This window comes from Vidua chalybeata, chromosome 4, assembly GCF_026979565.1.
Source record: "Vidua chalybeata isolate OUT-0048 chromosome 4, bVidCha1 merged haplotype, whole genome shotgun sequence".
Taxonomy (NCBI): domain Eukaryota; kingdom Metazoa; phylum Chordata; class Aves; order Passeriformes; family Viduidae; genus Vidua; species Vidua chalybeata.
Genome location: NC_071533.1, coordinates 18,832,797 through 18,904,885, shown reverse-complemented (window position 1 = coordinate 18,904,885; position 72,089 = coordinate 18,832,797). Strand labels below are relative to the sequence as shown.

General features: G+C 39.8%; 1 long non-coding RNA gene across 1 annotated transcript; it reads right to left on the bottom strand.

Annotated features, from left to right (window-relative positions):
• Window positions 1-13,366: 13,366 nt before the first annotated feature.
• Window positions 13,367-60,912, bottom strand: LOC128787552 (uncharacterized). Its single transcript, XR_008430738.1, has 3 exons — window positions 60,845-60,912; window positions 45,197-45,330; window positions 13,367-13,431 (listed from the first exon to the last, which is right to left on the bottom strand). It is a non-coding gene; the product is annotated as an uncharacterized LOC128787552 (long non-coding RNA).
• Between the last annotated feature and the right edge of the window lie 11,177 nt (window positions 60,913-72,089).

Genomic DNA, 72,089 nt, shown 5'->3' with positions numbered 1-72,089 from the left:
TTCATAATATTTTTATTTTTCAGTTATTAGGAAGCATTTCTATGGAAGTGTAAGAACTGGCAGACACTGAAAAAAGAGGGAAATAAAAATAATAATTAAAAAATTACTCGCCCAACCCATTTGTACCTAAGTTGCACAATTTCAAACAGGTGTAACATTCACCTAGAGGGAAAAAGAAGGAGGTAACCCCATCCTTAAAGTCAGATGCTTTTGTGCTTATTCACCATAGGGTTTGAGTAAGGACAGTAGTTTCATGAACTACCTGAATGATTCAGTAGTGACAAACACCACTGAAGAGCATATGGAACTAGCAGGGACATAATCCAAATTGTAAAACTGCATTTAAGTCCAAAATGATCCTGACAAATCAAACATACTAGGTGGGAAAAAACCCAAAGGAGCGACTAGACAAAATCCAGATGGGAACACTATGAATAATTCAGGTCTAGAAAACAGCACCTATCAACAAGACATAATAAGTTCAGAGCATAACCTAAAAGGAAAGGTCTTGAGGGGAAGTATGATAGCTTTAAATGTAAAATGTCCACACATAAAACATGCCAAGGGCTCTGTCTTCCACATCTTTAAAGATGCAGACGTGCCATGGGAGTAAGCTGCAGTAAAGCAGCTTCAAGATAAATATAGGAAAGGATTTCTACATGATTCTATGAAAAAGTTGACTGGAAAAGGTGAGTAATCCTGACTGCTGAAGGCTGTGAACAGGCTAACAGAAGGATAGAAAAATATCCTCTGTCACAAACAGCACATCCCAGATCTCTTCAGTGCCAGATGATTTCTCTGCATAAAATTTGGCAGAGAATTCAGAAAATCTCTGAATCATAGTTGATCCCACTGACCTCACTGCAAGCAGCTACCAAAACAAGGAAACCTCTCTGACAGCATGGATAGAACACCAGCTCCAATAATATTCACAGGACTATGGGTCACCAAGTGTAAAGAGCACATTTGCAAAGCATGGTGCAAGAAAGTGAATTCCTATGTGAAAGCAAATTATATAGCACCAGATTATACACCTTTACTCCAACAGAGAGATTATTTTATTTTAGAAAGAAATGTAACATCACAGGGATCAAAACTGAAAATTATTTAGATGGGTTACAGAAGGCAAGACATCATCTTGTAGATCATCACAAATCTGCAATAACACAGAAATAACACAGTAATAACAAATTTGATTCAGAGCAAATTACTGGCTATAACAAGGACATGAGACATTGAAATACATCAATGTTGTATTGCCATGGCAGATATTTGAGCAAAATACCCAGATGACAACCAGTTTCACTCCTTTGAGACTATCATTCAGTAAGAAACTTATAAGGAAAAAAAAGGTTGGTCTTCCTCGTGGGAAAAAAAGAATAGCAATATTTTTCCCCCCAGTCACAACTTTTCTTAGAAACTCGAGTGGAAACTAAAGCTTTCAAATCTACTGTGCACCTAAAAGTAGTTTATCCTCTTTCTGAACTGGAAAGAAATCTGCTCATCAACTTGCTAATGAGAAAGAACTCCCAACTCCTGCACTAGCATTATTTTCCATTTTGAACTCTGATTAAGGAAAAACCCAACCAACCAACCACCAACCCACAACCAGAAATCTTGTCTTGTTGCTATATAGAACTCAGTTTGAATTAACAAATTTACAGGTCACATTGGTAAGGTCAAATATACATGAATCAGAGTACACCATTCCAGCTATAACACAGAGCAAAACCCTTCCTTCCTCTCATTTTAAGTCCTTACTCCCCAGCTCCTGTCAATTCTCATGCCCTGGAAAACAGTCCACAGAAAAGAAGTCCAGGCTTTAATTTCTAAAACAGGAGCAATTTAAGGCAAATCAATGTGCCATTAACATTGATTAGATAATTGGCAGGGTGAAAAACTGTCAACTCCAGTGTAAAGTAGTCACCTCATATCGGCAAACACAGCGTGAGCAAGTCACTTCAGGAGTGCTAACAGTGTCTCTGTGAAATGCAAACCTCAGTGTGGGAGATGTGCCATGCACAGGTCCTTACCTTCATAACAGATCAGCCTACAGCAGCGAAAGTACACACAGAGGAAGACAAAACAAAAAAGTGAACAAGTATGTCTCTAACACAGTGATACTAATAGAGAGACAAATGCTGATAAAGATCACACCTTATGGTTCAACAAAAAACATATTCTCTGGATTATATTGTGGAGATTTATTGTAGATGGGTTACAGTGATTCATTTCACTAAAGTAATTAAATTTCTGTTGACACAAAAATCTCATAACTCAAGAGGTTCAGCAATCCCTTGAGTTACGTTGGAGAGAAAATAAAATTAAGGTATGTTGGATATAGACAAAGTGAAGCGAGCAGGCTCATAAAAGTAAGCTAATAGAAAAATTCTGTGCCATAGACAGTCCCCCACTCAACTAGTTCTGTAGCCACTCCTTTTATAGCTCATACCAGCATTAATTTGTGATCCATTGCACCAAAATATCAACTGCATCCAGTGTAAAATTTTATCTGGAATAAGAAAGCATGATGACACTCCACCACTTCAGGCTCAAACGGAGGTGTTAGGTCATCTGCTCTCCAAGGTAAAGATCACAAACTGAGAATAAACAAGCACTGGAATTTTAAAACTACTTCTACTGTTTCAACACTTTTTATCTATCATATGTATTACATCATGCTCCTTCACAAACCCCAGCCTGTTAAGGTGCAGCTGAGATTGTGGCTGTCTATCAGACTGTGTGTCTCTTACCCTTCAGGAAATCAAAGCACATCCTGAAGGTTAGCAACCAAGAGGTGCCTTGTTGTGCTCTCACTCATAGGAAGAGTAAGGAAGAACCTCACTCCACAAGTTTCTCAGCTTCCAATAATCAAAGGTAGGTAACGGTTGTAAGGGAAGTAGAACAACAGCTGCACAACTCTCACAAGAACTTCCTCACCAAAGGGACATAGCTGCTGGTAACTAGCAAACTGCTGCCACCCCCAGCTGCCCCTCTTGCCAACCAATTCCACGAAGAAGATTTTTTCTTTTTCAGCAAGCTGTCTGGATGATCCATGTTTCTCTCTGATGTTTGCCTTTGAAAGTACACAGCACAACTTAGAACCCTCAAAACTGCAGATCTGACCCAGGAAACTGTGTGTAACCCACTAATTTAACTGTGAATAGAGCCAACATGGAGATCAATGTGTCTGACATCCCCCCTCTTCAACTACTGATGAAAGCCCACTAACAATGGAAACTTTACTTCTAACTTCAGTGGATCTGTAACCACACTCAATTATGTTAGCTTAGCACATCAAACTAAAGCTTCCAGAGCTGGCTGGCTGCAGAGGCATTTTTTTGGCTTCAACACTAAAATTTAACATAAACTTGGTTGTAAGATGACACCTCCTTTTTTATTTGTTTAATCTAGGTACTGTTTTTCCCATTATATTAAGAGAAAAAAAAAAAGAGAGAAATAAGATCTGAATTCTGTGAATACACTGACAAATAATTAAGGAAAATAATTAAAAATCACTTCCAAATATTTTGAATTCTGGTCCTCACTTCATGGGCAGGTTCCTGTCTGGTATTAAAATCAGGTTAGGTCCTCTGATCTACCCATGATGAAAATGATGAACCAAACTCTAGATTTAATAGACACTACAAAACAACAACAACAACCCAAACCAACCAAACAAACCCCCCAAAAACCAAACAAAAAATTCCTATTATGAATATCAAAGACTAACTGCTAAAAATCATACCACATTAAACTCAAGAAGGTAGTTAATTCCTATCATTCCAACCTCAGAATATAGATTAAAAAACCATGAAAATTCTCTTCCAAGCCATCTCATGTTCTTTAACTGCAATGGCAAAGCTGCTAGTTTGACTTTTTCTAAAATATGCAAGATTAAAAAAAAAATCTCAAGGTAATCAGAAATGAGTAATTTTGAATTGTACCACCCAGAAGTCAAAGTAAATCTACAGCTAATATAAATCCATAGTAACAGGAATAAGTCTGATTTATCCCAGCTGACTAATAGTCTCGTGTGTTTACTTTCCTTAAGAAAAAAAAAAATTATGTGGCAATACTGCATAACTAATATGATCTTCCAGCTTGATTTGTTCCCTAATTAGTTTTCAAAGTGACGTAGTTGCTAGTCCTGAATGTCATTATGTCTTCACTCTACATTCTTAAATTATATTTAAGATGAAGATGAGCTTTAATCCAAATCCACTTAAACACTCCAAGAAAAAAAATTGATTCAGCTTTGACATTTTCAAAAAGGTCCCCCTCAATATTAAAAAGCAACAATCCTCAAAATATTTTTAAAAAACAAGCTCCTTTTTGGAGCAGCTCCTTGTTGGTGACAGAATTTTAGTTCAGAGCATTTTGAATGTTTATAGACTCTACTTCATAGGAAGAGTTCCAAGCCCACTACCAAATTAAAATATAGGTCTTAAATCTACTGTTTAAAAGTGTCTCCCTAAAATTATATAGGCTTGTGAGAAATACTAGGACCTAACAATGAGAAACCAGACAAAACCTGATAGCAATCTGGGCAATTAAAGCTAACTTTAACCCCTATACATTGTACAGTGCTTTCTCAGTCCTGACTTCATGTTCTGGCATAGGCTGTCCCTCTCAAATCAAGATATTACTGTGGGTAACTACAGAGCAGGAAGCATCTTCCTAGCTATTCTCACAAAATGGGATGAGCCCATGAGATCTCCCAGTGTGAGAGAGTGTGTCCATCAGCTACGGTGGCCTCTGTCAGGCTTCTGAGACACGAACAGGTCCATCTGGGAGATATTCAAGATGTGCCTCCTGGTACTTGGAAATTTGCTATTGTGCCCTAACAGTGTATCAGGAATCCCACAGACTCCAGGAAGAACAGAAAAGCATGAGGAAAAGGAAAATTCATCCTACTCACAGCAGGAAGAGAACAAGGAGTAAAGACTACGTGCAATACTGCTGCAATGTCATCAGTGGTCATGTGCAAAGAAAGCCTAAACCAAAGGAGCTTATCCCATGTCAAATGCATTTTGCCTGTGAGGCTCTGGTCTGTCCACTCCCTTGGTGAACTGAAGGGAGAAACTCAAACAAGTATCACCTTTAATTAGGCAATTTAGATTCTTGATATAGGGCAATTTAGGGAAGGAAACAAGACCAACTCCAAATCCACCAGAACAGCTTCAAACAAATGACTGATGTACCTGAATGGCTGCTTTCTTTTGCTTATGCAAAATATTCACAACATCCAAATGAAATTTAAAGAAAAATAAACAGTATGCCTCTCTAAGCCTTCAAAAAATTAATACATAAAAAAAAAAACAAAAACAAAAAACAACCTGCACAAAAGATTTGATAACAGTCTATCCTGGTGTCTGGCACAGTCCCAAAAGAAACATTTTTACCTAAGCAGCCACAGGCTAAAACTTTTCTGATGCTTGAACATCCCTTTGCTGGTGGGAACCTGAATGCCCCATTTCCTGACACATCTGACAGAAGGCTGTTTGTTCCAAGTGTTTTCTGAATCATCCATTTTCAGAAGAGCCCATGCCCCCTTTAAAATCCTTTTACCGAAGTCTTTAAGGTGTGTTTGAGAGTTAGACATACCATTTTTTTCAGGGAGTAGTGCAAAGAGCTGTCTCAGCTAAAGCATTACTGATTCTACATTGCTGCTACTGAGGGGACTGCCAATTTCTCTCCCTGGGGCACTCCCCACATCCACCCCATATCTATTGAATATATACACTCAATCCCCTGAAGGTCTAAGTCCTGTTGCCTGCATCAAATTTGGGAATTTAGAAGTCCCCAAGCAGTATATTTGGGCCCTTTTTGTTCACCCAGCCCTGAGTTTCCTTGGCAAATCAAAGGTTTGTGTGCACAGCCTGCTGAATCAAAAAGCCAGCAATCCATATCATTCAATTTGCCATGCTGGGTGGAAAAAATCTGAAAACTGAAAAACTTATTCTTGCAAGAAACAGAAATCAAAGAGCGGGAGAAAAACAAAGAAGCTCAGCTCAGTCTCAAAAGACATTCAGTCTCAAAAGGCACTCAATTCCAAGAAAAGGAGAAAAATAAAATGTCAATGCTCAGTATAAGGAATTTTCCCTAAACACGCAGCTGGCTCCTTTTGACTCTCAGTAAGGTGTTCACAAATTCCTTCTCTAAAGTGCCAGCATCATTGCATGGAATCCATGGCAGAAACAGGTGAGTGCTGTTTTCTGAAAGTTATTGCACATTACCACAGCTGACTTCAACAATAACTTCTAAATGAAACATAGATAAGCCCTCTTAATTCCAATTACCTTTTATTTTAAAGCTTAATTGCAGTAGTACAAGACTGTCATGGAATGATAATTACAATTTATTTAAACATTGATAAGTAAACATTAGGTTTTATTTTCCTACTGTGAAATGTATCTAACCAAATGGGCTGATAATTCCATTTATGTGTGCAAAGAAACTGGGTAATTTCTGTCAGGTATCATAAAATGGCAATGACTGCTTTATCACAAGATATTAACATTTTCCAAAAGCAACTGTTCTTTTCAGCAGTTCCATTCAGCTTTATTTAGTTCTCAATAAAAGGGCAAAGGAAAAATTTGGAAACTTGTGCATTCAGAGAACAAGGTCTACTTTGGGCCTTATCAGTAAAATGTAAATTAAATTGTGGCAAAAGTAATCTTGCATCATTCAGGCTTCAGGAGACATGAAGTGACTGCCACAAGGCTGTGAAAGCCCTGCCTTGAGACCTAAGCTACCTATATGGCATTAATCAGCAAAGTGCTTTACATGAGATAAGATCTTGCTGTGGCCTCAGCCCTGATCAGGCAGATACAAGTCACAGACACCCTGCTGGAATTCCCGAGTCAAGATTTACAAATGTTCCAAGGATGAGAGTCGTCCTAAGTGGGCCTTGTTTTCCAAACATCCCAAATGTATTCCAGCACTACTTTACTGATTACTGAAATGAAATAAAAGAATCGGTGGCAGATTTGCCTGCTTAATACTTATAACCAGGTGCTGCAGACAGCAAGAAGGGCTCAGATAAGACTTCAGGGCTTCATCAAAAGGTAACAGAACAGCTGGATCAAACCCTTGGGCACTTTTACTTCCGCTCCAAAAAATTAATAAGAGAGACTTTCTCTGAATCCCACCGACCAGATGGTGGTTCTCCTTTTGCAAGCACTCTTGGGTCTATTTCAGGATATGAAAGAACAACTTTTTAATAGAGAAGAGGGGGAAGATATGACAGCACAGGTACTGGAACTAAAGATTCAAATAAAGCATATCAAAACTTTCTCTATTCAAAACTTTCCCTGCAAAGCCCAGAAGAATTTTTATAGCTGCAAGTCCACACATCCACAGACATGTGGATGGCAGCTGCATGTAGAGTCCCACACCACATAAAATCATCTTCCCTGACTGCTAGGAGGAGATTGGCTTATTTTTAACACCAAAGAATCCAATGTCTACCTGGACAAACAACTTTAGTGATTCAGTGTAACACCTACTCTGCTCTTAACCACTCAGCTCAAATGGAACTCAGCTCAACTTCTTTTTCCCATGTCAGGAGGGAAACAAAGCAAACCAGCAATTGTGAAAAAATGTCTGCTTCTTGAGAAGATGGGCTTTGCCTTCTGAGACCCCAAAATTCCTCATCCACCTTTCAAAAGGCAACATCAGCAGAATGACCCAATTCCATTCCTCAGGCCGTTCCAGAAGGAATGCAGTTTTTGCAAAGGGAAAAATACAGCATCTATGACAATTTCCTCTGCAATGGTGACTTGGCCACACTGATGTACAAGTCCAGCATTGGTCTGTAGCCAACCCAGACACCATCACCTCAGTTTTTGCTTTCCCATGGGACATTCCTGTGACAGGATTGTGTCCAGGATCCATCTATCAGAGGCCTGGGCTACACAACACTGCATCCATCAACCACTTGCTGCTCTTCAAGGCAGAGCATGATGCAGTTGTGAACCCTTTCCAAGTACTCTGCTCATATTTAGTCAAGCAACTCATTGAGATATGTGCAAGCACATCAGAACAACACAGAACAGCATTTGAATGCTAACATCAGTTCCTCTTCACAAGCCCATATTTTTATGAGGAAGCTGAAACATCTGAACATTTTACAGAACCAATTTTTAATGCCCCCGTTACAAGAACCTTCATTTTTCAGAGACAGAATTTTCTATGTCTCTGAACTATATGTTTGTCAGTGATTCAAATAGTACTCTGAATATTGTTGGACCTGGCATAGAAATTAAAAAAAGAAGGGGAAAGTTTGGAATAGGAGACTCCTGCCCTCAAAATGTGGTACCGTTTTTATTAATAAACACAAGTGTATGCAGTTTTTACATGAGGTCTAACTAAGCTGGCAACAGTCTAGCAACACACTCGTCACAGAACTGTGCTGGTAATTTTCAGATTTTTTTCTGTATCAGTAATAGTTATACTTCTGAAGAGGAGAAAACATGAGAAGGGGGAAAACATCAAACAGAAATAACTACATTTTTATTATTGCTGCATCTAAAATCATTCAGTTTACAACACTACTGGGTGCAGAGGCCTCTGCATGCAAATTATCCTGATATCTAAGTCACAAGATACTTCAATGTGATTTCTAATTAACAAGCACAAATTACCATTCCAATCAAATCTTTCATAAAAATGCTGATAGTGAACTTAACTAACCTTTATCAATATGATAAGCAATTCCAGAGATAAAACCTGGGTGGTTATGCTGTCCACAAGCTGTGTTAGCGAGAGAAGTCATTCCTGATGCCTACCATGCTCACAGACTCTCTCAGTTGCAGCTCTTTGGCTCAATGAGGCTTTTAATTGTCATGCAGGAGGAGATCAGGTTGAAGTAAGTAGGCTATTTTGATTAGACACATTGTTATAATATTGCAGCAACTGCATGGAAAGAAAGATATTCTCACCAAGCAAGAGCCGACTCTTACTTCCTATCATACAGATATAAGGCAAGAACCACAAAAAAAATTATTTATGCAACAGGATACATCTTTGTTGGCCTAAATTATGTCCAGCTACAACAAAACTTTTTTTAGATTGTTTTTTTCCTATACAATCGGATGGTTTATTTTGCCCTGCTCTCTTCCAAATCAATTGTTTATAGATAGTTTACCTGACTCAAATAGATTTTTTACTATGCCATGAATGTGCTCACCCTTCCTTTCCCCGTCTTTTTCATTTCTAAAGATAGCCTTACTATGAGGCAGATTCCTTTCTCTTTGAGAGCCATGGAGTTTCTACCAATTACTCAATTCTCAATATTGCTGATTTTATATTATAATCTCCATAAATTAGAGATATTACAATCAAGTACAAAAGTGGCATGCGTTATTTGGTGTACATGGGAAATTAGCATAAATGAATAATTTAATTTACTTATCTCTACCATATCTCTGCAAATTAAAACAAGGCATCAGCTAGTCTTTTCATCCATATCATGTTTATGAGCCTTTCTCTGTGGCTTAGAGTCACTCACAGGCAATGGAATCATGTACCATGAACAGTGCCAGTTAAGCAAAATGCATCCCCTTCATTAAGATAAGTGATAACCCCAAAGTCAGGAAAAAACTGTCAGCATGGTCTAACTAGAGCCAGGTATAGACACTGCCAAACAATGCTAAGAACACCAAGATAATATTCTTCAATGCTAGAGTCAAGGGATTGCTGCCTTGACAGCAAAATTAGGGGAGAAGTTCTCTCTGTGTTGAAGACAACAGAACATGGATTTAGACATTACTCAAAGTACCAACTCAATGTTGCAAAGCACAAGTAAAGAAAAAACATCAGCAAGGGCGTAGAAGTATCCAGAGAATAGCAAGATGAAAGCAGACACTGAATAACTGCACTTTTAGCTTTTCCCTCACTCCAGGAAGCAGTTTTTCCCAGCACTCTCCTCTTTATTTGCACACATGCATGATAAGGTCTCATTTTATGCAAGGATAAGGTGAGGTGGGCCCCCTTTTTCCTCTGTAATCACACTAAAATGAACAGCACAGGAAAATCACACTCCTGGTTCTTTGAATGCAGATTCTGCACAGCCATCAGATGCTTCAGAGGAAAAAATAAAAAAAATGTGGTAAATCCAACCTTTTCCTCATTTTCTTTAGATACTTGAAAAGCCCTTGGTCTCAGATCATCCCTGAACCAATTAACTGGCATACCACAGTGAGAAATCTTCCTTCATCGCCAAAACTTTAACATTTCCATCCCTGCTAGCAACAAATAACTAAGCTGTGAAACTTCTACAAAGAGAAATCACCCCAGAAACTTGGTAATTCAGCCTGGGTTTCATGATACATCTGAAAAGATAGTGAAGCCTGAAAACTGAAAATAACACCCCAGTGGTGACTGGGCTGTAAGGTCAACCTATAGACAACCCTGCAGCTCACTTAGTGGTGCTCTAGTGCCAAGATGTGCATGTGCTCCAAACAAGTGCACTTTAAGCACAGTTTTGCATCCTCAGAGATCACATACTTTCCAATGCTCTATAGGAAATGCTATTAAATATGGCATAGAAATATAACATACATGCTATAGTTGGAGTTGTGGTGGGCTTCAATAAACTGTTCCTTCCTGGAAATCTGATGGAGCATGTCATTCTGGAGGCCATCTCTGTTCACATGGATGGCAAGAAGGTGATTAGGAGCAGCAACCAAATCTATAAAAGGTAAATCATGCTTGAGGAACCTGACTGCCTGCTATGACAAAACAACTGCTGGGGTGGATGAGGGGAGAGTGGTGGATGTTGTCTATCTCAATGCCAGCCAGGTTTTTACACACACCTCTCCCAGGCTTTTTTCTGACATCCTCAGGAAAACTCAGGAAGCATGGAATGGATGAGTAGACAGTGAGGTGGATTGAGAACTGGCTGAACAGCAGATCCCAGAGGCTTGCAATCAGTGGCACAGGAGGCCTGTCACTAGTGGTGTCCCCCAGGGGTGAATACTGACCCCAGTATTGTTCAAATTGCTCACCAATATCTTGGATGAAGGGACAGAAGTCTTCTCAGCAAGTTCACTGATGACACTAATCTGGGAGGAGTGGCTGATACTCTGGGAGGAATGTACAGCTCTTCTGTGAGACCTCTGTTGGTTGGAGACGAACAGAAAAGAAACATCTGAAATTCAACAAAGGCAAATGTAGGGTCCTGCACCTGAGGAAGATCAGCCCCAGGCACAAGCACAAGCTGGGTGCTGAGCTTCTGGAAAGCAACTCAATAGAGAAGGACCTGGCAGTCCTGGTGGACAACAAGCCACCATCTGTGAGCCAGCAGCACCCTCAGCAGGTCAAGGGAAGTGACCCTACCCTTCTACTCAGCCTTTGTGAGGCCTCACCTGGAATGCGGCGTCCAGTTCTCGGCTTCTCAGGACAAGAGGCATGGAGTTCCTGGGGTGATCCCAGTGGAGATGGTCCAGACAAAGATGATTAAGAAATGGAAACATCTCTTATGAGGAAACACTGAGAGAGTTGGGCCTGTTCAGCCTTGAGATGACTGAGAGGGGACCTTATCAATGTCTATCATCAAGGGAGGGTGATTCTGTTCCCTGAGCAGAACTCCAGAAGTCCCACTCCAGAAAGGGACTGCAAATGACAAAAGCAAGAATGAGGCAGAATTTTGAGGAGCAGTCTGAGAGCACCTACATGTTTGAGATCCCTGGACATGGGAAACGTTCTCCAGAGAGCAGTTTGCAACACTCAAGGAAAACTCCAGGGTACTCCACATTCCCCTCCTGACAATATGAGGTCAGCTCTATCACAGAGCTCAGGCAGCTCTTCCTTCTGGCTCCCATGTTTGATGGTGCAAATAGAGTTTCCCCTTTTGACTCTTTGCAGAGAAAGTGCTATGCAATACTGAGCAGAGAAACACACCCTCCCTGTGAAGTTTCACACCTTAAATACCACTCCTTGAAACTTTCTCTGTAGATACTGCTTCTGGTATCACTCAGCAGCCCAGGCCAGATGCACTTTGAAGGGCTCCAGGATCCATCCATTCTATTCTTGCCTACTAGGTGCACAACATGATCCAGGGTTTTTCTTGCTTAGCATGCAGAGCATCTTAGATCAGCAGGAGCCACGGCCTTTGTTCCTACATTGTATACTATCCCTCCATCACCCATCCAGTGCCATATTCAATTATTCATGAATGAAATAACAGTTTTCAGCATTAATAATTTACTGCTACACCAAGGGGATATGTAAGGTAAAGTGTAACTGATACGGGAGTCTGAGCTTTGGCAACTTTTATAATACTCATTCATCTAGTATTTTCCATCATTAATCCTTGTGCTTTGCTGACTAGAACATTTGCTCAATGATAGGCATATTTCCCCACTGACATGGATCTGGTACATAGGTTCAGTACCTGCGAACAGGAAACACATTTTTGTTTGTGGGACTTAATTTATTAAAGTGCTGACATCAGATTTTGCAAAGTCTTACTCTCAGGAGAAGTCACACAGACCCAAGTAGGTTTACTTGCTTAAAAAAGGCCTGCTGATATCAGTGCAAGGTAGTGAGGATGGATCTCAGGTAAGTATGTAATAATAATGCGATTAATAATAATTAATAATTTATTATCCAGCCTCACAGACAGTCCCACTGCCTTTCTTGTCTGAAAAATGGGAAAGCCTTTCCCTTTGGGGGGACCTGAGCTAATTATATTTACTGAGAGCCTCATCAGAAAACTCTAATTCACTGCCTGGCAGCACATAGGCATTGAAGAGGTGCAGGTGTAGGGAATTCCCCTGGACAGGCACCAGGCACAGGGGTGTTCACTACACTCCTCATTAAAGTCATGGTACATTTGGCATTTCCTTGATCTGACACCTCTAGCCACCCACGAGAAGAAAGGAACAAGATCCTTAGCAATGCACCTCTGAATATATCCTATAAAATCAGGAAATTCAAGTGCTCACTTCAAATTAAGCCAAAAATCCAAAGAATAAGGTTCCTTTCCTGGCTGTTTCTTCCTCACAACAAGAGAAACTTGAATATTACACTGATAAATTTAAGCTGCTGCATTGCTTAAGCATCAGTGCAAGACTTGATTTGCAGCTCAACAGAGACACAACAGTTCTGTAACTCAGAGCAAGCGTCAGGTTTGAGCTGAGTGGTATGGCATGCTGTCCCACACCTTATCACTGTTAAATCTGATCTCCTCCTCCCCTGCTGCATCTAGTTTAAAGTCCGATCAATAAGCCCCACTACCCTTTGACTAAAGACTGTCTTTCCCCTTTGACAGAGGTGAAATCTGTCCGAACTTAGCAAGCCTGGTGTCAGGTAGGCCATCCCTTATCAAAGAAAACAAAAATTTTGGCATGGAGCCATGCTTTAACATACTAACTCTCCAGGGATCTGAAACCATCCGTTTCTCTCAATGTCAGTACTTGCATCCTGGAAAAATAGAGGAAAATATAATTATGCCCTGATTTCCTCACCAACTACCCCAAGGCACTGAAGTCTCTTAAGGAAAAAATAGTAATTCCACCTAAATCCAATGACATGGTGATTCATTTATTTAATTTATCAAATGAAGACCTGAATATCAGAATACATTTAAAAATCAGGTTCATACTTATTAGATCTCTACTTTGAGGTAGCAGCTGTATTATTTGAAAAATGTCAAGTAACAAACTGAACTCATGATTTTTTTCAATTGAGAGCTGAGCAGAGTCCTAACAAGTTTTATTAACTTGGCATACTGAGTACTTTCACAGACTTACAACATGCCAGAAAACACGTCATGGTTTTCATTCATTTGCTTGCATTTGCAATGATTTGGCTGAGTTTTCCTCAAAAACTGTTTTCAAGCTCCAACTTGCTCTGGACTCATTCCTGGGTGAAAACTCACATGTTTGCTCATTTCCCTACCTTGGCCCTGTTCATTTTACTAGGTCAGCTGCAACAGACCACATTGTTGGAAAACAGAAGACAGAATGAGAAGCCAGAAGCTCTTTGCTTTCCAAGGCACCTGTATACTAGTCCTGGCTTTTCCAGTTCTGTTGCATCAAGCTGGTCAAGTCCCTGCTCCAGCTCTGCAACCCTGTGAGGTCACTGGCTGAGGACCTGTCCCTTACAATGCATTGCACAATCAATAGCACAACAGGGCCTTGATATTGATTAGAGCTGCCAGCTGCCACAATTAAGTACATCTTAACAGCAATAATCAAAACAAATAAGAAATGCTACATGATGTTTCCAGTGCAGGGAAGGCTTTATGTACTGCACAGTGTGTCTGCAGCAGCAGCGCAGTAACCAATAGCCCTTAGAGGCACAGAAGGAACACATTAATTAACCAGATCCCACTTGCTGCTGTTTTTTACTGTAATCACAACCCAATGATATTGGGGTTTTAAGAGCAGGTTACTGGGAAGAACAAATAAACAAATAACACATAATGCAATGGTTCTGACTCTCGGTGGAAAACTGCTGCTGTTCCACAACAAAACTGCACTAATTGCACATTCCTTGCTGCACTATTGCTGCAGAGTGCTCCTCCCCTGGGAAGCGACGGGAGAACTTCTTGCTGAACCTTACTTACAGCACCCTGCAGATTTCCCACTGGTGCAGCCAGATAGATGCATTTTGCAAAAGGGGGAAAAATATTCTTTTGCTTAGAGATACATTAAGGGAACCAGACTTTCAGAGAGCTTGTGATGCATACAGCTTATCACTAAATAAAGCATTTTTCCGCAAACCATTTCCTAGGGAGGGAGAGCTAATGTTCTTATTGCTTAAGACATATAAACAACAAACCAATAACCCACATGGAGGGACGTGCACTTTGCTGAGAACTAAGTCATGAAATAGACACCTGGACCCCAATTCAGTCAGACAGTTAAGCTTGACAGCATCAGCACTTATCACCCACAATTTCCTCTTTGACTGGCATGTTAAATGAAGCTGAAAATTGCTTCCTAAACACAACATGCTTAAATAATCAAAACAATCTCAACGTTAGGGACAGACTATTTCCTTTTGTTTCTAGCTAAAAACTTCTCATTTTGTGCAGTCAGGTTTCTCAAGGCTTCTGATGCAATCTTTTGGGCAGAAGGATGACTGAGGGAGTGAACACATATTTGCACTGAGCCCTTGATACAAAATTGGCAGCCATGGTCTGCTGTTCCTAGCATGTGTTAGCCACACTGCAGGCCCATGTGTCCTTAGGACATGTGTCTCTGTCCTTAAATTGCTAATACAAGCACTGATACCCTCTCAGAGCTCAGCACTGGACTGCTACCCAGGCATCAGAAATGAGTTTTTCAGAGCAGATTAAATCTCATCTTGGATAAAGAAGATCAGGGGAGTCTGTGAAGCCAAACAAGCTGTTGTACAGATGTAGGAACACACAAACATTGTCAAAAGGGTCTTCATACAGATGTCAGAGTCCCTTTATGCACAGGGTTGGTAAGGATTTTGTATCCACACTGGAAGCCATGCAGAAATTTCCAAGATGAGATTCCATCTCTTCCCAAACAGTGAGTTCAAATAAATTTGGATGTGTCTATATGAGCTCAGAGAACCAGGCAGAACTGGCACACTGAGATGCCAAGGAACTTAGTGGGCCTATGGCAGATGCTCCAGAAAAACACACCAAGTCCCTCAGAAAGAAACCACAAGTAGTTGTGGTGGTTCAGGGACGGTTTCTCACCATCACTCACACCAAGCTTATGTGAGGCTGCAGTGCTGCTTATCAGCACAAACAACAGAGGACGTAAATGCTTTACAAAATATTGTAAGCAGCTTAAAAAGTAAGAATTTGCAATGACTCACCTCAGCATTACAGTGACACATCCTTTTCTTTAATGTAGCCATATTGTTAGGAGTGCTGCCTTTATCCTGCTAAGTGCTCACTGCTTACAAACACCTACCCAGCAGCTACACCAGAGGCCAAGCCTTACTCAAATTTGTTCCTTTAAGCCCTGTTGAAGAAAAAATGCCTTCCTCAAGTTACTTGCTTGTGGCTTCTTCATTATCCAAGTGGACCCTTTGAAGCTGTGCAAAACCTTTGCCTCAGAAAAGAGGCGACTTATCTCAGAGGAGTGCCAGGGCTTTATTTAATCACATTTATCCTTCCTGCATTTTTGCACCTTGACAGCTTTAAGCCTTTCTTGACTTATTTCCTTTGAGAATTGTTAATTCATTCACATTTTGATCACCTTCTCCTGCCTGCCTCCAATCTCATGAGCCATGAAAGACGTTATATCTTCCAGCTGAGAGTATATACAAGGTATCTATCCAGACCTTCTATGTAATAAAAGGAGTATTTTGGGAACCAGATACCTTTAATAATGCAGAAGAATATTCTCCTTCCAGTGGGAAGAAGGAAAAAAAAATCAAGATAAACAGTTTAAAACAAAATGCTATTATTTAATTTTCTCTGCTTAAAAGATAAATTTTAAAATGAGGTGATCTCCTGGAATTCAGTCTCACAATCTAAAGTTCTGGGATGCTGCAGAGTGCAATATGCACCTACAAGGGATATTTGAAAGATAACGAAATAAATTCTGCCATCAAAAAAATGTAGACAGACCCCAGGAACCATTAAAAGTTTTATCAATCCATTCTGCAAATAGATACTCTATATTGGCAATTCTCTTCATCAAGCACATTTCAGGAATAATAAACTGGTAAAATACCAGATAGTATGTAAAGTGAATTGATCATGATGTCTGAGTGCCAATATAGGAAGCAAATAACCTGAAGTAGAAGAGTTTTTTAATCCCATAGTAAAGTCATAGCATCATCTGTAACTGGAACTTAAGTGAGAACAAAGTAAAATAATTCAATTTTAGGTGTACAGATTTAGCAGATGGGACAATTAATCTTCAGAACCAGCACAGACAAACAATTTGGGTGGGGTTACAGTTCTGCACAGCCTAAGCACTGTTGCTCTGCAAGGTAGCAACTGGAAAAGCTTCACACAGCTATAATAGGACAATGACAGGTGCTCCATGATGGATATTTGTGTGGGAGACCAAGTTTGTGACTGAGCAGAACAGCCTCTTCATCTGTGAAACAATTTTGGCCGTGGTTTGTGATAACCAGTTATGGTGGGATTAAGGGTCTCACTAAGTCCTGTATCCCTCAACAGTGTAGCTGACCTCATTCAGATGACAGATTATTCACCTTCTGCTTTTCCTAGTTATCCCTCCTTCAGCTTCATTCATCTCCCTGCGGAGCCAACTCCAGTTCTAGAATCACCACGATCAATCCCAACCTGAGGACTGCTGGTGACTGGATAACTGCAGTGTGATAGAGCACCCTGAAAGATGCACCATAAACTCTGTCCAAAAGAGCTCTGCCTAGTTAGATGAGAGGATTAGGTGCTGGGAGGGAGAAATCCCGAGCAGAGAGAGGTTAAAGTAGCTTGCTCACACTTATGCAACAGAGCAAAACAGGGTAGATTGTACCCAATTCACTATTAGCTTCACTTCTCATTCATAAGAGAAACGTTTCTTGACAAAAGATTCTTTTAACATTATTTTACTACTAAGTCTAAAATAGGGACAAGAGAAACAGCTGCAGTTCTGACAGTCTATCTCAGCTGAAAATCTGACCTGTTCATCTCCTGTAGCATGGATAATCAATTTTCCAACACATCAAATGTGTCGGCAGTTAACAGCAGCAACTCCTTTTTTGTTACTTAAGAATGAAGTATGCCACAGATCACAATTTCTTTGAAGTATGTCAATGTTAATTCAGCATGTGATCAGACAAAACATTTTTTCATTATTTTAAGAAAAAATACAGGTTGTGTTCTTGTAAAAAAGCTTTTTATTTTTAAGATTTAAAAAGAAAAACTATAGAAGATCAGATTCAACAATAGTATGGTATTTTAGGAGTTAAAGGTCCTTTTTTTAAATTCATTAAAATCTGCCCTGTGACCCTACCTCAGCACTCCAAGGCCTGAAGTGCAGAGGTAGTGTAGTAATCGGGTTGCGTGTGCAGCATCTGCTTTTTAATGAATCCATGATGCATGTACTTCACTGCAGACAGAACAGATTGTGCTACTTCAACACATTTGGGTTTTTAACATCTTCTAGATATTTACAAAAGTAAATATATTTACATAACAAGGTGCTACATTTGCCAGAGGACAAATTAGGTGCAATCTCTCCTGAAATGAAAATTTCATGTTTCTTGTTAAGAGTTTGACTTTTGAGGAAACCTGACAATTGCATGAAAAAAGCCTCATCCCTCTTAACCTGCCTCAGCAAATAATCCATCCTGCTTGCTGCAGTGCTGAACTCCAGCTTGCTGAAACAAATACCTCTTTGTTCATCTGCTTAATCCCCAAGGGCAGCAACCAGGTCAAGATTAACAGACACTCCCTGCTGTTTTTTTTTTTTTTTTTTTCTCGTGACCTTTAAAAGCCAACATGACACGGTCCATATACAGAACAAGCTCTGAGAACACACACGCACAGAACCAGAGCCCGTGCTCCCCAGTCCAAGCCCAAACATAAAATGCCCATATGTCCTCCTGGAGCTTTGCAGACCATTGGAGTAACAAGTCCCTCAGACTGCCAGGCAGATGCTCTTATCTGCTCTAACTCCACCAGGAAAGGACAACCATTAAAATAAGCACCAGATGGCCAAAAAGCCAACCTGAGAAATGAAGGGAAGGTCTTCTCTGGAAAGTGCTCACACATCTAACACTGGTGACAGAACCTTCTGTATTTCTCCATTTAGTCTACACTACTAATGACTCCAGCAACACATTTATACCGTAATAACTTAGGCACCATCCTTCAACTCTGTGCATGAATCTATAGCTTAGTCAGTTCTAGATGTTTGTAATAGTAGATTACCTTTTTATTCCCCTTGCTCTAATTCTTGAGATGAAAAGTTGTTACAAAAATCACTTGCTAACTAATACAGGTTCATCAACAATTTGCATTTGCTAATGATATTTAACAGACCACAGTGATTGCTGTCCAGAATTCTTCTAAGAGGCAAAACAAACATCTAAATTATAACTTTCTAACATCTGCTTCCTCTAGGGGAGGATTTGTATGAGGTTCGACAGATGCAAGAGCTCTGAAGAATGGCTGTTACAAATGAGCCAGATAGCAGAGTCTTGGAAAAAGCAGCCAATCTCAGCTTATTGAAATGAGCTCCAGCCCGATGCAGAAATAACACACAGCTGTTCCTTCTGACTGCTGTTCAGAAGAGAGATGGTATCTTGTGATGGTATTAATAGATCTCATTTTCCAGGTGGTATGCAGAGTAAAAGAGAGCTCAACTTTTCATCTCATTTGATGTTTTTTATAGTGTATTAAACAACAAGACCCCAGCCCCTCACCAATCTACAAGCAAGCCAGTGTAGCAATGATAGTGCTGAGCAAAACAGTCAACAATTACCCAAATCCATACATTAGCTTTTCACTCAAAACATGATTTTGTGCATGCCACAGTAGGAGCTTTTAGGGTCATAATGTCTTCAGAGAAGTGAGTGATAGTTCTGTGACTATAGCTCTTCAATTCAACATAAGTCTTATTACAATTTAACATAAAATTTATTTACTAAGCCCAGCATAAAGAAAATTTTACGTTAACATAGTAGCAACTCCTTTGAACAATAATTTTAAATCTGCCTATACACCCTATTCCCAAGACACTCCTCGTAAGAAATAGCTTCCTTCTGGAGAGACTGGAGGAAAGAGGAATACCTATGTTTACCAAAAGTCCTACAAAAAAAACAAAAGCAAAACCCCAAAACAAACAAACAAACAAAACAACAACAACAAAAAAAAAACCACAAGAAAATGCATACCTTTTTAAAAAAATTGTTGAGGTAGGAATATTGGGGTTTTTTTTCATTTTTTTTAAAAAAAGGAATTAGTGAGAAGATGTAACAGGGCTCCTGCTTGTTTGTACATCCTTTCAAACAAACACCAGGATCTGAAACAACAGTGCCATAACGCTTACAGCTGGGGAAAAAAGCAGGAAAAGCAGATACTTTATGGCCAAGGAAGTCCCATGAAACCCAGTGACAAACTGCCTGCTGCCATGGCCTGGTGGCCTTAATTAATGATGCACTGATCCCTCCTCAAACCTGTGCAGTTTCATTACGGTTTTGGGCCATGGGAGGACAAAGAGCTGGGACTTGGGTTGATCTCTGCAGGACTGCATCTCCAGGGCCAGCTGCTGACTCTTCCTAAAGACGTGGAGAAGGGTTCGGCAGATCTGTTCTACTGGTCTCCTGTCAAAAGGTGAGTTAATGTTCTTGGGCAGCAGGAGTGAGGCCACATGCTGGCTGTGTGCTGAGCTGTGTGTTTTAGCACTGCTGCTGCTGCTGCAGGGAAGGCGTGTTTGACCACATAACCACTTCTCCCCTGTGTGGGAGAGCCTGTCCATACAATTGCTTCCCTTCAATTTTGGGTCAAGCTGTGCACAAATCTCATGCAGGCCATCCAAATTGGATGTAGGGTATAAAACCACAACCACATCTGTTTCTCATACTGTTCCACACAGTTCTGCACCCTTCTGGCCTCACAGTCCATAATATCTGTTAAATTCAGTCTGTGTCTGACAGGATAAATTCTCATTAGCACCTTGTGCTTTCTCTTCTGAGACCCCATAGGAATAACATACATTACTTGCCAACCTAAATGGCACTTTTCCTTGTGCCCAGCCTCTGGCACTTAGAGAAACAAAGGGCAACTATCCTGCAAAAACAAGCACCAGCATAACTTGCAGAATTTTATGGCTGTAAGTGGTGAATAACTTTAATCTGTGCCCAATGTGACAAGATGCTTCTCAGCTGCCAAACTGAACAAAAGTTTGGTGGGCTCACAAAACCAGTGCAACGTGCTGGGCAATGCTGTTGCTGTTGCTCCCAATAGTAGGGAAAACATGTTACCCACAGGAATACATATGTATTGGCTACCACCTAGCCAGGAGAGAGAATATAATTTGCAGCAGTATAGAACACTACATTATCTGTTTTGAATTTCTTTGTTTTACTCAATTTCCCTTAAGAAACCTTCACCAAAGCGTCTCAAAACAAAGGTTAAACATTTAACCCCTTTGTTTCACAGATGCACTGTCATACAGGAACAAAATTTTAATGCAGATGAACTTACCATGTTGTAAAGCTAACAATGCTATATAAGAGGCACTGAACATGCAACTTGTGTTCCAAGATTGAAGTATATTATTGCACATCCACAACAAATTTCCAGTGGATAGACAGAATACATAAAATCTGAATGAATAGCACACACATGACACAGCTGATATGATACTTCAGGACATGAAGGTGAGTAATCTAGACACTTGAAGACTCTCTTTCTAGTCACATTTTAAAACCTGGAGATGTTGAAGCAAAAAAAAAAGCCAGCTCACTGTGAAAATCATGTGGAGCTCACATTACTTTTCCTTAGGATGAAGACCTTTGACTCAAAGGCTCTGTGCTAAAAGCTGAATAGAGTAGCTGATCCTTACTACTACTGAATAGCACCCCTCAAATATGACCAGACTTGTCAAGTCATTGGTGCCATAAAGCCTTCCTAAATAAGCAGTTGTATGAGTGATTAAAAAAAAAAAAAGTACTTTCTCTTAGAGTATCTTATCCCTCACAAATTATCAAGCACTGCCTGAGAAAATAAAGGGCAGAACATATTATTATCTAAGATGCTCACAGACAGCACACTGCAAGCAGGTGCAGACATTTTTATTTTTTCAAAGTACTGTGAGTACTTCTCTAACTCTATACCATGGTAACCCTTCTCCAAAAGAAAGGATTTGTACACTTGCCACTGGAACTGAAATCACCCATGACCAAGGCAGCAACTCAGAAGTGAAATCTCTGCTGCAAAATTGTACCACTTGCAAAACTCAGCATTTTACGGCTACTTTAAGGGGTAATGGACTTCTGAAAGACAAAATTAAATTCCTAAATTTATTCTTGAGCAGTTTTGTAGAGGAATGAGTGTCAGCTCATCCTTGGGGATGTACAGTAGAGGCAACCCCTCCATTATCTATGCTCTAGAAGAAAGGTATTGTCCTTTTATTGGGCCACCTAGAGATAGGCAGAGCCATGTGAAACTGACTCTGAACTGGGAACACACTAGTGAGAAAGCTGGAAGGATCATATAAGTCTTAGGAAAATGTAGAATTCCATATACATAGACTGGAATTACAGATAGTTTTCTTGCACCATGAACACTTAGGAAGGAGAGAGCCACTCTTCCTCCTCTTCCTTCAACCTAGTCCACCAAAAAGCAAAATTTTGCTTTTGGGAAGAAGAGTTTAATGTCTGAGCAGAAGATACAAGACCTCTCATTTGATTTTCTTTTTCCAGAGTACAGCAAAAATGAAGGGTTTAACCAGAAGATGAGGAACAGGAGGCCCATAACAACTGGTTCCTAGTCCTTCAGCCTGTCCTCAGACGCAGGAAGCAGAAACCTCCTGCAGAGACACTAAAGGACCTGTGTTCAGCTGGTGGCTTTTTAATTTTCAGTGATTCTATAAATGAGAGGAAAACAAGAATTTACTTGAAATGGTGTTTTTTTTCCTAACCACAGTCATATAATCTGTAGGATGGACAATCCTTGCTACCTGCGTTTAAGCTGAAGTAATTTGATAATAATTTGATAAGAAAGGAAACCTTTCTGTTTCAATTCCTGCCCTCCCCCAATTTGATATAAACAGTAACATCAAAGTCTGAGCTAATGATGTTACCTAGAGACAATGCAGTACACTGAACAGAGAGCAACTACTGCATGATGAACTGAAGACAAGTACTTCAATGCAATAAAATCAGGAGAGAATTACTTCCAAAACAGCTGTAAAGGGATGGAAAAGAGAGGAGCTGCCAAGAGGGATTGATTAATATTAGCACCCTTAGTGCTGAGAACCTTTGAAAATATTTACTGAAGACATAGAACTGTAACACTTCTCGGGTCATGTAGAAAAAGAAGTGAAACTAATAATTCAGAATATATTTGCTCCAGGATGGTGATGCTTTCAGTTCCATGGATACAAGTCTCAGGGGGATCTAAGAGTTTTTCTCTGTAGTTCAAATCGATGGTTGGGAAATAGTGCTCAGATGTTCTGTGTTTAGCGATTAAAGGATTAACAGAGCAGGGCAGCACTTTTCAACCTCTCAAAAGTTCTGAATTCATGTTTGTACATGCTGAGCTTTTAGGGCTGCCCAAGCAGGAGATCATTTGAATGGGATTTTCAAAGGCAGACAGAACATACCTAGCCCCTTTCCATAATATAAAGTAAGTCAAAAACACACATTTCCTGAAATTAAATCTTGATCCTCCAATAAACTCAAGGAGTCAACACACCTTTTCACCAATGTGGGGTTCATGCAAGGAGCAGAGCTTATTGGGTAAAGGCTGGAGAACAGGGAGTTCTGAGAAAGACTTATCATCATCTGCAGGGCCTACAGATGAGAAATAGGAGTGCCAGGATTCCACCAGCAATTTTGGTCATGGAGATTTCCTGAATGCTCAGACTTGAAAATAGTCTTAAATTAACAACTGACTAGATTAGATACCAGATTATCAAGTACTTGCAACCCAGTTTTGAAAGAAAGATTCAATACTGTGTTTAAAATGCATCTTGAGTAAGCCATCTCTGTTTTGTTGAAACCATAATAATAATGCTCATAATTACCTACAGCTTAATTTTCTATATGGCTCACATGCTTTTCAACACAGGAACTGCCAGAATATTTTAAGCCTGTTCTACACACATCAGGTGTTCTACACACATCAGGTGTGTATCAGGTGTGTATGGTCACAGCAGTGCATTTCTACTTATAGGTGAAGTACAAACCCAACACGATTGACAATAGAGAATAATCCATTTATGGGGGATGCATCTCTGCAGTGCTTTCAGCCAGCCCCCTCCCAATGCTTCTCAGTAAGGAGCTGTCACACTATAGTAATTTTCTCACTAGCCATGAAGCTTCCTTGGGTTCATTGTCTGTAGTGTCTAGCATGCTTCTAGTCCCTCTTCACCATCCCCATTTCCATCCTACCTGCCCAATTTCTGACCTGTTTTCTTCATAGAACTGGGATTTTTGCCTCACAGGCAGATGTGAAATTTATTTTGTAGTTTAAATATGAAGTTAATTGGGCAGTGACAGATTAAACCAATAAACTGGCACCTCTTCAGCTAAGTACATTAACTATGAAGCTCTCCTCTTATTCTTAAGCTCATTCAACACTTTAGCCCATCTTAAGAACTTGACACTACCTGGGATCCTTATGAATATACATTCTCATACTAAATTAAGGTAAAAGGTTTCTATCCACGCTCTCAAAGAACAGTAAAGCAGTAAAGCTACTGCTAATTCCTTTGTATCAGTTTTTGTTTCTGCCATCATTCATTCAGCCATTCTCTGTAACAGTCCACTGAACTTCCTTCAGAAACACATTTCTGCTGGAAGCAAACACAAGTACCTGGCAGCAGTAAAACTTCTGCACTGCTGATGGTCTCCTTGCCAGTTTGGGGTGATGACAGCTAGCAGATAAAGCAGTTGAATTACAGGAGGAGAGGACAGGCACAGCCACAGAGATGATGGGACCAGCAGGTACCACAGTGAGTGCCACCCTCCATCCCTGGATTATCAGTCCAGGTATCATGACAATAAGGTTGAGCACAGAAGGTTCACAGGGTGGGGCACATACCACATCTGGTAGTGTCCTCTGCCTTCAGAAGATATAGGGAGACACCACATCACTGCACAGTGCAGAGCAAGGTGTTTTCTCATCCCTACAGAGAACAAAGGCAGTGGTGTGGAACACAGAGGAATAAAACCCTTTTCCCCTATCCTGTAACTCTGTATGTGGCAGAGTATGAGACTGGTTGCAGGCATGTACACATCCCAGAAATAGGAAAGGGATTGTTTAATCCTCCATTAAAAAAACAGGTAGGGGACATGTTTCTGAAGAGATGAAAGCCACAAGAAGATATCACATGGATACTTCCAGCAAAAATGTTTTAAATGCTCAGAGCTGTGGCTCCCATTCTTGCATATTAAACAAATATATCTCTGAGCTTGTGTGCTGTTTGGTTAACACTGGATCCACAGCAGAGAAATTGAAATTATGCTCATAGTTTGAGGAGAGAAGAAAAATACTAATTTTGCAAGCTAAAGTTATGCCAGCCATCCAAAGCTGTTAAGCACTGTGGATCTCTGAAGAAGTGTTTTTGGCACCAATGCAAATAAATGTAAACTGAGTAAAGACTATATGAAAACAGCATGATGAAATTCAAATGCTAGTAAATAATGTTTTTGCGCAAGAGGAATTTAATTTAGATGATATTATTTAAGTTACTAACTACCGTATCATTTGCAACTAGACAAAGAAGAAAATCCATGGACATTTTTCATCATGGGCCAGGATATATTTATATGTATAAATACTATTGATATTTTATTGCTACTGAGAATCTGCTATCACCATACAGTCATCAAAACAATACACAAAGGAGCATATAACACTCCACACTATCACGCACTTGTTATCTTAGAATGGGCCACAAAACCCAGAAGTTACAGAAATTATGTACATGACTACAATAAATCCTTCCTACTGTACTGGAGAATTGCTTATTCTTGACAAACCATGCATTGTGTTTTTTTTAATGTTTTTTTTAATCAGACTCAGAGATTTGGACCTTTCCACCTACAAAGCAGTGCATTCTCAGCCTTTGAGGATGGGCAAGCATTGGTTAAATTAAAACAGTTCTTCTAAGAGAAAATTAATACAAAAATATTTCTATTCAAGCAGTTCATAGTAGTGGCTTTAAAATACAATTTATGCTAGGAAATAAGGTGCTGCTTGACGCCATACTAACAAATATGGAAGGACTTGTTGGACAGGTGAAGGTTGGGGGCAGCCTTGGCTGCAGTGACCATGGGATTGTGGAGCTCAGTATCAAGTCAGGAGGAAGCAGGGCAGCAAGTAAGATTACAGCCATGGACTTCAGGAGAGCTAGCATTAGCCTCTTCAGGGATCTTCATGGAAGAATCTTTCTGGATGACAAGCTGTCTATGAACCAGCAGTGCCCTGGTAGCCAAGCAGGCCCATGGTATCCTGGGGTGCATTAGGAAGACCATTGCCAGAAGGTTGAGGGAGGTGATCCTACCCCTTGGTGAGGTCTTACCTGGAGCATTGTGTTCTGTTCTGGGCTCCTTAGGTCAGGAGAGACATGGAGCTCCTGGAGTGAGTCCAGTGGACAGTGACAAAGACAATTAAGGGACCTCTTACATTAATTAAGGTCATGTCTCTTATAAGGACATGCTTAGAGAGCTGGGCCTGTTCAGCCTTGAGAAGAGATGACTGAGAAGGGATCTCAGTGTCTATGACTATCTGAAGGGAAGTGTCAAGGGGATGTTTCCAGGCTCTTCTTGGTGGTGCCAAGCAAAAGGACAAGAGGCAATGGGCAGAAACTGAGGCACAGGGAGTTGCACCTGAACATGAGGAAGATCATCTTTCTTTACTGTGCATGTAATTGTGCACTGGATCAGACTGCCAAGAGAGGTTAAGTCCCTTCCAACCTTACCCATTCTGTGATTCTGTGAAATGTTGGGTCAACCTCCTCAGAGCTACTACCCTTCAGCTCAATTTGCTTTGACTTTAAACCAGACCTCCTACTCTAGGGACTTTCCCATTGCTATAGCAAGTCAATTCTCTATTTCTTTTCACCTGCAGAATCTTCAGGCCTTGTGTGACCAGCTTTTGTTATGTAGCCTACCCCGCACAAGAACAGAACTAACCTTGCTCTCTGCACTCTTAGAGGCAGGAGTGGCTGCCTGGCCGTAACCCTTAAGAGAGCTTCGCAGCCTTTAAGAGTTTAATGTGTCTCAGCTTTCCTTCTCCATTCCATGAATAATGCTCTCATTGCCATTCTTTTTGTATTTTATCTGCATATGGTAATTTCTTCAAGATGAAAATTCCCCCAGTAACCACAATATTTCATCCATGCTCACCTGGTAAATGTCTCATTTGCACTAATCTAGAAATGTGGCAACATGTTGCCTAGTGACCAGGAGCATTCCCCTCCATCCTCTTCTCTCACAAATTGAGGCTTTTTCTATAGCAAATAAGTGAGTATTTTAATGTTATGGAATTAAGTTTTATTAGATGTCAGCTTCCTAATAACATTGGCAAGATCTATAAAATAGAACTCCACACATCTGCTTGCCAAACGACTTTCTAAGCTTCCTAATGTTTCCATTTATGCAATACAATCCTATTTTTTATGTCATTTTACAGCTCTAGGAAATAGACTTTCCAGTCGAAACACATTCCAGTGCATACATTTGGCTTACGGGAATATATACAGGTGACAGTCCTGTGTCTATCCAAAGGATTTGCTCTCTTTTCCTACTCCAATCCTAAACAGTCATGTTCTGTATTTCACCTCTGTCTTAACAGCCCTACCATTACACAGATAATAGTAAGTGCAGAAACTACTGAGCAAAGCTCTTTCATTTGTGATCTGCAGGTGGTGATAGTGGTCCTTTTGGCTTTAAACACTTGGGTGTCAGATTAACACAGAGAGAATGCAGGATGATGCACGGAGCAGGATGTCAGCTGCAGTGCTGCCAACACCCAGCTCCCAGACCTTGGGCCCAGTTCCAAGAATATACACAGCAGGATTAAAAAGCAAGGATTTTAAATATAAAATAGCAATGGGGTGCTTGCTTGTTTTAGTTGCCTCCATGTTCTTTTTCATGCTTTTCCCTTCACATGTTGCTTCCATCAGTAGATAGGAAGAGGGCAACAGTTAAAAACATGCTATGGCATGTTTTCAAATAAAAGTTGCCAGTCTCACATAAAATTCCAGTTTCTGGAGTCTTTGAGAAAAACGAAGTACTGCAAAATTCAGTCAATTCACCTGTGGATAACTTGGAAGCAAATTCATCTGCCATCCAGACAGAACTTTTCTGCGGCACCACACAATACTGCACCATCTCAAAGCTTCTCAGAAGGAGACATCATCCTTCAGATGACCCTCTACCCTGTCCCCCTTGAAATACTGCACTGACATCTCTGGAGAAACCAACCACCAGCATCCAAAAGTTTCATCTGTTTCAGGGACCAAAAGGAGACGTCAGAACTTCATCCTAGCAATAATAACTCAAGTTCATGAAGTAAATTCTGGCATTTTCTTGTGCTTTCTAGAGCAGATACAAATACTGACTTAAATACATCTGCAAGGGATATTCTCAGCCAAAATGAATAGAAGATTAAATGTGCAAAGGATGAAGCAAAAATTCTGTAAGATGACCCAAGAGAAATAATCAGTCCCATCACATATCATGTTGTCTAATGTTTAGGTCATTAAAATCCTTGAACGCTGCCACAGATACTCTCTCTTGTGGAAAAGAAATATCATCTCTCTTGTAAGGAAGGAAAGAATAGCCTTAAAAATGGTGGAAAAAAAATTCAGCCTTTGGGTTTTGGTTATGGAATTATATTTACTCCATCCCTTTCTGAATAGGGATTTGATTTAACATTTTAAAAGGCTCTAATTCCCAGTTTCATAAATTACTTTTATTTTTTAATATGATTGGCTTCTAATTCAGTTGAGCATATCTAAAAAGTACACAGTTAAGTAGAAACCATTTAAATATTGTTCAGCTTCCAGGAAGCCTTGCTGCAATTGGCGAGGGTAACAACCGCAGCTCAGCTTCAGGACAGCCAAGAGGAAGGACAGAAAAGGCAAAAGTGAATTAAATGAGAAATTTCAGAAAGAGGGATGAAAGGCTTTGCTGGACATTATTAGTGTATGGGGAAAAAAGAAAGGACTTGCAGATAGCCTGGAGGAGTTTAGTTGTACATAGCCCAAGTACCTAGGAAAAGCCACTGTCTGAGGTGCCTAAGGCTGTGAGCAAGAAAACTTTCCTACTATTACATTTCATTCTTCCTAAGGGAATTTGGAGTTTGCCCACATATTTGTACATGAGCAAAATTCTTCCAGCTAGAGAGAGGATCAGAGATGGAACCACTGAGTTACATTTCTACCTGTTGAGTTGTGTGCAGCAGTGACAGCTGGCAAAAAATTTTGCTATGGGTTGCACATTTATGGTCTCAGATTTTATTAAAATCTGGTGGAACACATTCCCTATAAAGCCTTGCTTGGGTGCTATTTATGAATACCGAAGGGCCAGATTTATGAAGTGAATTAGGAATTACTGTTCTTTTTGGCTCCTTATGTTATTGAGTATAAGGGGAGAGAGGAGAAGGCAGGTATCTAATGTGTACCATCAAGTTTTTGCTTCTTACTTGAAGCCTTCTTCCATGTTTCTCCCCATTTTGCCTCCTGTCTCATCTAGGATGGCTGCTTTGAGGAATTCAGCTGCCTTCTATAACACGAGACTGAAACCAGGTCCTTGAGCTCTTATACTGACCAAGGAACATAACTTCATTTCCTACTGGCATCTGAAATGTGGACAGCTCGATCAGAAAGTCAACGAATGCAGAGAACTTGGCAGACATTCCACGTATTGATACACAACAGAATAATTTTCCATGCTGCACCAGAGCTCCATGCATGCCAAGGATCACACCTTTCTAATTCCAGGCCTGAAGACCACAGACCGAGAATCATTTGGTGGGGAAACAGGAGTGGGTTATTGCTCTTGAGAAACACAAGCAAGTCCAATTCCATCTGTGCTGCTGCCTCTACACCACATGCATTATCTGGCTAGGTACAAACTCCCACTTCACCTAAGGCAAACCAGCATTAGCTGCCTCACGTGAGTGCTGCTGTAAAAGCATCTGTAAAGTGCCCTGTGCCTGTAGAAAAACAGAGAACAGATACCCTGAGGACCCCTCTAGGTCTACAGCACTGCTGCTTATGGGGGCAGGAATCTTTCCAGTCATTTCCTCCTCCTAAAACACAGTGAAGAAATAGAAGTAAAGCAGTGAGTTTCTGGCTTTAAGAGTGGTGTGTATCCCTACTCCAAGTTTCCCTTCATTCCAGCTTCTCCTTCCATTTATACTCTGAACTGCTCAGTACTTAATGCTGGGTTTAAAGGAATCTCTACACCATAAATGCAGTATGGACTGCCCTATATTGGTGCTTTGTTTAGACCCTCTATGCATTTTTAAAACCATCACCATATTCTGCCAGTTCAAAAGTCACTAAGTCAATCTCAGAAAGAAAAAAATTACTAGGGAATTACCTGAAAACACCAACAAAATGAAACTTCTGTTTCTGGTTGCCATCAATATTTTTTTTTAAAGAAACATAATTTTTATTACTGACAATTAAGCTGTCATGAAGTTCTGGGATTTGGAGGTCAGTCCTTAAATAACAAGTATAAAACTCATGGGAGGGAAGGGGAAGCTGAACACTAAAGACCTATTGAAAAAAAAGAGAGCAGGCTACTGGGAAAACAGTGAAGACAGAAAAAAAATTGAAGAAAAAAAAAAAAGCTCCTGAGGAAGTGGTGCTTTTGTTTTACTCCCCAGATATGTGGAGAACCTGCAGTGCTACTAGGTCAGTTTTCTTTGCCTCCTTTTCAAAAACAGCCAAGGTAGGTATGGAAAAGCAATACAATATTGTTCTTCAAAGCCCAAGGGTCACCACAGCAAATCAAATCTTTTTGAGTCAGCAGGACAGTGTGTTTGATAAAATACTGTCAAGTTTGAGCAGCATAACCTGGACGAGTATGATGGAAAAATACAGGCAAGGACATGCCATGGGAGCCAAGCTGGGATGGAAGTAAGGGAACTAAAGTGTGAACTCTGTTTCAGAGCAAAGAAATTTTTAAGAAGCTTCCCAAAGGGAAAACTAGATACCCATGACACACATTATTTAAACATGAAGGGGAGGAAAGCATCAGTTAGCTATAAAATAAGGGATATTTATACACTTGTAAATGGGCAAGTGCTCTGATTTACAAGGTAGAACAGTCAAAAGCCTTGCTTCATTACACCTGTGAGACCAAGAAGGGCTGTCTCTTATCTACTTTGTATTTTAAAGGCAGAAGCTATCCAAACATTTTAGATGAGTATAGAAGCATTTTTTTTCAGACACTTAGGCAATATCTTTAGTTTTCCAAGATGTCACAGCAAAACAATTAATATATCCATATATTTTCGTGAATTCTTACTGGATTCTTACTGAATTTTTCACCATTCAATTTCGAAACTTTTAACTTATTTTAACTTGGGGCAAATATTTTTTACAGTGTTTACTCAATGTCAACACCGTTACTGGCTCTTTTTGCACTGCCCATGTTCCTCATTTATGGTACTGATATGACTTTCCTCTTCAATGTCTCCTCTCCTTCCCAGCTGCTCCCCCACTCTTTGGACAACAGTCTGGTTTGCAATGGCAGATGGATGTGATAACTTTCTTAAAGAAACAACAATGTATTAAGATCAGGTTTTTGTATGCTCTATATATTTGAACACATTTTAAATACATGTCACAATATGGATGCTCAGCTGTATGACAAGCACATTCAATAAATATGCTTTCTTAACATACAGGGGACAAACTCCCTGAAGATCTCCATCATTAGATAACTATGCTAAAGGGCTCCTTATATGCACATATTTGCAAAATGCAACTAGTAGCAAACACCACTTTCTTCCTTATCTTCTACTCCTTCCTTCCTTTTTTATTCTTTTTTCAGTGGTAGTCTTCTAAACTCAGACTGCAAGGTCATCTGACTAATCAGATAAGAAAAAACATAAAAGATGAGCAAACTATGGATTTTGATTTTCCTGGGAAACACAACTAAATTATCCTGAACACACCCCACACATACTTTGAGTAAACCATCAGTCATTTTATTTTTATAATCAAGAGAAAAAAAAAGTGATTAACCTATGGTTGTTGTGACATGTCACTTCTAAATAATTTTTAGTGCTAAATGCAAGCAAAACACAAGATATTTCAGTATTAACAATGAAATATTTAATGAAGAATAATTGCAATGTATACTTCTCAGTTTTGCTTCTCTACTTTCTGCAACAGGCAATCCCAAAATTTATCTTTGACAAAGGGACTTTTCACCCAGAATTTATACTTGGTTATAATAGTAAGAATGAATACACCAACTTATTCCAAAGCTAAAATAGCCTTGGTTGATGAACTCAATATTATTATCTCAAAAATAAGTATTATCTTACAGCAGCATGTCTTCAATATCTGCACGCACTCAGAGTAACACGACTGCTGGTCATGTAACCTCTTTTAAAATCACCTCATATTGAAAGAGGTGATTGAAAGAAAGCATGAAACATGCATGTTGGAGGAGTTATCTTGCAAAAAGGAAGCATGTCCACCAGCTTTACAAGGCAACCATGTTACTATTCCTCCCCAATGCTTTCATCAGGACCATTATATTACTGTATAATCCAGAGGAGCTGCTAAAAAAGGAGCACGCTGTGCTAAGGACCAAGCACTCTATGTAAGTACAGGCAACTCAGCAGTCCCTATATTGCTATTAGCTAAGCCTGGAAAATGAAACAAGACCAAAAAGGGGTAGATAATGCCTGGCTCTAAAAGTGGCAATTTAGGAGCAAAGCTCCAAACTCCTAATTCCCAGCCTAAGATTTAATTAATGTCAACTACGGAAGCTTTCAGACTGCTTTTACAATCTAACCAACAGGAACTAAGAACATAGGTTATGTTTGCAGAAGTGACCTGAAGCCCCATTGTTCAGCATCCCAAATGCCCAAGAGTCAAACTGAAATCAAAGTCTCCAGGAACTATGACTACTTGAAACAGGATATTGCTGGCCTTTGCTGCTAAATAGCAATTTTTTTTCTAGTATGAACTTCTTGTTTAAGCATCTATTTTGGGATTAAAGAATGCAAATAAAGAAAAAGACCATCCCCAGTGTAACTACAAGTCATCATGTTTAACCAGTGCATCATAACCCAAGAGAGGAATGACAGAAAATTTTATTTTTATAATTTTTTTATACAAATGTATACTTTTTTTATAAATGTACACATTTATATTTTCATGTGTACCTTGCTTTCTTGAAGACTGTCAAACTTCAGCTAAGTTTAACACAGATATTTCTCTTTAGGAGAGGAGCTTCATGCCTTTTAATTGCATTGCTTTCAAAATGCATTTGGGTGTTTTTTAAAGTTTCTGGCATTTTTAAAGTATATGCCTTTTTCTTTTTTCGTTTTTGTTCCTGTAATATGATAGAAATCCTAATCAAGAAAACAACATAGCAGAGGAAAAATTTCATACATCTGCTACTCTGCCAAACTCTCCCACACAGTTTTGATCCAAATACTGCTGATGAAATACTTCTGCACACTGTCACAGATTCAGTTTGGCTCACACCTTTAAGTGGAGACAAATATTGGTGGGGAGGTAGAAGAGAGAAACTGCTAAGCTTCCATTTATCTTCCTAAACATAGCACTCAGATCTCCTAAATCACTGAGCTTCACAAGAAAGATAAGATTCCTGCTGCTAAGCAGCCCAAATATTTTCCCATGCTCTCCTGAAGATGGACAGTTAAAGTGCTTACTATGAGACCCAAAAGTGATGAAAAGGATGTATTTGCAGTCATGCACACTAACTCCTGAAGACAGAAGACAGCATGATTGCACAGCTCAGGGTCTGCTATTTGCAGCATTCCTTGATGCTGAGAATATTTTCAATTAGAGAATTAGTAAAGACATGTATTAATATAAAAGTAATAAAATCCTAAAGGCTGAAAATATTCAGAACTGTTAAAGTGCCTGAGGGAAGGCCAGGATATAGAGAAGGAAAACTTGCCAGAAATGAGCCTAAATTTTAGTGCTCTCTACTGGTTAAAAAAAAAAAAAAAAAAAGGGCCTTTAATTATTTAACAGCAAGCATTTACTTTGCCCAATGAAATCAGAGCCTGTAACCCTAATGAGACAGAAGTCAGAAAGGATGAGGTCAGTCTAATGGTTGTTTGGGGTTGTTTTAAACACAATGCAACTGGTTGTCCAGATATCTATGCAGGAATTTCCAAGAAAAGATTGAGGTATTTTTAAATTAAAGTTATATTATTGTAACAAATCCCATAAAATGTACCCTGAGCTCATTCTGTACTTTCAAATATAAGTCTATGGCTGGGTTGTCACAGGTAAACAAATAAAGACGAAGAACTGCCCCAATGTCTACATTATACCATAGAAAATTAGTCATTAAATTGCAATATTGTTTTAGACATGCACAGTGTAGAATGAAAACTGCAGGGATCTTAACTGTGTCAATATTTACCCCAAAGGCCACTTAGCAAGTTGCACGAGTTTTCAAGAAAGCAAACAGTGAACATTTGGAAACAGTTTTGTCCTTTTTTTCTTTTTTTTCTTTTTTACTGTAGAAGAAGCATCTGGTCTTGGCAAGGAAGGAAAACCACAGCGAGACACAGCCCTTTTGCAGACACTCGTTAGGGAGCAGCGTGGGTTCAGCATGGAATGCTGACACTTTAGTCTCCCACCAAATACAAAAATCCCATCAAAGCTTCTTTCAAATGGAGTTCTGGGGAATAGGACAGTGCTAAAACCACTCTGTTTTATCAAAACAATAATTCTGGCTTCCATTTAAGAGTACAAAAAAAGTTTAGAAATATTCTTTAAGGATTGAAGGAAAACAGTTATAAAAGGGTTTGAGGGGAACTCAAACTTTCCTTTTGAGAAGGCCAGGAGGAGCTTGGTGAACTTCACTAAACAGAACCTTTCCTAATTTTCTCCTAGAAAATACTTAGTTGCAAACTGACATCCTCAAAATCTCTTTCATCTAGTGATATTGCTGACTAGGAAGACATTTTCCCTCACACCCTGAACTTAAACATTATGACTGGTAGAACGTTCACTGATGCAATTACTATAAAGAAGTGCAAAAGGCATAACTAGTTTAAGAGGAGGCTGAAATCTTCCCCTTGTCAGTCCTGTATTGGGTGAGAGGAGGGGAAAGCAGGAGGAAAAGGTAACCAATACCTGAGACTGTCGAGAAAGAGAGAGGCAGAACTTTGCCTCTCCAATTTACCAAATGGCAAGGCTTTGACTACATTTCTTCTCAGGGTCTGCAAGTTTCTCACTCTTTTCCCATAAGTACAAATGGGTAACATTTTCTTACTATAAAGGAAGGTATTGCCCTACACATACAAGACTGCAGATGGAGAGGACAGATCGCCAAGAAAAGATTAATTACATGCTCTCCATTCAGAAAAAAGATGTGAAATTCAGTTTCACAATTTATCCTCTCCTTACTAAAGGTAAAACCCCTGGAAATCCAGCCCCAAGAGCACAGGCTGTCCCCCACCAACACTTCTCAGTGCGACACACTGCTACATTCAGACTGCCACAGTTGGCTACTGCATACCCTAAGCACATGCACCTGTTCTGCCCTATCAGAAACAAACGCCTTCTACAGGTAAAAACCATGTGGGGAAGACATCCCTTCTCCGATGGTAAGAATCTGATTTGTGACCAGCTACCACAACAAAAACAGCCTCAAAAAGATGTAAAACCACACAAGATCTAACTTTTTTCAAAATAATTATTTTACTCTAAGCTGCATTCAACTCTCTAAACACTTGGCAATACATTGAGAAACAACCCAAAGCCAGAGTGGTTCTTCCTTACTGGTTTCCCAAAAGCTGGCTGCCACTTCCAGGATCGAATAAGAAGGACAAAGAAAGAACTTTATTACTGGATGTTTCATGTTTTAACTCTGTTTTATTTGATATGAAAGGTGCAGCTGAAAATGGGGCAGGGTCACCACTAGACAAGAATCTTCACATACAGGGTGCTCCTAATTGCAGAGCTTTCTCACTCTTTCCCTGCTGCCCATCCCCACAAGCCATTACAAGTCCCACCAAGTCAGTGTTGCTAAACTTGTGTAATAACTCACCATCACCTCCTTTCCAAGCCAGAAAACAGAAAAGTCTCTCCCAAATAAAAATGGATCTAAAGCCTTTGCTAGGCTATGACATTCTTAAATCCTGCTGTTCCATCTGCCTCTCAAGCTAAGCCCACAGAGCTCTGAAGTCCTTTGTGCTTTCATCATTACACAGATCCACTCATTCCCTTTACCTCATTTTTTAAAATACATTTTTTTTTCTTTTCATCTTTACCTTATGTCTTCTCTTTTCATTTTAGAAATGCTACCTTGTCCAGGCTACTCCATTGTGGATTCTGACTCAAATGAAATATTTATGGCTCTAAATATTCTCTAACATCCAGCACCACAGGCCATATCCATGGCTGTAGACTTTCCACTAGGCTTGTTACATTAAGGCAGTGTAAGCCACAGATCACAGATTCCCAGTCTCTTTGTAGTCAGAGCTTGGTTGACATGACTGGAAATTATGTCTGCCACTGGGGTAAGCTCTTCCTCCTCTGCTCAGATAGCATAGGGCTGCAAACAGCTCCTAACTTCCCACTCCTTCCAGAGTCCTCTCTTACTCTTTCCAGCACTGAGGCTGCTATAAGATGTCCAGCTGGTGTCCAGAGCTAGGCAGAGGTTCTGCTCTACACTCCTTCATCCAAAGGGATGACATCCTCTTAGGAGCCATGTTTTTACATAGTTGTGATGCAAACAGCAAACTTTCTGCCAGACCTATAATCCTACCCCAAAATTAATATTTTCTATTATGTATCATAGAAACCTGACACCTGGTAAGTCATCCTGAACAGGAGTGGCCCCCCAAAAGGGTGGGCAGCACTTCACAGATACATCACAGAGCATTATGAGAGTGGTCTTAAGAATTTTAAAGCAAACGTTAAGAAGTTTAAACTGTTCTTGAATATAAAAACACATCTCTCCTGATAATTGAACTATTTTTAGTGGTTTAACTAGTGTCAGAACCAGTGATCTCATTCATGGGTGCAAATCACTGATGCACACACCATGTAAATACTTTTTGAAGGAATTTTGGCAGATATTTTCAAAGAACCTGCAGGACTTTTGATGCAATAGACCAGCTCCCTCAAAGAGCAGCAGTAACTTTCAACTTTGTCACATCCAGGATCAGTAGAAAACTAGGCATTATTCCTACTATCAGTGTTTCAGCAGTGTCACAGTTTGATCACAGCCAACAACTAAATACCACACATCCACTTGCTTGTCTTCCTCCACTCTGGTGGAGGTTAAAGGGTAAAACAAGTGGGTTGAGACAAGAATTGTTTGGTAATTGAAATGAAGATATGATAATAATAAGGGAGACAGCTAAAATAGAGAGAAATAAAGCTCAAGAAAAAAAAGTGTTGCACAATACAGATGCTCACCACCTACTGACCAATCCAGGACATCAAGGACAGCTTGACCCCAGCAGTGAGGTAGAAACTGCTGGCCAACTGCTCCCAGTTTATACACTGAGAATGGTGTATAACAGTGTGGAATATCCCGATGGACAGTTCAGGTCAGCTGTCCTGGATGTGTTCCCTCCCAGCTTCTTGTACACTTGCTCACTGGCAGAGCATGGGAAACTGCAAAGCCCTTGGCTTGGGGTAAGCACTGCTGAGCAACAACCAAAACATCAGCGTGTCATAAATGTTATTCTCATACTAAATCCCAAACACAGCACTGTACCAGCTACCAGGGAGAAAATTAACTCTGTCCCAGAAGAATCCAGAACAAACAGGAAAAACACCCTTTTGACTTAATCTTATAAATAATTGATCATTTCCCATGGGATAAAATAATTATGAAGCATAAAAATGCTGAAGAAAGGCAAACTCCACACATCAGGCATGAACAATTTCCAAAGATTTGCCATTTGGAATAAAAACCAGTGGCTTAAATCCCTCACCATAAAAAAAAAAAAAAAAAAAAAAGCCTCTTTGTCCTTTCTTGTCTTCAAAACCAGCTGTAAATATTTGCTAAACGTCACTGATAATCTCACAAGAAATCCTCACCAGAATTTTCCTTGGCTAGATAATAACACAGCATCTGAGAATGAGAAAGCAGGATGGGCCACTTGATACCATACCATCCAAATTTGTCTCTTGCTTGGACCTATTCACTCTTCTGTAAGCCAGTCCTGTACTCATTCCAGACTGTGCAACATGGCCAATTCTTTTGCTTTGACCTTTATAGCAAAGATCTCTCATTGGACTAAGCTATAATACAGTATTTCATGAAACAGACTCACTGGTAAGAGGCAGCATTTCAGGTGAAAACATCACTGTCTAATTGTTTACTTATATTTCAATCTTTTTTTTCTTTTAGGTGTGATTCTGAGGAATTCAGGACCTCTAGATCAAAGGAAGTGCACAGTACCTTATCATTTTAAAACAATTTTTTGGGTACTGCAGCTCTTTTGTCCATACCCTGTCATGGTGCACTTTGACCCTTTCATCATCCCTTTCTGTAAAAAAGAAGGGAAGGAAAAGTATAGCACCTCAGTTTCCCAGAACTAACTCATCTAACATAAATTCAGAAACAGCTGACAAGCAGTTGAATGACAGATTTGTGCCAAAGCAGTTTCTTAGAAGGGACAAGATCTTATTGGATTTTTTGCAAGAAAAAGCAGCCTGTCCTTACCTTACAGCAGTATGGCTACTACACATAAATTAGTGCTACTTGTTGATGGCTTGGCACCTGAAGGGGAAAGTTGTTGCTCAGGCAATTTACAATAAGTCTCCTATATCAATACCACTTCACAAGGTCTCTCTTATTTATTGGGTTGCCACCACCAAGTTTATTGCCTAAATCAATTCTTATTAATACTCGAGGAAACAACACAAAATCAAATAGAAATACCTTGTGGAAAAACCCAAACTATTGAGGTGAAAAATAATTTAAAATTGTTAGCTAAATCACCTTAATAGACAACCCCCCAAACTGGAAATTCATAGGCTGATACAATTTACATATCCACTGATTCAAAGGAGTCATATGTAGTGTACATGGATTTAAAACCTTGCTTTTTTTCAGGGGAGAAAATGTTTATTTTCCTCTACTTAAAGTTAGAACTAAGACCTTAAGCTATACGCAGTATCCAAGCATCCATTTCCCCTTTTTAAAGCTTCTAATTTGTTAGGTAATTAGGAAAACAATTACTGTTGCACTGTGGCCTTGCACACAGCAAATTCAGCATATCTAGCTGCTGATGGTGTGTGGGGGGGAAAGAAATAGCATCACACTTTTCTGGCCAAAGCCCTTTCTGGCATCACTTCTCCTAAATGCAATGTTTCCGAGCAGCCAAAGACCTTGTGGAAAAACTGGTTCTGAGTGGCAGGTCTTGCCAGCCCTTCCCATGCTGACTAAAGGAGATGTTCACTCCAAATTTCATGTCCTCACTCTCCTCAGTGGCTGCTTCCCCCCAGCAGCAGCACAGAGGGACACACCTCTCCTAGGTACCAAAAATCCTGTACACTATTTTTTGATGCAGCAGCTTTTTGCTGAGAACATCTGAATTTGTTAAGGAAGGGATGCTATAAATATGGCCCATCTCTGGTGAGGTTTGGTGGGATTCACAGGCCTGACAAACCAACTTAGAGTTGAAGAATCCTCCAAACTTCTGTGTGTGTAAGAATCCAATCCCTTTTGAGAGGTGGCTGCCAGGAGGCCAAGGCTGGATACACTTTGGATTCCTTGCTTTTTTTCTGTATTGATGCAGATTTTGTTTCCTGTACAGAAAAAAACAGGCTTGCTTGCTTTAAAAAAATTCAATGTGCTTGTGTAAGTCAGGCCATATGTCAAACATTCAGAGAGCAGCATAATAAAAAGCAAGTGCTATGAAAAGCTTCCAAACTTTTGACAAAAGCTGGAACTACAGCCTTTTAGTATTTGTAACTACAGATCATCCCCCTTAGCTTGTTTCCAGCAAGTAGTTCACCTGTTGGTCAGGCATAGGCACTAAATTGAGCACTTTCTCTTATCCTCTTTGTCACAGTGGTTCTTCTCATGCTCTGAAAGGCCCAGTTCTACATTGTTTTTTTGAATAAGACAGAGGGAAGGACCACAGACAAACCGGAGTTTTGAGCACTGTCTGTGCCATCCCCCATATGAGTCCTGAAGCCCCTAAGAGATTAACAAAATCAAGAGTACAATTTATAAATGCTGAAATATTGTTATCACTGCAAAATAATGAAGTAAAAGACCTCTGTGCTCTGCGAACTTTCTGTTGATGCATTTCAACTCTTTCCCTGACTTGAGATCAATTGTGCTAAAATGCTGCAATTTCCTGAGACATTCAGATCCTTTTGTCATTGCTGTATTTTTGACATTGCTTTATTTTTGACATTGAACGGAAATCACAAAACTTCACTTGGCAGCTCTGCTGAGCCCCTTCTAGTTTACATAGAGAGAAACAAAAGTGAAAAACTGACCTCATTTAAGTGCCTAACCTGTGAGCTGAGCTTCTCTGAACATCTTGTCTTCTATGCCTGGCCAGAATTCTTTCCAGTAAGATCTTAGTAAAATAGGTGACATTGCTTTCACTTAAGTTTAAACACCTGAGCCTGTCACTTTACAACCACTTTGATAGAACCAGACAGATCATTCTCCAAAGGCAGTTCAGTGATTTTAAAGAGGATTTCAGTCAGTAGTTTGGATTATTTAAATATCCAAATGTTAGTGCACATGGACCCCATTTTACACCCTTGGGGTAGATGAAGACTATGGGGCTTCTCTGACAGATGAAAATTGAAGCCATAATTACAAGACTCTCAAGAGTTTCCCAATGCCCAGTTTGCAGTAGCCTACCACAGGGAAATTGGGAAGATAGAGGACAAAGTCCATCCAGAGGACAACATAGCAGCTCTCACAGAGCACCTATGTGTTTGCCTGTCTAACAACGACTGGCAGCCGCAAGCTATCAGAGAAATGCTGTCACAATAATGAGACAAGCAAACAGAGAGACAGGTCTTTTTCAGAAAGTAATCAGTTTTTAAAACAACACAACACTTTCCACTTCAGTTTACTTATACATTTACAAGCTGACAATGCTATAAATTTGAAGAGAACTGTCTTCCATTCTACTTTGATAAATAGATTACAGACAGTATGACAGCCTTTTTAAATTAAGGACCTGACTTTCATCAAGAGAGATTTCACAGAAATATCCCCCTCAGCAAACTTAACCTGAACTTTCTCAATCATAAGCACAAAGCCATGCATCCACCCCTTCAGGAAGTATTTGTTCTGTCCAAAACATTTTTTTCTCCCTGTAGTAATTCCTGTCATAAACTCATTGTCTTGCTGGTGATGATTGCATTACTTGTTTTTTGGGCCACAGTCCTTAGATTGCTCTCCACAGAGGAGTAGTGCTATAGATCCATTACACAATGCGTCAATACTACTTCAGCCTACTGAAATGCTTCCTTAGATACACACTTCGAGATAATAAAGGGTTATGAAATTACAGTTTATAGCTTTTAACTAGCAGAACCTTGATAGGCTTGCAAACAACTCCTCTTTTCAGCATGAAAATGGGAAACAAGTTCCACACCCCAAGATTTTAAGAGCAAGCTAGATCTATAAACCAGCTAAATGGATTAGGTGACTCTTAGACATTAACAAATGTCACACTACTGTTATCCAAACATAAAAGTCTTGGGACCATAAGATGGCAAATACAGCGGTTCATATGCGGCATCTTCTACCTCCTCACAAAGCATCCATCCATGCTCTGACGTAAGCTTAAATGTTTTGAGAGAGATTAAAGTTGTGAGAGAGTTATTCCCACCATAAAGTACCTGAGTTGCCAGTCTCTTTCTTATTCTGCTTGAAATGCTGAAAGGTTTTGAATGTTTTAAGCAGAGCTGGGCATCAAACCTTCATCTCTCCACATCCCCAACACACAGGCTAGGTATGGGGCTGCTGCCTGTTAATCAATAACTTTTGAACATAAGCTTCTCCAACCCCTTCAATCTCTTCTTGGACTTTTAAAACACAGGCAGAGAAATGTCTAGAATGTACAGACAGCTGCTTATTGTCTGTGCCCATATGAGATGAGGTCTGCTCTGGGAAACACAGGACTTAAGATGCAAAGACCGTTTGGGTACTTGGGGTATTCAGCAGACGACTTGTGGCCTGTACACTGATTCAGCCACAGAGGGCCTTTTAAACAATACTGATTGTTGAAATACTGAGAGGAATCTCTTCTCAGCCTCTTTGTGCTCTGGTTTGCTAGGAATAATACAGAGAATAGCACTTTCCTGCCTCGCAGTGTGGTTTGCAAAGACAAAGAAACCTAGGTAGCTCAATTATGTGTGTTAGAATACCAAAGACTGATTTGAAGAGTCAATCACTCCAAACCTATTTTTCACCCAAAGTATCCACTCTCAAAAGAAAAAATGAGCTACATACATTTTACATCAGCTTGTGCATGAAGAAAGATGGGGTTAGTGGATGGAGACATTTCACACTGAAGCATACAAATTGGCTCACCGTGGGAGTGAGGGAGATGAAAATAACTTTCAGAGTTAAGCAATGACCCCAGGCCAGTCCAGTACAGGAAACGCCATCCAGTCTGCAAAAGTAACACCTGCATCTTCAAAAAGTGAAAGAGTCCTTTTACCAGCAGAAGCTAAAAATATATTCCCTGAATAACTCAAAGGTAAATGTATTTTGGAAGGGAAAGTGGGGTTGACTGAAGGGAACCCCCAGAGGGATGCAAGTCATCAGATGTAATAGCTGAAACTCTCTTCTAGGATTTCTCTGCATAAAGAATCTGAGATGTAGGGCATGTGGGAGGACATAATCTCTCATGAGGAAACTCTAAAGGAACTCCCCTGAGTACACTGAGAGGTACTTTGTAGATCAGTGAATTTATATCAAGTGTAGTTTGCTTTCTTTCCTTCTCCTGTAATTTGCAACTTGGATCTAGTTTGTAATTTGGAGGGTTTGGCATGTTTCATGTCCTTTTATTTCCAGTTTTACCTTTCCCAATCTGAGTCGAAGAGGATTTTCTGATGCCCAGCTAGCATCAAGACAGGGTGCAAAAATGCTTAAAGCCAGGCATTAGTGCAGCAGCTGCACACGTCTCCTGCACATTTCTCCCAAGTGTGAAAATCTTAGCTGTGACAGGTGAGGAGGAACTGCCTGCCAGTGGTCAGAGATTGATGGGAAAGCCCTCTGGTATGGGGTAAGGCCATCAGAGCATATCTGAATCCCAGGGAACCATTTGCGACAGTGTGCAATGTTATTGAAAGATAAAGCCATTGGGCTTGCACAGTTGGGCCTTATAGAATCAATTTGCAGCTTACAAGCCTCAGCATCGTGGTTTCTGTCCTGCAGTGTGAGAATTTGTTTCTATCAAGTTTGCTACAAATTTTTGACAGGAGTCCTGACTTGTCTCACGGCAGTGTCAGTCACAAACAAGTTCCTAGGGAGCAACAAGCTACTGTATGTCAAATAACCAAGTGTGCTTAGCCTTCCTCCATCCAGCTACTCTGAATGCTCTTGAACTTGCTAAGATACATTTGGCCAGTCATGCCTTTACTTGTAAGTATCCTCAAGACTTTGTTACAGCACTTCAGTCCTCAAAAATCTCATCCAGCTTTAATGTTGAGCCTAAATGTCAAGAACTATCCCTGTGCTCTTTCTGCTTCCAAATTATATTTGACACATGATGTTACAATTTTCAAGCTAAGTTGTTTCCTTTTGGCATTCACAAGTAGTCTTAAAGCTTCACAGTTCAATCTGTCATGGCGTGATCGCATCCTAACAGAATCATCAGCTCAGAACTATCCCCTCCCAGGGGTAATTGAGTAGTATTCCTACAGCAGGGCAGCAGATTATTTAGAGGGAAACATAGAATTAAAGTATTTTTTGCTTCTTTAAATACAGCTCACCAGAGGGAAATGAAAAGCAGACTGCTATGGCTGCACAGTCAAGTGTTTGAAAGAAGAGTGGTGATACCCTAATTTATGCAAGTTGCTTTGTCCTCTAAATTGTTCATAAAAACTCCATTTCATCTACATATGCTTCTCTAATTATTTTACACAACCAAACTCTTGAAGGAAATGGTATCATGCACCAGGACCAGGTAACAATTGCATAGACTGGGGGAAGCAAGTTATGAGCACACGTACAAGTTAATACATGTGAAAATCTTTAAGCATTTTAAGCATTGTGAAAGTCCCCACAGTCATATGCACACAGGCAAAAAGGGCATAATCCATAATCCTTCATGTACAGAGGATCTTACAGGTTCTCTTTCACTTGTAAGAAGCTAGTTTTGTATTAATTAGTGAGCTCTAATCAGTAGGCTCAAACATGCCAGTAACCTACTGCACAAATTTTGTATCAACACATTAGGATTATTATTGCATTTGCACGAACATTGTCACAGAGTTTTGATGGCTTTAATTGAGACATGCTTTCTCTGATTATATTTTAACAAGATTTATGAATAAATACCACAGCAAGAAGTCTGAAACATCTGGATGAGTCTCTTTCAGAATCATTATGACAGCATTTATTTTATCAGAGTCACTGGAAAATACTCTTATCTCTGGTTACATGACAAGCAGCAAGAATTCAATCTGTGCGTCTGGTGTGTAGGCTGATTGCTATCCCTTTAATAGTCTGCATTGTTAACAGCTGTGTAGCTTCAACTGTTTGAAAGCCTTTTTCCTTCATAATGGAACAAAAAAAGCTTCCCACATGCCACCCCCCAAATATAACCACTTCTCTCCCTTTCAGTGAGGATGCATGCTTCTAGGGAAGCTAAATCCCAGCATGCTCTTTTAGAGACTGACCTTTGTAGAGATGCTGTCTGTCCTAGATCAAGTGACATGTTAATATAATGGGAAAAGGTGTTACTGAAGGTAGTAATCACAGCCAGAGAAATTAAAAATAGAGGGATATTAAGTCAGCCACCCACTTTTCCCTTTCTCTTTAACAGCATAAGTCCACAGAGAAATAAGGAAAAAGAGAAGTCCAATTTGAAATTCTCCTTAATTGTCAACAGAGAAAATATGTTCCAAGATCATTGTATAACATGGATATACTATTCAATTGTTTCCAAAACCATCTTTCCTACAACACTCTACCATGAGCTTTTTAGCATGTCTTGTTCAGCTGTTGTATGAGATAGCAAACCTCTTTGCAATGAATGACCAGGAGTAAAGTTACAGGATAAATGGTAACCAAACCTAAGAACACCCTACCAACTGATGTCCAAGATGAGCGCAGTGCAACTTAACATTTTTTTAATATTAAAAAAAAAAAATAACAAAAGAATGCCACAACAAGTGACAACACTCACCATTCTTTTCCTCTGATACTTTGAGGGATTTAATTTCTATTTGCAAATCTCAAAATCCACTCTAAAGAATGAGAAACCGCTGTGTGCTGATCAGCGGAGGATCAGTGACCTGCTCTCTTGGCTAGTGAATTTTGCTGGTGAGAAACAACATAAAAAAGCACGCATTAGGACTTCTGTATACTCAGGCTCTGCAGCATCTTAGTACAATGCTTTTGGATCATTTGACTCCGTATCATCACACAATGAGAGATCTTCCTACAGTCGTTGCTATTGAGAACATATCAAGTCTTTGCAGCAAAATGAATTATCACTGTTTAGGCATTCAGACCAAAAAATTAACTATCTAGTGAAGTTCTTTGTTTAGAGACCCTCAGGGTGGGTGAAGGGGCGAAGCAGACGCGAGTACTTATTGTGTTCTTGTTTCCCCCAGTTGTATGGATTTATGTTATTATTATAAAAAATATGCCAGGCATATTTAGTGGCAATATTTTTATTAATTGTTGTTCAGGGAACTCAATTCTGAATGAACAGATGTTACTCCATTAAAGTAAACCACAGCACCTCTTTTGAGAGAAAAAAATGATGTTTACCTGAGACAGTGGTTTTGCAAGAACCTTTATGTCTTTATTACTTTACTGGTAGAAAAACAAGCCTTATAACAATAGCATTTAACAAAGAAATAGTATAATAAAATAAAAGGTAGAGTTAATTTTCTGTATATGTTTCTTCAGTGAGGCTGAAGACCAAAAATTTTATTATGGAGTTTGCATGACAGTAATACAGATTTTTCAGCACTTAATTAAGTACATGTTAGGTATATGTAATTATTTTTTGCCAAGAAGAGGTGTCTATTGTTTAATTTTGTCCCATATGTACATATTTCACATATGTCTTACAGTCAAGAATCCTTACATCCCATCTTGATCATCTTTTAGGAAACAGTACAGTGCAAAGCATTTGTGTGCATATACCACAATTAAAACATGTAAATTGAAAACATATAACAGTCAAATGTTCATTGTAAAAGGCTGCAGAACAAAACCACAGACTGACACATTCATTGCCACAAGCCATTACCACATACTGATGTAGGGACCTGGGCAAATCTGCTGTGAAATCCACAAACTAAGTCAAATCTTGCCAAACCTTGAAAGGATCTGCATAATTTTGCTAATAGTCATCAATTCACACATTTCTATTTGCACTATCAGGGGAGTTGAGCACCCTATTCAGGTAACCATGTTACCCAGAACCTTGGGGTCACCACCACAACCACAGCAGGTAGCTGGGAATGACCATCCATTGCAAATCCCAGCTCTGGACAAAGGGAGTTTCCAGGGCTCACCAGCTCTGAGATCAGACTATCATTACCCAAGTCTCAGCAAAGGCCTGCAGTCCCCACGTGGCAAACAGCCAATCTGGGCTGGCAGGAGGCATCCCAGTCCGTGGCAGGGGGTTGAAACTAGATGATCTCTAATGTTCCTTCCAACAAAACCATTCTATGATGCTATGATTCTATGATTCTACAGTTCCATGATTCTACTGGCAGTGAACAACTGGTCCTCTAACTGCAACAAAAGTAACATCTGAAATGCAGCCATGCACCTATTTTTTCCTCAATTATTTTTTTCCCCGTTGTTTATTTATTCCACATCCACCTTGGACTGCTATCTGAATTGCTGGGAGCTATAAACCACCACAGATGTGATTCTTGTTCATGTAAGGAAGGATAGTACAAGCCCTCAAGACCCCCAGCTGGACAGAGTTGGATTACTGAAGCTTGGCAGAGAACACACAGAAGTAACGAGGATGGGAACTTCAACTATGTGTCCAAAGCCTCATGCAGGAAAATCTCTGTTGGCACTGCACCACTTCAAGGCAGCTCCTGTGAATCTGACTGAAGACCCAGCAACAGACTTCTGTTAATTCCATACTACTCTCTTCTATATGTGTCACCTCTGAGACCCAAAGCTGTCTACTTAGAAAAAAACATGGCTTCAAGGGTGCTTTGTTTCAGTTTTGGAAGTAGGTTTAGCCAAACATCTTGTAACTTCAGCTCAGTTTTGCAGGGTACACATACTTTGAGGAAGTGGAAAGTACCAGTAATGCAGCACAGCCAGAGCCATGTGGTGCTGCCTAGATAACAGTGGGTCCAGTAGGACACATGGACAAGGAGGGAAATCTTTGGGCAATGTACAAGGCACAAAATTAGTCAAAACACTGAAAAAGATTAAGAAAATTAAACCTCTGCTTCCAAGTTAGCCTGGGCTGATCTAATCACTTGCTGTCACATTCCTGATTTTTTTTGGTTTTGTCCATCACAAACTGTGTCCCTTTCTCTATGCCAGCACTGGTCTTCCTCCAACTCTGCACTGAGCCATTTCAGTTTGCTAAGCTGGCAGACAGTAAGTCACCACATCTGCTAGGGAGAAGGTATTGTGTGCTCAGCTCTGATCTTCCCACCAGATAGCCTGCCTTTTGATCAGCATAGGGTGGCTCCACAGCCATCCCTCAGACCCTTTGAAAAGCTTCCCAGGCTAAACTCTCAGGGCTCTTCTAACACCATCATTCTCCTTTAACTTGAGATAAAAATTGCTTTTTCTCCTGGTTTCTCAGAATAAGAGGATAACAAAAGTCCTCTTTTGAAATACGGTTACTCAGATTTTACATGGATGGATCACTGGACAAATTACTGTGCTAGAAACCTCTTTCTTGAAATCCCTCTAGAAGCAACCCAGCAGCCTAGATTTGATGGATATTTACTTCCACGAAAGGCCATCAGCCAATCATTCATAGCATCTGTAGTCCTCACCAAATTCCTCAGAATTAAAAGTTCCCCTCTTTAATACTTCAGAGAACATCCTTTATCCTTTAACCCCTCTGAAACACACCAGAAAGAAGGTCAGATTTCATAAACTGTTGGCATTTTTACTGAAGATATTCCACTCTCCCTTCACACATATTGAGCACATCCTTCTTTCTCTCTTCCATACAAGCACTTAGTTCACATAGGAAGAGCAACTGACCCAACTATCAATTTCCTCTTCTTTTTGATTTTTGCTTAAAAGAGGAGGTAACAACATGCAAAAGCTCTCTTATAGGCAAATACTTCAGATGCTGCTTAGATAAGATCTGTATTACAAATTCTCAAGAGTCTTCCCTTGAGAGGAGCTTTTTCTCTCCCTGAAATAGTTTGTCGAGTAAAGAGGAATGTTTCTAGATGGGAGTCTAACCAGAAAAATGTGAACCTGAAAGCAGGTATTTAAGTTACTGGCTGGGACCATCAGGGAAAAAAAAAGAAATATCCCAGTGCCTGCTTCTTCAGCAACCCCGTAATGAGAAACAAAATGATGACAGAAAGCTGCACAAGCCAAATGCAAAAGCATTGCCATGTAAGTACACTTGACAGCAAAATGAATGCATGAAATCCAATGTTTGTGCTGGCGGCTCCCTTTTACTCCTCTTTAGGCTGTATAATACAATTTGAATGCCATGGGCCTAAGCTGCAGATGAGCAGTCAGCTGTAAAGTTGGTTGTGCTAAGCTTGACGTAGCTTTCTCTAATTTGTCTTGGTGTGAGTTTAGGCCTCTGCTGAGTACACAAGCAAAACTTGATCATTCTCACATTAATTAACACCTGCAACATTTGAATGCAAAATTGCTTTAGACATGCCCAACACTTAATTCCATAGAAATGGGAGAGCTGTTAAAGCATGGATTGCTCCAGTAATTTAAAATCCTTGTGCAAAGTAATTAAAAACATAATTGTGCTTCCAATTGTTAAGACACTTCATTACTTCCTCAATACTCTGTTACTTTCTTGGTACCAAGTCCCAAATGTGTTTAGCTGCCAATACTTCCTAAAGCCCACAGAGGAAATTCAGTTTCAAACCAAAATATGCCTACAATAGTTATTCCCAAAATGACTGCAAATACTTAATTACAGAGTACCAAAAAATCTTCACGTTCCTTCCCTCCAACTTGCCTTATCCAATGGATTAATTCCTATTTCCCTACTCCCCCACAAAACTTTTAGAAGTTCTGTTTTCCTTTTAGAAGCAGGCATCCAGTGTGGAATAAAGAGAATAACTGCAGCCAGATGTATTATGGCTGTCAAAGTAATTTATATAAATAATATTTTGAAGGCTAGATATCAACGTGGATTGAATTTTATAGTTGATTTTCCAATTCTAGATATCTGGCCACGTACAAATACTCACTTCATTCAAAAGATACAACTGTGCATCTACAGGAGATAACATTAGTATCTAATAAACTAAGACATTTGTAGTCTGAAGTTTTTGAGGCTCCTAGTATTATGGACAGACTTCTTTACAGGTAAATAGTCATTTTGAAGCACTAAAATACAGTAGTTAGAGCCTGTCAGTGTGACATACATATTAACCCCACTTAGTTGGCTACTTTAACAGTACTTCTTTTAAAAGCTGCACTTCAAGATAGGTTCACTACTTGCAGACAATTGCAACTTTAAATTTCAGAAGGGAGTTCACACCCTAGAAGTACAAATGGATACTTTGTACCTAATTGAAGGCAAGGGTAGGGAAAAAGGGAAGAACCAAGCCAACACATATTTTGGAGACTCCATTCCCATGAAATGGCTATGTAGAAATTGACCTAGCACAAAACTCCAGTGAATAACACTGCACTTGCTCTACTTCTCAGCACCAGCTGGATCTGTTATGAGTCAAGGCAGAAACGAAGTAATGTTTTGTGACAGAAAGAAAATCCCATTACTAGGAAGTCAAAAGTGAAATGTGCCATTGATTTCATGCAAAGTGAGAATGCCAAGTGATTTGGTGAAATATTTTTTAAGATGTTCTAGAAGCTCCTCCATCCAATAGCAATTTCTCTGATTAAAGGCAGTGTTATGCTCAGATGCATTTAATAGTCTTTTTTCCTGACCCTGTGTAATAACTATGAAAAGACTGCATCAAAATTTTACAGTTGTCAAGGAATTGGTTGGTTGCATGGGTTTCATTTTTACACTTTACCCCCAGGATAGGAGCTCCATCTATTCTGGATCAGATCTCCTATTAAAATCCACTGTGCTACAAAAATGAAGTTTTCCTCTGCAGCTATCACCGAAATCATTCATCAAACCCTACAAATTGTCAGAAGGGTTAGAAGGAGCTCCTGCAGCAAAATAAGTTCAGGAGCCCTGTTGGGTGTGTTTCCCTATGCATCTAGACAGGCAATCATTAAAAACACAAGACTAGAAAGCACACATTTTTATCGTGAAATAACTTCTATTGTGGATAAAAAAGTGTATTTCAAGGGAATGGGAAATGCCATGTGAGTAGCCCTGAAGTAATTTCAAAGGTGCGGAAAGACCTGCCTTCCAGACAGATCACTTTGAGTAACACAGTGAGCTCTATGATAATTCCAGCCCTATCTGCAGGAGTCTATGGAAATCACATCCTTGTAGCTTGATAACAGACACATGGGATGGAACACAGGTATAACTAATTTTTCTTCTGGCTTTTGCTCTGTTCACATCCAACCTGGACTCTACATATTAAAAACCACGTATTATGCATCTTACTAGGCACAATTCCCAATGTGCAGTGTTTTGAGGGAGACCCTTACAGGAGGGATGAGCACCACACAGTTCATCTCATAGGAATGCTTTGCTGGCAAGAAAGGTGATACAAAAATAACTTAAAGATTGGTTTTAAACTATTTCAGAACAATCCACGAACACTTCAGACAACAAAGATGCCATGCCTGCCATCATGAAGATACAGCTCTTTATATGTCAAAGTTACTATTTTGCAATTTCTCGTACTTAGTAATATCAACCAATTGACTCCTTCTGAAAGCAGAAAAAAAGGAGGAGTAGATGAGATAGACACAAGGCAGGCTGGAAGAGAGGACAGTCTATCAGAATTTCTATCCCATATGTTCACTTACCAAACTCAGCTGGTGGAGCTAAGAAGTGAAAAAAAGGAGATGAATGGCTACCCACTTCTCAGCAAAAGTCAAATATCTAAACCCTTCAAGTTTTATTTCCCAATAGAGTGAGCACCTGCTCAATGGAATTAGGCTGAAGTGCTACAAAAGTGTGAGAAAGCTATAGGTAGAGCTTTCACACTGGCAATATCAGACAGAGGATACTTTACAACATTCCAGCAAGGTCTGGGGCTTCTACTAAACCTTTAGACATTAAGATGTCTGAAAAAGTTATGTCTCTGCAAATTCAATTACCAGTGAATTGTGACATCAAATCAAAAGGTGAAACAAAGCTTAGCAAGCACAGGTTAATAAACTTCAAGGTAATACAAAAACATTCCCTATCAAGGAGTAGCGTTTTGATAGTAAATAATTTATCTATCTCAAAATATTATATGAATGCAAAATAATCATATTTGTTTCGATAAGAATGTATAAGCCAATATTTCACTTGGCGATCCTAACAGCAACAGCTCTCCCTAAACAGGCATATGGCAGAGATTTCACTGAACATTTTCCTATCCAGAGCTCTTTGTATAGAAGGCAGGTGTTGCCCTCTCAGCAGCTATCAGGTGATCTATTTTAACCTTTTCTTCCTCTTCCTTAGATCCAAAAGACCTTTATTTCATTATACAAAGGAACAATTAAAGATTACTAGAGTTCCCAAACAGCTACAATAGCTGGCCTTTGAAATTCTAGTCAATTTTGAAAGACTCTAATCTTTGAAAGGCTGCATTCTCCAAGTATTAAAGACAAAGCGTAAAGACCATGGCTAAGCTTGCAAGATGAAAACAGAGCAAGAATAAAAAAGAGGAGGTTAGCATATCTGGAACACTCTACGCCAGACCTCTTTATTTCCAGTCAAGTTTCTCAATCAATCAGCTACACTCCCAGAAAAATGTAATGTCTTTCCTTACACATTAAGCTACAAAAGAAAAATGCAGGCATAAAATCATATATACTTCCAGCAAGCACCTTCTGCACTACGCTGATATCTGGCCTGCTGCACTGCCTATTAACATCTCAATTTATCAGTGCTGCAGAACAAATGGGGAAGAACAAAGCATGAAAACTTGCTTTTACATCTTGATTTTCACTCTTATTTGGGGACATGGAAGTAAGCAGACATTAATTTCTTGGTTCAATATTTTTAGAACATTGCTGCAGGAAAAATGACCTGGGTGTGGGGAGAAAGGAGAATATTGAAGTTAAACAAAGAAATAGAAGGAAAAAAGATCTAAAGGTTCCTGGCTAGAAGGACAGCGCAGTAAAAGACATTTTAAAGAATAACAGCACCCTCATTGATAAAAGTCCCTGAGCAAGGGACAGCAGGGATCTCTGACAGCTTTTTCCAGGGAATTACTCATGCCAACCAAACTTGGCTGACCACCTCAGCTGACAAAGCCTGTGTATACCCCGGAAGAAAAAGGATAGAAGTGAAGATCATGGCTCCAGAAAATTGCCCAGGCTCTTCCAGACCAAGGGCAAAAAGGATTAAAAAAAATTTAGTTATCTCCCTTTATTACATTTACCTACACTAACAGATTTTAGAACTACCAAATATGATCTCTGAGTAACAGTGGGTGGGATATGAAGTGTTTCCTTGTAGCAGATCTAGTCCATTTTAAGTTAGATTTTTTTTTTTTTCTTGCACCAGTGCGAGCTAAGATGCATTGGGAAGACCAGTCTTTATCACAGAGCATCTTAAACAGGTTTGACATGCTTGGTGGAAAGAAGGAATAGTTCATCCTGTCTTAGAAAGTAGACTGGTCTAGGTGACCTTTTGATAATGCTGTCAACCTGCCATTCCAAATACATTTGGGGTCAGAAATCACAACCTGGGTCAAGGATATGCTGACAAATGTCTGCAGGTTGAAACAAAAATTCAGCCTCTGACCTCAATCAGCACTGGAACCAAGACCATAAAAACCAGGTATTTTATGATGTGGCTGTCCCTGCAGTATAAAAAAGGGCATTGAAGCCTTGCCAGCTGACTCATCACATGGACAAGGACTTGTTGGTCATCAGGCATGGATTGCAAACAAGGACTCAGTGCTTAAAGGCTAAACTACTTCCTAATCTAGTCAGGCACTCTGTTCCTCTCCTTACATGAGTATTGATTGTGATATTTTCTTAGAGTAGGTTTCCCCACCTCTCATTAAAATAGGGTTCTTTTCTAAATGCTCCCTCTTTGTGTCTTGTTTGCAAACTCACTGATGCCGAATAATTTCCTTCTAAGGAGCTCATGAATAAAATATGAAGATTTTAAGTCCAGGACTCTTTGATGTGTTTTCCAGCATTAGGAGTTCAATCAGTTCTCTGCAGTTGCCCCTTTGAAGTTTCAACTGGGCATTTTCTTCCTCAAAAAATAAGACAGCCTTCAAAAGGACAGAAGTTTAAGATATACCATTTATTTTGGTTTTATTCTTGATAATCGTTTAGAAGTTAGAGAACAGCACAAGGATCAGAAAAGGAAATAATAACCATTAAAAAGGGTTACCTTTGGGGAAAACATGGCTTTATGAACCTACATGGACCTTTTGACTTATCCCATTTCCATACCTACCAACATCAATGCAATTACTTAAAACACAAGGCAGACCTCAAGTTATTCACAGAAATGTAGAGCAACAATCATTCCAAGGAAGGGCTCTACCTCTTAACTTGGTGCAAGTTAAGAGACCCAGGAGCAGTGAGTAATTTCAGAAAGACACACTAAAGGAAAAAAACCACTACATTTTGCTATGTTCCTGCTTACATAGAAATACTGCCCTTTGTATGTACTAGTGCTCATAATGTGTTATGCTGCTTCTTAGTTTTGTTAGGTTCCAGAATGAGATGTGATTGTTCAGAGCCTGAGCAGCTCCCACAGCTTAAACACCCATCTCCTTGAAGAAGTGCATTAGTGCCTTGCAGTGACATTCATCATAAGGCACTGTGGAACTCAGAGAATACTTTACCCAAAGCACTCCTATGCAGTCATCCTAAGCCCAGAAATAAAATAAATTTGCTTTAATTCTCTTTCTACAGACATCATTGTCTGCCAATTTTTCTTAAGGAATTCTTCCTTCAGAAGATAAAATTTCCTCACAAGAAGACATGGTCTTTTATACTCTGCACTAATTGCTTTTTTCAAACCATATCCTAAAGAAGTGACTTGTGCAATTTCTGTAGTTGTGGTCTTTTGCACCAATGACATGATTCAAGTATGTCCAACTTAACATTACAATAGCCTGCAGTATGCTGCACTTAATATTCAACTCCACACAGCTACAAAATTAGTCAAATAACAAGACTAATTTGTGTTGGACTCTGTAAGGCTTCAGTATCAGCATCACTGGTAGACAAATTAGGTATTTTTCTGCCTGCAACATCTTAATACTCATTGTTTTGCTCACAGGTGGATTCATGGAAGCAGCAAGAGAAATCAAACTTGAACACACACATCTCCAGAATACCATAACTCTTCTTATGTCTCACACAGAGACATCTACCCTGATTCCAACACATATTTCTGCTTTCACTCAGCCATGTATGGGAATCTGGGGTCTTACCTTCTAATAATCTCCTCAATAAGGATGGGTTTGTACAGATGCAGTGAAGTAAAATGCTAGATCCCCCTAAACACATATGCATAACACCAATGATCAAGTACCACAAGGAAAGTCAGCCTCTCTCTGCCCCAGTCCCACCTGGATTGTAAAGCACCTGGATTAAACAGTCCAATAATACTCCAAATCCAGCACGAACATGATCTCACAGCATCACCACCTTCTGCTGGGTATCTGCACCTGCATCTTCTTTGCAGAGACGCAGATGCTCAGACCCAAAGCCAGCAATGTACATTGTTGAACTTCACTACTTCAGCCAAATGGAAATTGAAAATAAAGCAAGCCTTTGAGTACACCAAAGAAACCCAGGCTTATTTAATAGTAGAATATTAGAAATTAGGCGTTTTACTCTCCCTGGCAAGAGACAATTTTATTGCAGCTTAAAAAGGGCAGTCACACCATTTGTAAGAAGCTGAGGGAGATCATCAGCTCTGCAGTGAACAAATACATTCAAATAAATAGTTTGATTAGAAATGAGGATGTTGTATTCTTGACCTAATTTTGCTTCTTTAGTGGCTATGGATGCCAAATTACACTGTGCAAATGGCACACAATTTATTCTCTTACATGTAACTGAAGCAAGGTTTAGAAATCACTTTTTATGTAAGATGTTTAGCAATTCTCATTTTTTGTACTTTTTATCTGTAGTTTAAAATGAATGAAGATTACTTTAACTACATTATATTAGACAAAGAATAAATAAAACTAAGGACTACTGAAAGATTATTTTGATACATTTTAACCATTTAAATAGTCTGGATATGCTAGTAATGTGCATTTTATAACAATTTTCTTAACTCCTTGGATAGGAATATGTAAGTAGAAAAATTCTCTTCAGGCATAAATACACTTAAAGTGGTTATTACAGCTTTTAAAAAAATTGCAGTTATTTTACATGCACTTAGCTGAAAATAGTATCCAAAGCATTGTCAGACTCCTGTTGCTGTGGCAACACATTGTTCATGATTTGCTGTCTGAAGCAACAAGAAGTCTCAAATATTGAATTAAACACACTTAAGTCCAGCACTTAGATTTGGCCACCATGTCCCAGTTGAAAGCTAGTTTTTTTTAAATTCTACTTAGAGGTGCCTTCTCACTGAGAGCCAAACTATTACTTAACATACTGAGAGCAAAAGTCTTCCCAGATATTAAGAAGAAGGATTGTTTAACACTCTGTGGAGCAGCACTACAGAAAATAACAAAGAGGGATTTGCTTTCAGTTGCCATGGCAGGATGGGGTAGAAGTCAGCAAGAGGTATTGCTCCTTAGAGTGATGCCACTCTGCTTGGGGAAGATAAGTCAGGAACTTCATTCCCGTTTCAGCTGCACCAAATCATTCCACTGACCTCTGTTTAGCTCCCAACAAGTGATATTAGGACAGTACTTATGCTTTGCAGCAGAACACCCCGCCTCTCCATGCCAGCTGTGCTGCTCCATTGGATGCTTTCCTTTCTCCCAGGCAGAGCAGCCTGGGCCACAGGGTGCAAAAGCAGCAAGAGATGTCTCCTTCAAAGCAGGGCAGCTTGATGCACCTAGTACCAGCACTGCATAAACAATGCCAGAGATGGGGAAGAAGCAGAACACTGCTCAAAGCTCCATCATGTGCCACCTTAAAATTAATCCTGAAAAACAATCTATTAAGCACAGAATGTACGTAGCATTTCTGAGCAAAGGAATATGGTCTGACCATCACCACTGCCCTCGCTTTCCTTAGTAAACTTCAGTATTTGGCTGTTTGTAATCCATCTGTCAACAATTTCACACAATAAAAACACTAGGTAAATTTACAATTAATTAATTCACACATTTTCAGGAAATTCTCCACAGTTCTGGGGAGCATGTGCTTTCCATACCTATACTCTTCTGCATAACTCTCTTCTGGGTGGCTGGATAACAAAATTGTATGCAGCAAGTTACCTGTATCCAGGAGACACAAAAAGCTGAGTTTTGTTTTACTCTGACACTGTCCTTAAGGGAAGCATGATTATGACCCCTGATTATTGTGTTCTGTGCTCCAAGTGAGAATATTAAGTTCAATGTGCTTGTATTTTAATTTCAGCTATAACAATTAGCAACTGCCCTACTTTGGACCTGAACTTCCTAAAATACAGAAATGTAGACTTGCCAGCTAATCAGACATCATTTCCCTGTGTCTAAACAGAAGGGAAACATTCCCTCTATGAATCACCTGTGGTGACTTTGATTTATTTTTCATTAGCTGCAAAATGACTATCTAATACCTAGCTACCAGCATAGATGGCAAATGAGGCTCCCAGGAAAGCATTTATTTAGTTCACACAACTTCACAAGGCAGAAAGTTACTATGGTTGGAAGAATGTCAAAGAAACACATCATTAAAGCCAAATTTCCAATATAATTCATTCACCAGAGGGAAGTAAAAATACCTCTCTGAATTTTACATCCTCTTATTCCTTCAAAACCATCTGCATATACCAGTGATTGGGAATAAAAGGAAAGACCACTGACAATAAGAAGGTGATGATCTTCCTGCAGGTCTTGTGGGGGCATTTAACAATTGCAACAAAACAAATTCTGATGATCACAGCCTGATCCCAAGCCATGCTTACTCACCCACTGCCTTCAGTGGGCCTGGCCCAAGATCTCAATAGCTGTCCTTAAAACGAGCTGCCAGTCGCTTCATTGTACATTGCTGCCTTTGGCTAATTAGGCAGTAGGATCAGAGAAATCCCAGCATCAAAAAAAACCCAAAGAATGACCAACGTACCATAAAAACTTGCCCAAAGAAAACCTTCCTGAAACATGCAAACCACACTTCTTTCAAGAAAGGGACAAGAACTCATGGGGGGAAAAGTACATGTCCAAAATATTTTCAATATATTGTGTGCTACCTAATTTCCTATACCTTGCTGATAGTGGCAATGATTTGCTGTGACTAGTTAAAACAGAAGGACATGAAGCTTTTCTTGAGTATGAGATTACTGCTCAGTCTCTATTACAGAAAGCCCAAAAATATGAGGGGAAATGCTTTTAAGAGCTGCATCAAAATCTTCCAGAAAGTGATCCATTTTTGGGTGGGCATGCTCATATGATAAAGGAGAGCAGGAATATATCCAAAGAAGCACAGAACAGTCCAAATAAAATCAATCAAACAAGAAAGCTTCAAGTAAATGCTAGTGTGTATTTTTTTTAGATTGACTGTGTGGAAAAGAATAGAGAAGCCTTGGACCTTTGACATTCCCACCAGTTGATTCTTTGTCCTGCTTTTGATTCTGCCTATATTTGGGCATTCAGGCACAGGCTTTTCATTTTCTGGCAAGAATCAAGACTGAATCAATCAGTAATAGCTTTCACCTTTAGTTCTCTTCCCTCCTTCCTATAACAGCCTGCAAACCATTGAAATTTAGTCAAGAAAATAAGTCCTCTGCAACTTCTCTAAAATTTACCTTAAGCATGGAGAGCTCTAGCTGGGGGGTAGCTCTTTTTTATTAGAATTTTTAAATAGATTAGAGCCAATTATTTTGTGGAAGAGCTATGGTATCAGTCTAAATTAATCCCATGTCCATCCTTGAAATATTGGTACTTTTCCTCACATTTAGAAACCCCTTTTTTATGCTACCTTCAAGCTCTCTGCAAACATTACAGCATGGCCTGCTCATCCTGGACTTCAGCTGGCTGCTCTCCACCTCATGCTGTATCTCCCCTACCAATTTCTTCTCCTTCAAACAATTTTTTAGGTACACTTTTCAGTGTGGGAGGAAGGGCCCATGCACTGTCTCAGGTCACTTGGTGGATCAGAGGTTTGAAGAACTGATTCCATGTATTGTGTGAGCAGATGTTCGAAGGAAGAAAGGTTCAAACCACCAAACCCTTTGGGGAGGGAGGGAAAGGTGCCTTGTGAAAGAGGAAGTTTCACATCTCAAGGAACCTGACATCACAGCTTGAGTTCATTTTACAAAGGGATTTTCAAGACAGTCTGGTTTCATGGATAGTGGGGAGCTTCAAGGGCAAAACACTTCCCCATGCTGTTACAGTGGCAGTACTTAGCATCTATGACAGCAGTAGTCCCACCCTGAGCTATGGGACAGGGATTTCTCTAACCCTGGGAACGGCAGCTACTTTTGCAGTTGGGAAACGTGCAGATAACATGTCATGCCACACACCTGAAGGATTAAATTCTCTTGGGTCATAAATAGCAACCTCACTTTTCCTTGCTTTGCCTCTCAGCAAGCCAGTGCCAGGTTACCCCTTCTCAGGGCAGTATCAGTGATGTTCTCCATTCAGCTGCACTTCCCACTCTGCTTTCCTGCTGGAGAGCCAGCCTTGCCACCACTGTGTTTGCTGGCATCCATTCACTCCCCTATTCTAACAGCACTTCCTGACTTCACTTCAGCTCTAGGAAAAACATAAAAGAATTTTGTGTCCAAATGCTATCCAAATATTTATATTTTGCTTATATAGTTTAGTTAATGTGAAATCACTACTAGCTCTTCTATTCGGTTCAAATAATGAAGTCATCCAGAATAGATTTTCTATAAAGCTTAGCTCTCATTTCCATGCCTCTGAAAAGCTGCCTTTTTAAAATGGTGTTGTTTACAGCAATCATTGGAAGCTGCACACTTTTCAGAATCCAATCTTCAGTTCCACGGAATGTTTCAGTATTACTATAGCTCATGTGCCCATGGAGTAATATTACTTTTCTCCAGTGAACACACTACCAGCTATTTAGCTCTTGCAGTATTATCTTCTAAGAGCCTGAAAATACCAAAACAAGGATTCTGTATCACTTATTCAGTATTGGGATAACATAATTAAAAGGCCACACATTAAAAAGAATATAGTTTGGGGTCAGATTTGGAGGTTTTCATCTTTTTCCATCCCTTCTCACCTCCTTGAGAAATTATCAGGTATCACGTAGGAACAATATTACTGAAAAGGCATAACAAATTTCTATCTGTGTGGTGAGATTTAGATAAGGTCAAGTGATTTACTGATTTATAATGATTTATTGATGTATTCTAAATTTCAAATTCCAGTTTTGATGGCCAGGTATCTGACAGCCCTGGGTTTAGTATCACAAAGACTGTTTCTAGAAGTCTGTATTTTTGTCATTCTTTTCAGAGATTAAAGACTCTTTTTAAAGTTGCCTTTCAAGACAGATATAGAAACACTGGAGTGTGTCCAGGAAAGGGCTAATGGATATTGAAATATGCCGAGGACATTGGGATTGATGAGGATGAAGATGAGAAAGCTTAGAGGAGATATTATGTGTGTGTGTGTACCTGACAGAAGCAGGGAGAAGGATGGTAAATGAGACAGAGCCAGACTCTTCCCAATGGAACTCAGTGACAGCACAAGATGCAATGGACACAAATGGAAATATAGGTAATCTCTTTTAAACATAGGAAAATACTATTTTATTGTCAGGGTGATAAAATACTGGAACAGCCTGCCCAAAGAAGTTTTGGAGTCTCCAGTCCAGGAGATATCCAAAATCCAACTAGGGCAAACTCAGAAGTCCTTTTGATCCTTAGGTATTTTGCAGCTGTGACTCATGAGCAATCACAAACTACCTGCTTCAATATTTTTTTCATTATTTTTTCCCCAGGAAGTAAATCAACAACAGGACACAGATAACTATTCTTTATGAAATCAAAGACACTCCCACAGCAAGAGAAACCGCATTTATCCACAGAAAGAAGTATTCAAAACTAATTTCTCACAGTCAAAACCTGAAATGTGTCTATTCTTAGAATACAAAAAGGGAAAAGACAGACTATTCCATGAAAAGCTGCAAAAGAACAGAAAAAACAAAGATTTTATACCATCCCTGGCAACAAAACTGACTCTGAAGACTATTTGTATGTCTGCAGAGCTATAGCTATTTGCTATTCAATTCCTTCTTACCCACCATTTTCCCAACTTACATTCTACATTTTTCTCCTCATTTCAAATACAAGAATCCCTCCAGAAAATCCTCTTTACTGAAACTCACAGCACTCAGACCCAAGGGGCCCTGTTGCCTACGGAATATTGAATGCCAGCAGGCTGTCAGACCTCACCCACACCTTTCTTGTTCTTCACAATACCTTCAGAGCAGTTTGCAGTGTAAGCCTCAATAACAGCAGCTTTTCCCAATTTTGTCTATCTTCCTGCTGAGAGATTCAAAATATATATATTAAAAAAGCAATATGCCACGCTTGTGAAAAGAAAATTATGAGTCTCTTTCAAGTAAATTAGAAAAATACTTGAAACATCATACTTCTTGTTCCAAGCTTTGGAATAGTAATAACAGAAAATAGAGATTTTAGATATATTGGTCACTCCCTGCTAATCTGCACCTCCCTTAACTCCACTGCAATTTCATTTCATTTTGCAGCTGCATAGTGATTCTTATTTTCTTAAAAAGGGTGTGATCCCACAGAGAACAAGCTTTTCCCTAGCAATTTCTCTTATTCAGCATTTTCACTGGGTCAGTATTTTGACTGCCTTGCTCTTTTTATATAGATGCAATGCAAAATTACTGAGAAGTTAGATAGTCCTCCAGATTCTATTATTTTCAGATCCTATCATTTTTACTTTATGCTTCTGGGATTTTTATATCCTTAGATGTACTGAGACAGAAATAATATTTCTGTGAAAGTGAGGACCAGTTTCTTTGCTCTCCACTCACAGCTAATATTTGTTTTGTTTCAGCATTTGTGGCTCTTCCAGGATCAGATTATTAAAACCAACTGGTTTTAATTGCTTGATTCCTAGAAAACTGGAGATGTTCAAAATACTATCAACTCTTCTGTAAAGTTTATGACAATAATTCCTGTGTTAATTGGTGGAAAATTAATTGTTCTTCATAAAAGGACTTCCATTTATCTTTTGATTCACATTGGAAGTAGGTGACAAAGGCTTCTATCTGCAATCTAAATCTTGTTCTCTCTTGCAAACAAGACCACACATCTTGTCAGTTCACACATTGACTAATACAATTCCACACTGGCAGGTCTCCCAGACAGCACAGTAAGAAAATGTCAGCTGGTCCACTGTAAGTCTGCTGAGTTAATCATCAGTTCAAAATGTCACCATCCTATTTCCTTCCTCCTTGTCTTGATTTCCTTCTCATAAAGTTTCAAATGAACTTTAAAAACTCTGAGAACGACCCTCCATTGCATCAGGGTATAAGAAACGGTTTGGAAATGAGTAATCCAGAAGTGCAGTGAGGGGTCCACTGAAATTTCACACCAATATAAAGTAACCAGCAGAAGTCCTCAGTGCTGTTTAGGTTCTCATGCCACCCCCAATGTTTGTCCCCTACCATGTGAGCTCTCAGCCTGGTACACAGGAGACCCACATAGGTAAGGAGCTCTGCATTTGCAGAGGGTAGCAGGGTAGCACTTCACCAGTGTGTGGTTTCACTTTGGTCAATTATATTCACAATTATAAGTGATATTTTATTTCTTTTTCTTTTCCCTTTATATAACTTCAACGGTTTGACATCAAATCTTCTGGGTTGTTTCTAGAGTGGAAAATATTAAGTATAGACATGCATATGCAAAAGATTTTAAAGCAACAAACCCTCAGGGAAAGGGGAAAAAAAAAGGCATACTGCACCATCACAGCAGGTTACTCACCTTGGTGTGTAATTGTTTTCTTTTTCAAAAAAGCCTATTTGCTTTTTTCAAATTACAGATGCAGAGTGATACTTACTAACACTTAAGCTTCCTTAAAAATACGGAGTGACAGCGGTGAAAAGTCTGCTTTTCAGGTGAGACAATAAATTAACAGGATAGCTTTCTGCTAAGAGCTCAAGTCCTTCCTGCTTTTCACTCTCATCGAAATCACCACTGATCTTTTAGTCCATCTATAGTTGATCTTCACATGTGGATGCACAAAAGCGTAAGGCTCTTGTTTCAGCATGCTTATAAGGTAAGATACCCACATAGACTAGATCTGACAGCACTGGGAGCCTTCCCATGTGTTTTGGTAAGAGTAGCTACACCAAATAAGGGGAAAGATTCCTTCTTTCTCTAGACCAGACAGTTTTTTTTCTTGGGTTTTGCAGACAACCAAAACCAAGTTGCTGAATTGCATCCCACTTCAGAGATGCTGCTGCTACTTTTTTTCTTTTTATTATTATTAATTTTATAGTCCTTAAGGAGGCATCTCTTTCATTAAATTTCCCCTGGCAGTCATGTAAAGGTTTATTATATACAAAAACGTGAAAAGCTGCTGCCCTGTTTTCAATCTGACACTTTAAAACTTCAGTGGTTGCCTCCAAGCTGCACTTTCTCTTCCAACATTAAAATAAGTGAAGGATCCTTATTCACCTCCTGTGTCCCACTTAAGGTTTCACAGACCTCCTTGTCACACCCTCCTCTTACTGCCTGCTCTCCTGACCATTGTGCACCAACATGGAAGCCTGTCCATGCTTTCCTTCTATATCCCTTTGGAGATAAGGGGACCAGACTGCACAGTCAAAATCTAAGTGCACCACAGACTTAAAGAGCACATGGTCGACATAGGACAATAGAATGGTTTGGGCTGGAAATAGCCTTAGAGATCACTTAGTTCCAACCTGGCCTTTAACACTGACAGGGATAGGGCATTCATAACTAGCTTTGGCAACCTGTTCCAGTCTCACCACCATTATAGCGCTTCTTCCTAATGTCTCACCTAAACCTACCCTCATACAGGTAAAAACCATTGCCACTTGTCCCATCGCTACATGCCCTTGCGAAAAGAACCTCTACAGCTTTCTTGTAGGCCTCCTTTAGGTACTGGAAGGGATCCTAAGTTCTCCCAAGAGTCTAATCTTTACTAGGATGAAAATTCCCAACTCTTTCAGCCTATCTGCAGAGGAAATGTGCTCCAGCAACCTGTGTTTGTGACCCTCTAGACCAGCTCCAAAAGGTCCACTTTATTCCCCATCTCTCATCTGATAATTAATTACTAACAGCTGAGATCCATTTTTGGTACTACTATAACTTAATATTACAATCCCAAACATACTTCCTGTGGAGTAGCAGCCAGCCCAGAATCTATCATTATATGTGTAAGTTCAAGTTATTCCCTCTCTCAACACCCAAATACCCACTTATCAACATTATGCTCGTAACAATTTGCAGTAATTTGTAAGAACAGAAAGCCTAACTTTGAATAAAGCTATTTTAAAAACGCTGTAGTGGTTTTGGAAAGGAACATTATGTTACTTGCTTTTAAAGATTAATCCTGCCTTTAAAGGTACAATCACTTTTACAACTCTAGTCCCTTAAGTGATAGAATTAGCTATATCCTCAAGAGCCACATCCCCAGAGTACTAAAATACAATTTTTCCTTGCTACGCTTTTTACATATTTTTTTTTTGTTATTTACAGAAAACATGGCTGAAAAATTGGGTGGAGAGGATAACTGTGTGGACAAAACAAGTCTTGCCAAATTATTCTCTATGTTTTCAAACTGGAATTAAAATATTAATTTAATTGCTATTTAGTAAAAAAACCTACCTTGAGGACTTTCTATGCCTTGTCCGATTTCCTGCCCTCCCTTAATGCAATGACTTGAATGTAAAATGCATGAGCAGTGCAGGAGCTACACACATACAAGGCTCCCTCTCTCTCAACAGGAAGGTTGGCTGATGCATTCCAGGCAAGATTGCAGGTCTGTGCTTGGGTTTGGCATCTGGCAGACATGTGTTTGGAGCCCTCAGTCTGAAAGGACAGTTTGCACAGCAGCAGTGCTCAAACATTCTTCTCTGGGCAACAGACCCATGGCAATTGCTTAGGAAGCAATCCTGACACCATTCAGGGGGGTAGAGCAAAGTGGAAGCAAATAATCAATATCCATTCTCAGTTAAACAGTTGTAATCCCAACTATTCCCTGGAGAAATCCCCATCTCAGTGCCAATTCCATAAGTCTTTGTGCCTTTACAACCCCTCCTCCCACTCCTAACTTACACTGTACTCACTCACACCATTTATTGACCACAACAAGGTCCCAGAGAGGTGAACTCTCTAGGCAGCATTTATTTAACAGACAGATGGGAAATTCTGTAAGGGTGGCTTCTCACAGTTTCTGTTCCAGCTCAGTGCTGGGGCTGAGGCAAAAGAGATCCTGAGACAGAGCTAGAGCTGCAACCTGATTAATGACAGCCAGCCAAGAAAAATCACATAGAATTACAGATTCTACCACAAAAATGCTATATATTCATTCTTTTAATGACCTATAGATCATCATAGATTCTACCACCTGCTTCTAGATAAATACCTGGAAAAATTCCAAGGTGCAGAGCTTGATGTGACCACCCTCACCAGAGCCCTTGCTGACATGGTTGATCTGTTACTACTCCATGTCTGTTGCCTTGCCCAGCCCAGCTGTGAGGATGGATCTGTTCAGTCATACTTTCCCAAAAGCTAACTAGCCCGGACCTGCAGCAGAATAAACCAGCACATGTGCCAGGACACAACCCTCTTGCCTAGCACTAGGGCTTCAGAGTGTGGCCACACCCCAAAATGTGTGTGCTGTTTCATGTCACGGAGTGCTGTACTGTCCTAGAACAGAAGAGGGGGTAGAACATGCCAATAGCTGTTGGACATTTCCTAAAAAGTCCAAGAAACAGATGTATGCACAAAAAGGAAGGAGTCCGAGCTGTTCAGGATAGGAAAAAAAGCAAAAACTAACTCCAAAGGGCTGCAGAAAGATTTTGTTATACTGAGTAAATGGAGGATAAAGTTAAGGTTGAAGAAATGTAAAGTGATGCACATAAAAAGCAATCCTAACTTCATATTCACAACAACAGGGTCTGAACAAACTATTACCTCTCAGAAAAGTGAATTCAGAATTAAAAGAGAGAGTTCTATTAAAACACTCAGTGAGCGGCAGTTAAAGTGTCAGACAAAATACAGATAACAAAATAGAGAACAAAACAGAAAATATCTGTAAAAATCCAAAGCGACACTGACTTTGAATACTGCTTGAAGGGTTGGCCTCTTCCCAAATCTTAAAAAATACTCTGTAGAACTAGAAAGGAAAAGAAAAACCAGAGGCATGATATACCTTTAAAACAAGGAACAACTGGATTGCCTACAGCTTTTCAGCCTAAAATACAAGAGGGATGATATGATATGGGTTTAAAATAAAAAAAAGCTATTAAAAATCAATTTGAAATACATATGGACTTTTTTGCTGTAAGAGACAGTCTGAAAAGCAGCAAGCCACATCAGAGGGCAGTAGGTTCAAAACAAAAAGCTACAATTCCCCCTGCAATGCACAGTCAAGATGTAAAGGTTATTACTACAGGATTATGTGAATATCAAAATTTTATTTGGCTTCAAAGAGCAGTTGAACATTTTTATAGAAGGCCAATGAATTAAAAGTCATTAGATGAGAATTGCACCTTGGCTCCAAGCAATCTCTTAGTTCCAGGCTGACAGAAAGCACATCCCAGGGAAGCACCACCACTCACCCTCCACTTGCTGCTACCCCAGGCACATGTTCCTGCAAGACATGTTGTTTAATTTGGCTAGGTCATTTTTATGCTCTCAGGGAAACTGCATTACTCAATGAAGTCAGCAAAGTTCTGCAGCTTGCATCAACAAAAAGCACAGAGTGAAGAGAACTCTGTCACTCGAGAAAAGCCTCAGTTCTTTGTGCCCCTGAAGCCAACAGGATGAAGAGTAGCTGTTTTTCAGTGATTAATCATGGGCCACAAAGATGTTCTTAGTCACAAACTCATATTTCAGCGCCAGTTACAAATAACTTAGGTAACAACTAGTTAATTGATAATCCATTAATATTCACCATTCAATAAACATTGCTATTGAGTTGAGTTGACAAGTTATTTCTCCTAATTTCTTTCAATAGTCTGTCTTCTAGAGTTCCATAATTACAAATGACTTAGTCCTAATTATAACAGCTATTATTTGCTATTAACTGGCAATCATTTTACAAATCAGGTATTAAAGCAGCTATAAAGTAACTTGTGCATATTTTATTATTCAATTTAAGATAATAACCTGTGACATTCTGTGCCTTTGCAAATGCCATCTGGAAGAGCATGTAAATTCTCACTACATCTGACATCAAAAAAATTATACTTTTTCCAACACTTTACCTTCACTTTTAACCAACTGCAGCAAAGCAAAATATTTTATTATCTCACCACAGACTTCAATGTGGATAAGGGTCTTGAACTGGAAGTTTGAAATGCTGCACATAAGGGCACATAATGTCTGTTACTGTAAAGTTGCCTGAAGCAAACCAAGCACGTCAAGCACTCACTGCTAGTGAGCTTTGTCTCATTTGACATGTCCACACTGTGCAATGGAAACAATTGCAGAGACCTCAGCTACTGTCTCATCCACTTCAGCTCACACCAGGACCAGGTATTTGACTGCCACTGCCAATTTACCCCCTCTTTTCTTTCCTGTTGTCAAGAAGCTTGGACTACATGAGACAAAAAGGCAAGACCCATTTATTCCAACTCTCCTGATCTGTCTTTCAATATTAAGAGAGAATACAACAGCAGCTCCACAATTTAACAGCAGACAAGAGAGAGAATTACATGACACACACCAGCTGGCTGTGCCTACATGCAGGACACATGGGGCCTTGGGTACCTTGTCTGCAGAGCACACTTTTATCAGTGTCCCATGTTCCTGAATGCCTGGGCTTCTTTTGGAAGGAAAACCCTCACAAGAGTTCTTTCACACTTCATCTTTGTCTTCAGAATACTGGCTGAAATTTGTTTAAGCTTAGTCAAAGGATGCACTGGGGAAGAGAACAGTTACTGCACCTGCAGCCAGTGCCTTGTGAAAAAGCTGGGAGCCAGCTGGGTATAAGCAGATCTGTCCTCTGGGAGCCTGCTGCTAACAGTGATTTGCTGCTCCTACATGCTCAAATGCCAAGTGTTATTTAGGCTTTGCACAGGAATGAAATGAAAACAGAAAAAGGAACAGCAAAAAGGGATTTCAGGCTTGTCTCCCTCTTACCATTGGGGTTGCTGTTCCTGTGGGACAGAGCCAGGTCCTCGCCTCTCTCAGCACACCCCTCCAATACAGCTGCCTGCCTGGGAAAAGGGGATCTGTGCCTGGTGCTCAGGTGCCAGCTCCCTCAGGTGCCTCCAGGAAGGACACATACATGCTCTCCTCACTCCCCCAAAGCCTCTGTCACCACCTGTAACTGTGCCTACCTGCAGGGCAATGGCTCCACACTCATGAATCAGTGGAAAAGCCAGATATTCAAAAACATGCACAAGGTATTAGTGTTAAATCCAGCAGGACAGGAGAAATTGCAGAGAGAAATCTTCACAGATCTGACTGAAGAAACACCTAGGTTAGGATAATTTTAAGAAAAGTGGGGAAACCCAAAGGGGAATACAGCAGCTATATTTCCAGTTGCCCATGTCTTTCTGAATAATACTGTTATTATAAGCACAAATCTCCTTGGCTTTCTTGTGGCATAAGCAATAATGAAGGAAAAAGGTGTGGGGATTGGAGGTCTTTCACTCTTTAGCCTCAGAGATTTTATAATTCCATGCTGAAGTTATAAACTCAGGAGAAAAAAAAAGTTAGTTTTGTGGTTCTTGTCTTCTGGGTTTTTTGGGATTTTTAAGCGCCTTATGGAAATGACCAAAGTTTACAGTGTGCAAAGTGCCAGATCATCTTTCAGGGCAAAGAGTAAGAGACAGCAAGCCTTGCAAAGGGACCTACATGGTTACATGTCCTCTGGAGCCCAAACAGTACAAAGCCCAGAGTGCACAGTCCTGTATCAACTGCTGGATAATCCAGAACTCACATCAAGTCTGCAAATACTTTGTCCCTCCAAAACTGCAGTTGTATCTAAAGCTTTAATTCCAGCATCCCTAGCAGCTAAATTCCTCTTGTTCCAAGCAATCCATTCTTCAGTTTGAATTCTCAAGGGACCTGACCTGCAAAGCCTTCTTCCAGCCAGACTAGGCTTACTACACAACCAAAGAGGCCAAAGCCCTTTTTCAGAGAGCAGCAGATTCTTATCATCCCAAAGGCTGCAGGAAATGGGTCTTTCTTCAAGGCAGTGAGAGAAAGAATCAAACCAGAAGACAGCTCCCAGAAGTCCAATATACACGACTGACCTAAGGAACACCTGTATGACTTTCATGTCTGAGGCGTTTGTACAGGTAGCTCCTTTTCATCCAAGTTACAATTAAAACTTATTCTAAATTGAAGGTTACACAGTACATCCCTGAATTATAAAATTACAGATTTTTTAGTGTGCACATTATTTCATTACCAAGCTTCATCTTAGACATTATGAAGTAATTTTCAAGTCAAACTCACAAATTTTAAATAAATTTGGCTTTCATAGAAGTGAAAAAAAAGAAGAGATGCATTCCCTTTTATGTTAGAACTTCTGTTAAAATGCATTCAGAAGGACTGACTAAGTGCTCAGTAGACATCATAAGCATGTTGCTCGAGAAGTAGATATATATATAAACATACAGCATAATTTCAGGCAACCTATTTCAAACCAGTTTATCTAAAATTGCATTAACCATTTTGTAACCCCTCATGAATTACATATAAGGGAAACAAAGTATAAACTATTGCTGAATTATGATCAAATAGAGGTTTGATTTAACACTTAATTTATTTTCTGCAAGTTTGCTTTGCAGTGAACTCCCCTACACGTGTCAATAACCAGCACAGCTTTGTCCTGGGGATACAGAGACCTCATTCCCAGGTCTCTCACTGCCATCACTACTCCAAGATGAAAGCAGGTATTGTACCTGCAGGTCAGAGCTGGTCAGGAGTCAGCAGACACCTCCTCTGGGAGCTCATTGCCAGCAACAAGCCACCATCCACACAATCCCAAAAGCCAAATATTACTTCAGCAACATCTTGAGTACCAGGAACAAGCTCAGCTGCCCAATGGATGCAGTGAATGGCCATGGTAGAGCTGCTACTTTTTGCCAGAGCAGAGTGCCAAGAAGCTGTGCTGGACCCTGCTGCTGCCCCTGGGAAGGGACTAATGTCAGATAAGAGAGAGAACTATCTCAGCAACAGCAGGAGCACAGAGCCTTCAGAGATGAAAGTCTGACAAGACTTTCAGACTTTGTTAATTGTTGAACAGTTGAAAAACTCAAAGACTGAATGGAAAATGGAAGCAAAAGTGGCTGCAGCTCAGCTAGCTGGCCCACAGTTCTGGGTGCTGCATGGAAAGACTGTGATGGTCAAAACTTCCATCAACAAATAATGTGTTTTGATCACCTACAGCACCCACTTGAAAGTTGCTATAGCAATAATGCCCTATCCCCTTTTCTCCTTCAAAGCTTCACCAGCAGAGAACATACTGTGCTGCCAGAGTCAGAACTAATTCAATAAAACTGTGCAGGAATCAAAAAGCCATTTACCTGAGCTCCTCTTTTTTCCTATCACTGTTGAATTGCAAATCAAACATTCACTAACTGTCCTTTGTCTTGGGAAACAAAAAAACTATTGATTTTCAGCACTTTTTTTTGTGTACTGAATTCTTACTCCCATTAAAACATCTCCTGAAAAGCAAAAGGTTTCCTACTGTGTTTGCATCCTGCATGAGCTTGCATGGAAGCATTAATGAAGAGTAAGAAAAGACCAATAAATGTTGTGTGACAGGACTTGCAAAGTGTCAGCTCAAGTGGCTTCTGTTTCTTCTGCCTTATCCCAGAAGATGGAGCCAAATGACAAAGTGTCTGTGGCCCTGACAAGCTGCACGTAGGCACTACTGAACAAAACCTTTCCCAGTGAAGGTAAGGTTAGTTTCACTCAAGGACTCAAGGGCTCCCATTGCCAAGATTGGCTGGGAAGGTAGTCAGGTTTCTTGAAGGTAGTCAGGTTTCTTGCAGATTTTTTTTTTTTTTTTTTGCACGTCACAACTGTTCTGTAGCTCTTTGAAATGAAGGGAGACCAAGTAGATCAAGGTCAGAAGCCTACATTTTCAGAAAGCTAAATGAAAGGCAAAAAAACCCTCACCAAATTTCTCTACAGGCAAAAAAAAAAAAAAAAAAAAAAAAAAAAAAAAAAAAAAAAAAAAAAAAAGTTTATTTGCAACTGGCAGCATCACAAACCTATTTGGTAGCCTCAAAAAATAGATTTAAGAGTCTAACATACTGCTCACCCTTGGCTTTGTTACAGTAACAAAGAGCTTATAAGGAAAGCTGGAAGGAAGAGCTTTCTGTAAATATGTTGGAAATGAGACGCATGCCCTGCCCTCACATTTTGTGATTCCCTGCTAGGAGCAATGAAGAAAGTCATACTGCAAGAGCAGCCTGGCTGCAGTGGCATTTAGGGTTAAGATAAATCATTCAGAAGTCATTCAAAATGCATCTTTCACTTTGTAAAACATGAGGCAACCTTGCTCCTGAGCGTAAGCGGAAAGGGATGAGCTGAGACTGAGCTGGGAAGCCAAGAGATGGTGTTCCATCACAAAACATTTTCTGAATACCTCCCACAGATCACTGAAGAACACAAGTGTCCTGTTTGGCTGGGAAGTCATATAAGCTTCTGCCTGAGGCCCAGCTTTCCTCGAGGATGGCTTGCTATCAAATTTCCTGATGCCAGCCTGGGCCCTAATGGGCAGTTCAACCCTGAATGGATTCTGGCTTTTAGGGTATAACATTGGTCTTATTATAATGACACTGGGCCAAGTTTTCTCTCATGTAGAAACAGCTCCTCTTATCTCCAATTATGAGAACACCAAGTTATTCAGAACAGTATAAGAAGTGAGGACCTCCTGGGGAACTGCACAGAAAGAACCTCTAAGACTCTATGACTGGCCAATAGCAGACAAAATAGGATTGCAGACTGTGAGTGACACATGGTGGGAAAAAGATAACCCTAATTTAACACCCCAACATTGATTTTCTAGCAGACTCCCTTTTGCTGCAGCTGTGAAGCATAAAAAAAAAAGGGTGCAGCTACATGTCAGGATAAGGCATAGTCAGGTAAACAATACCTAGAAATTTGACAGTTAACATAAATATTGTAATTATCACATGTCGGTTTTGGACTTGTAAATCAGTTCTGAGTCAGGTGCATCAGTTCTGACTTCTCTTTTGACTTGCATCCTATAACAGAATCTGAAGAACAGGACAATCTGAAGAAATCATTTGTGTTGGTTAGACAAGAAAAGGTCTTGATTCAACTGCATATTCATGCTCTTAATTTTGGGTTTATGCTACACAGAAAATAGAAAGCTTTTAAATAAAGAAAAAAAAAATTTAAAGGTGAACACAGCATCAGATACAGTTTGGGAACAAAGAACCAAATGTGCCGAGCCATGCATAGGATGTTGAAACCCAGAAGAAAGGCAGAGGGAACCCCTTAAGTC